Genomic DNA, 71,906 nt, shown 5'->3' on the forward strand with positions numbered 1-71,906 from the left:
TGAGGGTGGGAACCTGGGAATAAGAAGTTATTGACCTTGGAATTCAGAGCGAGGCTAAAGCTGTAACACACTGCATCCATTAGGAATGATTTTTTTAGCTGCATCTAATAGAAAACCTAACATTGACTTGGTTTTCTTTCGCTTCCCCCTCTGCCACCGCAAATCCCTGTAACTGGGTCCATCAAATTTCCCAATGCACATTCAGCACTGTCCTGGGTCCTGGAACAAGCTATTGAGGCAGGAAGTTCTCAGTCACTCTTGGCTTCTGTCCCCTGATCTGATGTGCCTTGATCTGGAGCCAATTCCCCATGCTCATTAGGCTGACCAGGAAGCAGGGCATCTCCTGATCTCTATGACTAGGCTTCAGAATTGGGCATCTGGTGAAGCTTACTCCCTCCCTCTGCCTCCACAGTTCGTCTTTCTGAGTTTTCAAACCCGGGCCCAAGTCAGTATAATTGTGTGGGGTAAACACTCTTAGTTTTCTGCTTAACACCCATCCTCCCTTCCTCCTTGCTAACAGAAATTCAGTTTTGTTTGGGAGCAACATGTCATCCCCAGGCACTGGATCATGATTTGTCTAAGGTAATTATGACAATTTTCTTCCCTATTTTCCCAGCCTCCTGGGAAGCTAGAGATGTCATATGACCCAATTCATCTGGCCAATAAGACTGTGTGTGTGCGCACACACACACGCACACACACACACACCCGCATCCGTGTGCACACTCGAATGTGCATATGGAAAGGGGATATACTATGGGAAAGATTTTCTTCCTGATAAAAGGAATATACAAGGCTTCTTTTTGTCTTAAATCTACACTGGATGTCTGGGGGGGTCTCTCCTTAGTTCATAGCTTCTGACCGAGGTATTTAGACTTGAACAAAACTGAGCCATCATCTTGCCTCCAACCTGCTCTTCCTGAAGGTTGACAGTCCCACGATTTCACCTGCATGCATGTCACCCAGGCAAGAGCCGGGGGCCACATTTGCTTCCTGGCTCTCCCTCACTACCACTCCCCGCCACCCCCATCCTATCAGTCCCCAAGTCTCATTCATTCGATCTCTTGGCTGTCTCTTGAATCCGTATCCTCTCCATCATCTGTTAGTTCAGAACTTCACCCCGTCTCGCCTTGTCTGCGGCTCCTACTGGCTCTCTTCCTCCCCTCTGAACTCTCCAATCAGTCCTCCAAAACTGACTTTGAGTTTCATTTCGAAAATGCAAGTCTGATCAGGTCATTTCTCTGCATAAAATTCTCGTATTGCTCCCCGGGCTTTAGCTTAGACCCCTTGAGATCCGACTTTTAACAGACCCTTTGGCTGTGGTTCCTGCCTACTTACTTCTCCTGCCATCCCCCGAAGGTATCCCCTGCCCAAGTTTATCAGATGCAGACTATGTTTGGAACCAGCTCTGTGCTCTCTCATGCTGCTCCCTCTGCCTGGATTTGTCCTTCTCTGATTCCTCTTCCATTAATCCTATTTGACCTTTAAAACTCAGGTCAATTTGTCAGTCCTTCCTTTCTCAGGAAGCCTTCCTCAACTCAACTCTCCTTTTGTCTACCCTACACGTCCTCTTCTGTGCTCCTACACCTATCACTGTAGATACCGATCTGTGATTTCCAGCTATCCTTTCTTTCTAATTAATGTTTACTTATGTTTACCCACCTGTTTACCAAGTTCATTGCTCATCATTGCTTTTCACATCCTATCGCTCCCTTCTGGGTTGAATTTCTGAGTTACACTTCTGAAGTAAATCCTTTGGTAATTCTTTCCGTTAAGATCAGAAGCGTAAATTCTCCAGACTTTGTTTAAACTGGTCTAATTTATTTCACCCTCGCTTTTTACTTTTTGTTATGAAAAATTTCAAATATACAGAAAATAGGAAAAACAGTACAGCAAACACACATACACTTCATCTGGATTTAACAATTGTTAACATATGCCGTATTTATTTCATCTGGTTTTGTTCTAAAAATAGATTACAGGCATCCTCACTTTTGCCTTTTTATTTCCCCTATTCTTGTCTCTGCCCTGCTGTGCTCTTGAGAGACTGACCTCTAGGACCGCATCCCTAAGACCCTCTTGCCCCCTGGCTCTCGGTTGGGTTTGGTCAGTAGGAGGATCCAACAGATGAGAAGGTGGACCAAGAGTTGGCAGTGCTGTGTTTCTCCACTGAAGTCTACAGCTTCTGGAAGGAAACCTAGAGCTATAGCCACACCTCTTCCGCCTGGTCCCAGGAACTGCTCCTCCCTGTTTCCTTGAAGACCCATGATTGAGAACTCCTAGAGCTCCGGGCACTTCAGCATACTTTGTTGGTTTCCCCACATCCTGGCCACACCTTCGTAAATAGTCCCTTTATTAAAACTTTCCTCTATTATGCCACTCGATTCTGGCTAATATGCATTCCTAAGTGCTACAGTGCACATCTTTAAAAGAGACTGTTTAAACATAAACATAATACCACTACTGTACAAGCTGAACAAAATTAACAGTGCTTCCCCAATATTCTCTAATATCCAGTCCATATTCGGATTGTTTCAATTCTTTCAAAAGTTGTCTTTGACAGCTGATCTGGTCCATTCAGAAGTCAACCTGAGGACCACATACTACATTTAATTACCTGTTGCTTAAATTCCTTTTCATGCAGGAGAGTCCCCGTCCCTTTCTTTTCATTTTACACATTTTTGACAATACTTCATAAACAACATTACCTATTGGATATTGGATCATATCGAGAGCCACGTGTGGCCCCACTGCTACTAATGTTCAGTTTCCGCGCTGCCATCCTCACTCTTGACAGTTTAGGTGGGTATAGAATGACAGTTTAGGTAGGTATAGAATTTTTGAAGTGCCGGTTATGCTTCCCTCTGTTCTTTGGCCATTGTTCCTTCTGGCCTCTACTGATGTTGCTGCGAAATCTGCTGCTGTCATTCGGTTGTTGCTCCTCATAAATAATTTTTCTTTTCTCTTGGGCTATTTCTGACATTTCCTTTTCGTCTTTGTAGTCACAAAGGTGTACTGTGATACACCTAATTGTGGATTAATATTCATTTGCCCTCAGAGCTCACTGTGCTTTTGAATCGGAGGATTTGTGGATGTCATTAATTCTGAAAAGTTCTCTCTGCCGTGAGGGTTTCTAATTTAGCCCTAGTCCTATGTTCTCTAGTCTCTGCTCCTGGAGACTTGATTAGCTCTGTGTCAAACTTTCTCATTATAGCTCCAATGTTCTCTAGCCCCTCTTTTACTTTTCCTATCACTTCATCTCACTGTACACTGTCAGTGATTTCTTCGGCTTTATCTTGAGGTTCAGAAACTCTCTCCAGCTTTGGGTCTTACTCTGTTTCACTCATCCATTGCATTTTTAATTTCATTTTTTTTTCCATTTCCAGACATGCCCTTTGCTTCTTTTTTGAGTATATCTGCTTTATTTTTACATAGTGTCATGTCCTTTCTTTATGACTTGTATGTCTTTTATTGATTTAATTATTTGAAATATATTTACTTTACAGTCTCACTCAGTTGTTCTATTACCCCCAAGTCTTTGGGATGTTTCTATTTTCATCTGCTTATTTGTTTTCCTGCTGACTCTTCCTCATGGTGAATCATGCCCTCAGATACGTTGTGATGTGTCTTACTGTGAAGTCATCGTTAGCAGGCTTTTGTGGGAGTCTTTTTCACTCTGTAATGTGGCAGCACTGGTACAGACCAGTTTTGCCTCTGCTTTCTAGGGCTAGATTTTATGTAATTTTATGGCTTGAGGAATTCCTATATCATACAGATGGAGTAAATTCAGACTCTCTAGGGCTTTGAATTCTCATTGAGAGCTTTTTATTTACTACCTAGAGCTCTGGGAAAAGGGGATACTTGCCACTAGCCTGGACTGGTGGCAGGGTGATCCACTAAACTTTTTCATCCTCATCAGGTCTCAGCTTTAGGCAAAGACCTCACGTTCAGCTCTCCTGTTTTATGAGGGCCACTACCATATTTTCTGACTTCACATCCATGTTCGAACTCTGACCCCTCAGCTCCTAGAGTCTATATTCTTTCTGGTAGACTCCCTGGATGCCGCAGCATCAATTTATAGACTTACTATGCTGGCTTACATCTGCATTTGATTCTGGAACCTTGGGAGTTTCACTTCCCTCATTTCCAGTTTCTACTGATTTTTGTCATATTTTAGCACTACGTTTTTCCAGTACAGGTGTTTCTAGGTGTTCTTGTTATTGTCTGCCTAATTTCTCCTCTCCACATCTAGACTGTAAGCACTTTGAGGGCATCATTGATGGCAGGTTCAACTCCATAGTCCTCAAATCTAACAAAGTTCCTGGCACATACATGGGTGTTCGATGAATATTTTTTTAAACCTCTGAATGAATAAATTCTATTGTACTTGTGAAGTTCATGTTTTCTGAGGCATTGGTTTACAATTACTATTTCCTTGTGTGACACTTTTTCATTAGCCCCCTTGGCCCATTGTATCATGGAATCTGGATGTTGACTTTATAAGTTTGTATCCAGTCTTCCTATATCTTAGAACACAACACTTTATCCACATATTTGTTATGCACATTCCACTGCCATCTTCTTTAACATGTTTTCTTATTATTGGTTAGTAGACCACAATATGACAGTTCTATTTCATCTACAAAATAAATACTAACAAAACTTCTGTCTAGAAGGAAGAGAAATCTGCTCAAGCTAGCTTCAGGAACACAGAGGTTTCCTTGTGAATACACAGATCTCACAAAATCCCAACGGCAGGAAAGGGAGAACAGCAAGTCTGCTGTAAACTAGTACTGGGCACAGAAATTCAGGAACTCAGGGTCTAACTCTCTTAGGAGCCACATGGTCATCTCTTTCCTGCTGGACTCCGTCAGTCTTGCCCAGATTCCCTCTACCTTCAGAGGGCTTCCTTTACTAACTCACTCTGTGCCTAGCCTATCAGAGCCTACACACCCTTGAAGATTGAGCAGGCTACTCAGCAGGATACAGGCACCCAGGAGCCTGTCTAGTAGGCCTGACTACAGCATTCATGCCGCCTAAAACAAGGGGGGGACTATGCACAGAGGCACCGGAGGGGCTCCAAGTTTTCAGAATGACTCAATGCAAGAAGGTGCATCCGAGAGGAACCTGAACCAGTGGGGATGATTCAGCAGGAAGCCCTAAAGAGGATCATAGCCCTGGTCCCAGCAGCAAGGAGGAGGCCTGACTTCGTCTGAATTAACACGTCAACCTAACCCCATCCACTCCTGGGACCCTAAGCACCTCCACCCCAAAATTTCCAAGCACCTGCACCTGTGAAATCTACCGTGAGACTTAAGCCATAGAATCAGAGACTGTTTAACAGGATGGTCCGCTGGAGGCTCTTAAAGGGCTTATTTCATTTTGCTTCATATTCTGTTATTTGTGTAAATGTCTGTCCCCCCCTTCATAAATTTTAAGGTCCTCAAATGCCAGAAATCCTTCTTGTATGACATCTGTGTCTCTCTACAGCACCAAACACCTTATCTTGCTCCCACGGCTGCCTGGCTTCCAATCCCAGGCTTGCGCTTTACTAGTTGCGTGACCTTGAACAAGTTACTCCACCACTCTCCACCTCAGTTTCCTCATCTGTACATAGGGGATAATAATAGTACCTACCTCCAAAGGTTGTCATGAAGAATAAATAGCTAACACATGGCAAATAATTTAGACCAGCTCCTGGCACATAGTAAACTCTTGAGACACGCCAGCTATTACTAATAGGTGTGGTTTTCAGACTGAGTTGAGTTTTTTCAGGCATCCAAGATGCCTGTGGGCTGGTCTCTGTGTTGACTTCGTGGTTTCTCTACCGCATCTGGGCCAGCTGTAACTGCACAGCCTCGTGGCCCTGATTGGCATTTGGAGGTCACTGTTGCGGATAGAAGCTGTGTCTGCTCAGAACGGAGCCCTGGGCAAAGTGGTTGTCGCCCAGTCCCTACTCCAGCACGCTGGCCTAGGATCCAAGCCCTTCGTCCCCTGCCGGTGCGCCTTCATGCCACGTGGAAGCTGTGCAACTGCCTCGACACTGGCGCACACACTCACAGGTCCACGTGCACACGCACGCACGCACGCATGCATGTGAGCACGCACACACCCCCCTTGGAGCATACTCCCCGCCGCCTGTCCTTGCTCTTCTTACTGCTGTTGAGTCCTGCATCCCCAGGGCCTCTTTTGCCCTGTTCCCTGCCACCCCCCTCCCCACATTAATAATCTTACATCTCTTGGCTCTCCTCTCTCCCTGCCTTCCCGGGTGACAAATAACTCCCACGTGAACAGGGGAGGGGAGAAGACTTTTCCTCCCTCGCTAAGTTACATGTGCGCACTTTTACAAAAGCTAGTGGAAGATGCCTGCCTTTATCCTACTCAAAGGAGCAGATCCAATGATGCCCATCTGTTTCAGTTGGGTTCTTCTGCAAGCAGAACTGGAGACTAAGACTTGGGTGCAGGGCATTCATGTGAGAGTTGACCCCAAGAATCAGGAAAGAGGGAGCAAGGAGAGGGAGGCAAGAAAGAGGGGAAAGCCAGTGTAAGTGTGTGTCAAGGTCACTGCCACAGGCAACCAGGGTTTTCCCCTGCTGGGACACCCTGAGAGGTACATGGAATGCTTCTGGACTTGTCCACCTGAGAGAAGGGAGCCAGGCACATTTATCCCTGGCTCCTGTCCTTCCGTTGGTTGGAGATTGCCTCTTTGGCTATTAACCTTGCACTTCTGGACTGTTCTCGTGTGCTGGCCTTGAGGGGCGGCCACAGCGTCAGAAAAGCCCTGGGTCAAAAGTGGAAAGACTAGAGGTCCATACCTGAGCGCAGATGCTGCAAGTGGGAAGTGAGTCGGGGCTTGCAGGAAACGGACGGCCATTAGCCGAGGCTAGCCAGAAGTCGTGGCCGGGCGAGAGGTGTGTGAGCGGCAGCATCCCAGAGGCGGTGGGTAGGGCCCATCCTCCCTAAGAGGAACCTGGCTGAAAATAGCCAGAAACGTAGAAGGATAGCCCTACACCACCACCTCCCTCTCCCTGCTGCCTGCTCTTTCCAGAAGGACAACAGAGACCCCGGCCTGTATCAAATACAGCCCCAGCCTGCACGGAGCCCCGAAGCCTACTTTAAGCCCCACAGCACTCATGCATGACAGCCCACCCGGCCCAGTTGCGGAGTTTGGCCGGACCTGGGCTGAAGCTCTATGGTCGCCTCCCAGATTCCAGGGCTGGCTATGCTTTTGTATCCATTTTCATCCAAAGCAGCTCCTGACCTGGTTGGAGGAGCGGCAGAGGGGGCCGAAGGGCTCCTTCTGAACTGCTCATCATTTCCCGTCCTGGGGGGATCAGGGAAACTTCAGGCTAACCCACCGAGAGTCAAACAGGAGCCCCCGATGGAAGCGATGGAAGGTCCTGTTTTATCAGTGTAAGAGGCCTCAAGCTGGGTGACTGGAAACTGACATGCCTTCTATTTATTTACGAAATTTGTAACTGTGAAAATTAGCCTTAGAAGTTGTAGACCCATTACTATTAGCTTTATCGTCCTCCTAAGACATACCCTGAGGCATTCCTCCAGATTGAATCCTATTGTGCTTTGCAATAAACCCATAATTGATAATGCCACGGAGCTTTAATATGGATGGAGAAATGAAATCTAGAAAGTAAATACATTCAGAATTTTGCTAGCAGGCTGAATTTAAAACTGATTTTCTGAACCTACCAGGATTATTCGTCCTCAGTAATGATTTAATTTGAGTGAGCCACCCTGAGAGCTCTTGGTGGGGGAGGGAGGGAGGACAAGCATAGCCTGCTTTCTCACAGGGGCCCCTTAAAGAACTTTATCCTGCATTTTGCACCTGTAAGTTTGTGAAGATAAAATTAAACTCTGAAATTATACATGATGGACCAGTAAACAACACAGGCGCCCAGGTCCCGGCTGCCGATCCAGTGTCCTGATGTGATCACTTGTCACTAACGCTGTCAAGCAGAGGGGCGCTGATTCAGTTCGCTTCTACGAGGCGAGCAATTACACCGTGTTTCTACATGAGCCGCACAGCGGTAGGGAGGGCCGGGTCAGAGGAGGAGAGACTGCCTTCGTGACTGCTGGCCTGGAAAGAACCACTTGGGCTGCAGGTGTTGGGAGAGCCTCCATAGGTGGTCCCTCGGGCTGCCTTTTAAAACGGAGCCCCAGTGGACCCCTAAGGAAATCCATTTTGCTTGCGTTCTAATCGACTCACAGGCAGGCAGGAGGGGAAAGTCCAGATTGCTACCTTCTCTGCGTCACATTCCACCACAAAACGGTTGGCTCTCAGCTATCCATCAGACAGGAGTAGTTGTTAAAAGTATGGATTCTGGAGCCAGACTGCCTGGGCTCATGTCCCAGTTTTATCACCTTAGGACAGTTGCATAACTCCGCTGGACCTCAGTTTCTTGACTGGTCCAAGTGGGGTGCTGAAGGTTCCATTTCCCAGGAAGCCGACTCCGAGATGGAAATGTGCACGCAGGAAGGTGTCAGGGTGTGCTCTTAGGGTCCAAACGCACAGAAGGGAAGGGAAAGAAGCAGGGTGTCCCGAGGGACAAGTCAGGATATGATGGAATCTCATCAGAGGCTTCAGTCGACTTCACAGGGAGCTCTAGAACTGGGATGGTCCAGATTCGGGGTGCAGGGATCTTGCTTTTAAACTCCTGCATTGATCAGTCATCAGTTGAGGGCTACTGACTCCTTTTTTTTGAGAGAGAGAGAGAGAGTGCGGCAGGAGGGGCAGAGGGAGAGAGAGAAACTTAAGCAGGCTCCACGCCCAGCATGGAGCCCAATGCAGGGCTCCATCTCAAGACCCTGAGATCACAACCTGAGCCAAAATCAAGAGTCGGATGCTTAACCGACTGAGCCACACAGACGCCCCTACTGACCCTCTTTAACTGAGACTTTCCCACAGAGACTCATAGTCTGGGCCCTTCTGAAGGCAGCCCTCCTGGCAACGGGGGAGAAATCCTTCATTTTTGAAGGGGGGGTTGCGTGACCATGTCCACAGTACAAGATAAGGAAAAGAACCTACTTCGTAAGCTTTGGTGGGTGGCTTAACAGGCATGCAGTTTTAGAACAGTGCCTGGAACAAAGTAGATGCCGTGAAGGTGTTCCTGCTTTTGTCCGACAGCACTGAGCCCTCTCCCCATTGGAAGGAGCCAGGCACTGGGCAACAGCAGTGTGGGCAGTTTCGTGGGGAGGGTGGCTAAGAGTTTGAGAGGAAACACGGGGGGTAGCAGGCTTCTCTTCTGAGTTCAGCCAAGCCTACATTTCTTCTTAACACTCACAAGGAGAAGCAGGGTCTGTGTGACACACTCCCTCAGCTCGCTGTGGATAAAACAGCCAAAGAGACAAAGGTGGTGTCTTAGTCCGCTCAGGTGGCCATAACAGAATACCACACAGAGTGGCAGGCTTCAGCAACAGACACTTACTGTCTCACGATCAACATGTCCTCAGGGTTGATTTCTCCTGAGGCCTCTCTCCTGGGCTTACAGACGGCCACCTTCTCTCATGGGCTCCCGTGGTCTTTCCTCTGGGAGAGATGCCTGCTGGGATCTCTCTATGTGTCCACATTTCCTCTTCTTACGAGGACACTGGTCTTGTTGGGTTAAGGCTCACCCTAGCCCCCTCATTTTAACTTGATCACCTCTTTAAAGGCCCCACCTCTGAATACAGTCACATTCCGGTCCTGGAGGTCCTGGGAGTTGGGACTCGACCTACTAATTTGGGAAGGGGAACACAATTCAATCTATAACTGGCAGCAACATTCATCCCCCTCTCTGCCTGAATAGGGACTGCTCATTCCCCCCCATGCTGTACTGCGTTATCTCACTCTCTCCCTCCCTCCCCCTGCCAAGGGCTGTCTGACTGTCCTCCCACCCGGCCGGCCCCCTTTGCCCTTCCTACCCAAGCTTATCTCTTTGTCATCCCACTTCCTCAGACCAGTGCTGGCTGACAGCTTCACTTACAGCTGAAGACCAAATTGTACCAAGGTATAGATGGCTGGGTGAGCTACTACTCAGGGTTTTAATTGCATTTTTACAGTGAGGAGACTCTGGGGGGGCAGCTGTTCCATGGCACACAGGTGACTTTTGTTGGTAAGAGGATGGGACAACTTCTTGGAGCTTCTGAGGAGTTTGACTTATTGACTAAATCACACTGAATTTTTGTCATCGAGCCCAGGGCTTTACTGTGCACGGGCATCACCTGGGGATCTTGTTAAAATGCAGATTCTGGTTCAGGAGGTTTATAGGTTTATAGGGTATATATATATATATATATGGTATATATCCTGGTATATATATATGGTATATATCACCAGCTCCCAGGTGATGCTGACGCTTCTGGTCCACAGACCACACTTTGAAGGGCAAGGGCCTAAACCACAGTTTTTAAAGTCAGGGTATCCTCTGTGGTTCAGACTTCTGTGGCCACAAGAGCTCCCTCCTTGGGCCGTGAGGCTCCCTCTCACAATGCCATGGGAGTTTCCGGGAGAAGGCCCCTTCCAGCCCATCCATCCTGTGGATCACAGTCTGGATCCCTCCTCTTCAGTGAAGGCTGGGGGAGGGACAGGGAATGTGGCCAGAGAGGAGCAAAGGCATGGGAGAAAGTACAGAGTCTCTCAGCTGGGGAGGCTGTGGAGAATAGGTAAAGAGAGCTCAACCGGTGTTCCAACAGGAGGAGACCACGAGGGCTTCCAAAAAAACCATGTGGACCCAGTGCAGGTGTGGACCCTGGGGAGCCATGAGTCTGCAAGCCAGAATGAGGTTAGGGGAAGAGCAGAGGGTGGAAGGAACAAGCTGGCAATTACCTGGACTAGGTGAGTGATCTGGGTGGGCTCTGGTGTGAAGGGTGGGTAGGCCAGCTGACTTTAAGGACCATGAAGAGGTGGACATGACTGCCATGTTTGAAAAGATTTTGCAACCAAGCTACCACTATTCCATAATGAATCACTCATTTCCCCATTTGTATCCAATAAAGAAGAATAAAATGATAAAACAGGGCTTCTGGTCAGCACAATCTGAGGTTGACTGCTGTTTCTGCCAGAGTGAATAATAATCCTAGCCCAAAGCAAAGGTATCTGACCTGTTTGTTGCCTGGTGAGTTTCTCAGAGACAAACGTGTGGATTATGGAAATACTGAAAGTAGTTGGCATATTCCCATGACTTACCTCTTTGGGATCTTGGAGTCAGGAAATGTCAAGCTGGTAGAACTGAATCAGTCCAAGATTCATTTTTACAGATGACAAAGGTTATGCCCAGAGAAGTTAAGGGAAAACCCTTGGTCCATGTTGAAAAAGGGAGAGAGCGAGGTAGTAGTGGGCTGGACAGGACCAAAGACAGGCCAGACTCTTCCCCTGAACCAAATGAAGGACATTTCTTTAAGCCCCATGCTTCTAGTTGCTAGAGGAAGAACATCATCTGGGAAGAATTGTGTTCCATTAGACCAATATTAATAAAGCCTATTTGAACAAGACAGAAACTGTGGTAGACTCTGGAAGATAGATTTGAGCAGCACAGGGCCCTGCCCCAAGATCCCCGAGTGTAGGGATTAGGTTAGCAAGCTGGGGCTTAAGTTGACATTGAGCCCACCCCCAACCACATGACCTCAGGGCACACAATTCAAGGCTTTTCACTCTCTTCTTTCTAAGATTTTTCATGATGTCAACCCACAATTCCACTCTCCACTCACACATTTGCCACTCACCACTCATCTTTCATCCATCCACTGTCCTACAACTACTCCCATATCCAATCCACCTACTCACCAGCCACCCACCTATTCATCCACCCTCCCACCCATTTGCTTCCCATCTCATATCCATGCATGGGCTCACCATCCATCCAATCACGTGCCCACTATCTGACTATCAATCCCTCCTTCTACCCACCATCCACCTAGCTGTTCACTCACCAACCCACCCATCTCGCACCTACCCATCTATCCTACTCAGCACCTGTCCATTCACCCACCCATCCACCCACACACCACCCCCCCCAGCATCCATCTATCCATGTATATATCTGTTCAATTCCTTATTCATTCAACCTTTGTTGAGAGATACAGTGGTAAGTTCCAGTTTATGTCCTCCAGACCTTCATGTTTTAGCATATGAAGATAATAGCTTTTGATGAACACTTTACTAAGGAAAAAGAGCAGGAAGAATTGTGGTTAACACTGCCTGGTAGCATCAGAGAAGGATTCTCAGAAGAGAGGGCATTTGAGCTGGGTCTAGAAGGCACCTTGAACTTCACCAGTATTCTAGGCAGAGGGAACACTCGAGACAATGGCTTACAGGGTATGAAGAACACTCTCAAGTTTGGGGAGTGGTTGTAAGCAGCTGAGACTTAAGATGGTGGGAATGGGGAAAAGGCTTGTAGGAGATAAGATTGGATAGGCTGCCCAGGACCAGTTTTGAAACTTTGCATCCCACGTTATGGAGGTCGAACTTCATTCCAAGAAGCCAGAATCATCCCAGTGCCAGGACCCTGATTTGTGCTTCAGAATAATCTCTGGTGACTGTCATTAAGCTGAGACAGAGGGAAGAGACTAGAGGCAGAAATACCAGTTGGAAGATAATTGCATTATTCCAGATAAGAGATGACAGGGATCTGGCTGTGGGAGTAGAGGAGAGATGACAAAATTTGAACACAATTTAGGTGGGTGGGTCATTTGCATTTAGTGGAACTGAGGTTTCTCCCAGGGGCTACAGAGTTGATGGTGAGGTCACTTGCTGAGTTGGGGAGCTGAGCAGGAGGAAGCAGATGCCGCAGCCAGAGGAGAGAAGTAATCGACTGCATCTTGCCTGAACGACATCTAGGTGAATCGGGAGTACTGGAGGCAGATGGGTATTCAGTCCAGAGCTCAGAAGAGGTGCCCTTTGGGTCGTGGGTATGGCTGTGCGTGTTAGGGCTGTGTAGAAAGAGCAGAAGGACAACATAGAATGCTAGAGAAAGGAGAGGCCCCGGTCAAATGCTAAAGACAAATCTGGAGGGTGACTACATGAAGATACCATCTGGCTTGGGAATTGGGGCCTATCCCAGTTACTCTTGCCACATAACAAATGTGGCAATACAAATACAATACAATACAAATACAATACAAATAACAAAATAGAGTGCTTTAAAACAGCAACGATCATTTCATTATATCCCTCACTGTTTAGAACAGGGCTCAGTAGAGATAGGCTGTCTCTGCTCCCAACGTCAGGGCCTCACCAGGAAGACTCTCCGGCTAGAGGCTGGAATCACCTGGACAGATCTTCCCTCACATGTGTGGTGGTGGACGCTGGCTCTTGGCTGAGACCGTAGGTGAGCTAGCAGCCAGAGCACCTGCATGTGGCCTCTCCATGTGACTTCTGGGCTTCCTCACAGCATGGTGGCTGGATTCCAGGAAAGAGCATCTCAAGAGGACCAGGCGGAAGCTGTACTGCCTTTTATAACCCAGTCTCGAGAGTCCTATAAAGTCACTTCTGCCATAGTTACAGGCCAGCTCGGATTCAAGGAGAGGGAACACGAGCCCCATCTCCTTGATGAACAGATCGTCAGTGTGACATGGTAAGAAGGGCGTATGGGATGAAATGTCTTGTGGTGGCCATCTTGGAAAATATGATCTGCCAGCGGATCTTCCAGGCGTCAGGGCATCGCGGGGCGAAGAAGTCAGACTGCGAGGGGTGTGTGCAGAGTACCCAGCAATCCAGAAGTGGGGAGAGCATGCCGCATGCTTTTGTCAGTAGTTTGGCACCGGGAGGACACAGAGAGCCTCGAGGAGGAAGAGTTGGAAGCAAATGTTGATTTGAGGAAGAGAGATAACTTAAATGTGTCGACGGGGAGAGACTGAAGAGATTAGAAAGAAGAAAGACTTGATGGAACGAGTTTCCTGAGAAAACCAGGAGAGACAGTGTTGTGCAGTCACTCAGACAATGGACCCTAGAGCCAGAGAGCCAGGGCCCACATTCCTGCTTGGTCAGTCATTACTGGGTGGCCTTGAGTAAATTACTCTCTTCTTTTCACCTGGGTTTCTCCACCTTTAAAACTAATAATAGAGCAAACCTTTTAGAGCTGTTATAAATATTAAAGAAGATAAAATATTGGAACTGTGGCTGGCACAGACTGAATTGCTGACCACAGGATAGCTCATGTAGCTGAGTGTCAGGGCGGGGGCAGGGTACCATTCCACAGTAGGAGGAAGGAGTTATTCTTGGTGAGGAAAGAGGGTACTTCTCTTCAGAGGCTGATGAAAACCAGGAAAAGGTGAAGTCTGAAGCCAAGGGGGGTGGAATGTGTGCCTCAGTTTGCCTCTGTGTTGTCTTTGAATTAGGATGTCAGGGCACCTAACAAGACCAAGGGAGCTGGATGTGGGAGGGGGGCGTCTGTGAGCTTGAGGAGGGAAGGAAAGGAAGCTACTGCCCTATGGAATAGAGGGGGTCGGGGGAGGGCAGTGTGGCAGGGGGCATGGGAGATCCTAGGCCTGGGTAGGAGATGGCCACCCCTTGTAGATAGTTCTACAGAGGTGGAACAAGAGGGGTTCGTCATCTCCTTCTTGGACACAGTTGTGAGATTTCCCCCAACAGGGTGACTGCTACCACAGAGGGGGAATTGGGAGTTTGGATTGACCCAGGTGCTCGGCTGGGAAGACCAGTGTGGGGGGGTGCCACTGAGGATGCTGATAAGGCCATGAAGCTAAGGATCACCAGTGCCATCCAAAACCAGTATGAGAAGGAAGAGGGGAGGCTGTTTGCAGGGGGACGGGAGAAAGGGGAGAGCCTGAGGCCCAGTGGACACAGGAAGGTTGGATAAATGGAATGAAAGAGTAGGAAAATAGGAAGTAGTGGTCAGGGAAGGAAATTTGCAAGCCCACAGCCTCCACGTGTACACAAATCTTGGCCAGAGAAGAGATGTCCCCCCAGTGTAATTTGCTGTGGCCCTTCACTACCCCCTAGGATTCTGCCTTCACCTACTTCCTACATGGCCTTTCTCATGAAGTCCCAACCCACCCAACACACACACACACACACACACACACACACACACACACTCACATCCTCTTGAGTCCTGTGTTACTGGGGTTTCTGTTTAGAGTGTCCCACAAAATCCCTGGTGGCTGCTAATACTCAGCAGGGGAAGAAAGAAAGGCTTAAGAGCATGGATGATGGTAAAGGGGTCCTCCAGGGCTGAGGCACCCAAAAATACTGGGCACGATGTGTGACCCAGCCCCTCGACACCCCTGAGATCTAGCATCTCGGTGTGTGAAATGGGGAGGGTTATTTCCACGTGAAATTTCCCACAGCCTTGTCACCTGGCACATCCTGCCCGGCTGGTGTTGATATAAAAACAACTTGAAAGAAAAATAAACCAGAGAAATGAGGAAGTTCACATTCATTAAGCAAAGCAAACATTTTTTCCCCCTTCTAAAATTAGCTCTTTGACAATCTTTCTTGGTGGTTGTCTGTGAAGAAAGGAGGGCAGGAAATAAAAAAAAAAAAAATTATTATTTGGATTCAGAGCATACTTGCCAGTCTACGGGTTTAGCAAAGTTTCTAAAATTATAGAATTCATTGCATTATTTAAATAATAACTACGAGGGGTGCCTGGGTGGCTCAGTCGTTAAGCGTCTGCCTTCGGCTCAGGTCATGATCTCAGGGTCCTGGGATCGAGCCCTGCATCGGGCTCCTTGCTCTGCGGGAAGCCTGCTTCTCCCTCTCCCACTCCCCCTGCTTGTGTTCCCTCTCTCGCTGTCTCTCTCTCTGTCAAATAAATAAATAAAATCTTTAATAAATAAATAAATAGATAGATAAATAAATAAATAAATAATAACTACGATAATAAAATCTTGCATTTATTGATGGCTTACTGTGTTTTAGACGCAATGATAAGCACTTTCCCCATATTCCACTTAACTCTCATAACACTCCTCTGAGGTAGATGTTCCAATTCTCAATTTACAGAGGAGGAAACAAAGCCTAGATGGAATAACTCACTCCGGATGACGCAGTGAGTGATCAAACTAAGATTTGAACCCAAGATGATTTTTTTTTTTTAATGTTTTTTTTTTTTTTTTTTTTTATTTATTCATGAGAGTCAGAGAGAGAGAGAGAGAGAGGCAGAGGCAGAGGGAGAAGCAGGCTCCCCGCCTAGCAGGGAGCCCGATGCGGGACTCGATCCCGGGACCCCGGGATCATGACCTGAGCCGAAGGCAGACGCTTAACCATCTGAGCCACCCAGGCGCCCTGAACCCAAGATGATTTGATCCCCTAAATCCATGCTTCCAATCATGATGGTACATGGGAAATTTGGAAAAGAAGACAAATCATCCCCAAAGCAACACTGTGGTGACATGGTGCTTGGGCGTATTTTCATCTGGCCTTCTTACATGTTTTAATTTATGTGCGTGTTTGTGAGTCTGAATCTATGTAATTATCATATACTGCTTTGAGCAAATTTTCCTCCCCTTTCCTGTTAACATTATGCAACGTTCCTTTTCCCCTGGTGCTGTCTTGTCTTCCTCACCATCAGTTTTAATGGATTCATAATGTTTCATCTGGTAAATGCACCACAATTTATTCTATCAGTTCCTTGAAGCTGAAAGTTCAGATTTGGGTATTCGTGATTCTGCCGCCCTTCCCAGGCATGCGGTATTTATGATCACTTCCATAGACTGCAGTCCTCGGGTTAGAAGTGGGATCACCGAGTCTAGCCATGTGAACATCTGTATGGATCTTTTACTTTGTCTTTACCAAGTGCCTTGCCAACAGAGCTGCTTCAAATGACGTCGTCATCGGCAACCATTGTGCCATTCCCTCAACAGCAGTAGGTAAGATTTTAGGCGATTTTACTGGGGGGAAATGGTACCTCCTTATTTTAATTTGCAGTTATTTCCTTACAAATGAGGCATGACATTCTTTGAAATGTTGGTGAGCTAGTTATGTTTTCTCTTTGGTGAATTACCTGCTTGTGCTCTTTGCCAGTTGAATTATTAGCAACTGAATGCTTTTTTAAAAATATTTTATTTACTTGAGAGAGAGAGCATGAGCAGGGGGGAGGGGCAGGGAGAAGGAGAGGGAGAAGCAGGCGCCCCACTGAGTGCAGAGCCCGATGCGGGGCTCTATCCCAGGACCCAGAGATCTTGACTTGAGCCAAAGGCAGACACTTCACTGACTAAGCCACCCAGGCGCCCCTGAGAGTTTTTCTTTTCTCCCCATTTTCTGATCTCTACATAAGAAAGAACTTTCCTGCAAGTGTTTTATTAATATTTTGTGCATATCTATATATGACTTCTATATAAATAATTACTTTTAACTGTGAAGTTAGGCTGGTGGGTCTTTTTCCTTTCTGGTCTATTCTATCATTTTAACACAGAGAAAGTTCTCCTTCCCCCAGAGGCTTGCTAAATATATACTTCTATTTCCTTCTGCTTTTCTATTAGCTTAAAAAAAAAACAAACATAGGTCTCTCTTTTATCCACGTGATATTCTTTTGTGTACATAGTGAAAGGGGATGATGGCCAACTCTAAGGAAGACCACCAGCCCTAGTTTGAACAAGGAAATTCATAGATAATCCTCCACCACCACCACCACCAAACAACCAACCTTAATCTTCAAATTATTCCTCTGCTAAATCTTTCCAAAGAACTGATAGATTATGTCATAAAATTGACTGGGGAAAGTTTATTTCCCTTGTCCAGCCTCTGGTTGAAGGGCTGATAAACTGTGAAATGACTCAAAGGAGAGCAGACCAAGGGTCTAGGTAGCCCATAAACCGGTCAATAAACCCTCCTCTCCCCAACGATTGACAGGTGCAGACGGAGCTCTGAGCACCAAGTCAGGAACGCACGGAAGGGGCAGGAGGGGGCAGAGACGAGTTTTTAGTCTGCACATTCCTGGTTTCTCTGCACAGTTTGCTACCGTTGGCCACTTTACAGATCCTCCGTGGACCTCCCTTACAGCATCTCCTATTTCCCGAACTCTCTGACCATTCTGCCCCCTCCTCTGGGGGCTCCCCTTTCATGGTCGGCTCCTTTAATGGTTCTTTTTCCTGGAATGTGTCTTCAACCTTCTTTGTCTCTCTCTCCATCCACTTGCCTTGGATGAATCCATCTGCTCACATGGCTTCGGTTACCATCTACATGCTAATGATGGCAAAATCCACATCTCCTCTGAAGCCATCCATCCAACTGCCCACAGGACAGCTCCATCTGGAGGTCCCCACCTGTGCTTCAGATCCCTCGGACCCCCAAATGAGAGCTCATCTTCCTGCCCTATCACCACCCCCCAAATATCCTTTTTCATGTCCTTCTGTCTCTTGGACACATTGGCTCAGCAAAGGGCCTCCTTTTCCATCTGGAAAGTCAAAACCTGGGAGTCAGGCACTCCTGACTTTCCCACACTTTCAAGCACACCCCTCCAAACCTCTGAAATGCCCCTCTGCCTGGCTCATGCACATGCCGCCTCCTTGGTCTCGGCACTCACGTGGACCAGCGCAGTCGTCTTCAGGCTGGCCTCCTCTTCCCACCTTCAGGGATGCCTCAGGGACTTGCCCTGCCAGACACTCCGGGCCTTTTGTGATCGGGCCCCTGTCTTCTTCCTTCCTTTCCCTCTCTCACTTACACCCCACACGGTAGCCAGGCGACTGGGATTCCTTCAGCTGCACCACCGTTTCGCACAGGCTGTTCTTACGGCCTGCGGTGCCATCCCTTACCCCTGTGGCCCTCATTCCCAAGCCTTTGGTTGTGGTCTGGCCTCCATGGCGAGCCCGCGCCCGGTGGTCGCGTGCGTACTGCTAAGGTAGAGATGAGACGCAGACGCCACGGCCTGCCACTGCCTCAGCCCCTTGGAGCTCACCTTCGGGAAGAGCCCCATGACGCGCCGTGAGGCTCCCTCTAATGAACGTGACTGGCGGTCTCAGTCGAGGTCAGAAGTGGGCATAAAGGCCTCCTTTGCTTTTTAGGGCTTATTTGGGGGTCGCCTATTTGTGAGAAAGCCAAGATGAAAGTACATTTGATTTCCATTTTTTGAAAAAGAAAACTCACGTGTGTTCCATTCTTCACACTTGGATGCTCTTTAGTATTCTTTGTAAGATTCTTTCTCCCGGGGTGGCTTAGCTGAGCTGTGTGGCTCTCGCAGAAGCTGCGGGGCCGGACCTGCATTTGCATACATAATCAGAACTGCCTGTCTGCCCTGGTCTCCCCGGCAGGCAGCTGGCTTGGGAGAAAGCTCGGGCTGCCCACGTACATGTGGGTGGCATCTTCCCAGACAGGAGGGCACCCGACTGCTCAAAACACACGCACAGTTCCTGAATACCGTGGGGGTCCCCGTGCGGCCGGAGTGGGCCGGCGGCTCCCGACCCCTAGATCGCTCATTCCTGGGGCACTTATGGGGTGCCTACTCTGTGCAGAGCCCGGTGTGGCTGTTGAGGCCCCTGTCTCAGCTTGGGTTCCCGCAAAAGCCGACCCTGAAGCAAGGTCTAAGAGACGCAGATGGTTTATTCAAGAGAACACCTGGGAGGCAGCAGTGAGGGAGTGAGGAAAGGGAGACAGGAGGGGAAGAACGGCCCACGACGGGTGCTTTAACAAGCACGTTACTGCTGTGGGCAATGGGGCGCAGTCTCCCTGGGGACTTTCTGAGGCATCGTGTGGAACCTGCTGGGAATCCTTTCTCCAGAGGCCAGGAAGCCTGGGGCATCAATCCACCAACACTCATCCCTAGGGCCGTTAGCTCCTTTGGCCCCCAGGGGCATCGGTTCCTCCACACTCCAGGCTTGTGCCTAGTTGCAGCTGAGCCGGCTCCTCAGGGGCACAGGGATCCTGGAGGCCCAGAAGCCCGGAGAAGCAGGCTCTTCAGATAGCAAGTAGTCAGCGTCCTTTGAAGCTGCCCGGCCATGCTGCAGGTAACTCAGGGGGGTCAAGGCGATGCAGGATAGGGCATCACCAGGGTCCGCTACTGATGGAGGCATGAATTACACATGGTACCTCTGCCCTTAAACAACCCACCACCCTGTGGGAAAGACAGGCCAACAATCTGCCCACCAGCCGCCCAGACTAGCCGTGGCTCGGAGATCTATACACACCGCCCCGGGCTGGGAGACGTGGAAGCTGGGTGACATCTTCCAGGAGCACGTGGTTATGTGGGTCGAGACTCGAAGGATGCGTGTTGCCCAGATACAGAAAGAGGAGCGATGCCCTTCAGGGAGCACGGACAGCAAGCCCCAAGCGTGCAGGGCACGTGGCGTGTAGCACAGGCTGCGCGGGGCGCCCCAAGAGTTGGCCGCTTTACGGGGAGCGGTAGATCTGGCCAGAGGGGACCTTGACTGTACCAGGGGGGCATTTGCACTGCAGGCCCCAGGAGGCGGCGGGGGAGGGGGGGCGGCCATCAGTGTTTGCGTAGTGAGAGGTTCAGAGCTTTAGAAAGCTCACTCCGAGGGAAGCTTGGAGGATGGGTTGGATGGTGACAGGTGACATTGGAGCCCAAGGATCATGGTGAGGAGGTGCTGGACAGGAGCTGGGGGCTTTGATAGAGGGAAGCAGCCAGGGCCAGGCTCACCCTGGCAGGAAGGGTGAGGAAGCCCAGGGGACAAATTCTCCCACCTCTCGGCCTGCCCACTCCTTTCCCTCCTGCCGGTGAGGCCCACTGGTTAAATCCAACCAGAAGCTGGATGGCAGGGCTTCCCCAGGGAAGCATTCCCCAGGGGCCAGCCTGTCAGGGCTCAGAGCAGGGTGGAGAAGCCCAAAGGGTGGGTCTGGAGGGGCAAACAGGATAGCCCAGCCCACGAGGACCCTGCGATGGGCAGGCCAGGGACACCGGCAGGTGAGGTCGGTGCTGAGACCGTGGAGCCTGAGGGATATGTGGCACTCTGCGGCGGGAGTGGTGAGTCCTCGGAGGACACCGGGCTACAGTTCCTGCCACAAAAGGACCAGTTCTTGGCTGCTGATCTCTTTCTGAGAAGCGCACACTCCTGAGAGGGGCGAGGCTTTGGCCGTTTCGTACCCTTCACTTCAATGTCAAATGTCATGTTGATAGAGAGTGAGGGCGAGGCCTGGGTGAATCTTGAGAGGAGCCACCGTGGATTCCTGGGGAGCCCTATCCGAAGCTTGGCAGCCACAGGGCAGCAGGAGGGGAAGGGGGACAGGCTCTGGAGGCTGGAAATCCAAGATCAAGGCATAGGGGGGCTGTGTTTCTTCTGAAGGCACAAGGGAACGATCTGTTCCAGGCTTCTCTCCTGGCCTCTGGTGGTTCTTTGGCTGTGGCAGGGTGATTCTCAGCCTCACATGGTGTTCCCCCCGCGTGGGTCCCTCACTGTGTCCAAATTCTCCTTTTTTATAAGGACCCCAGTCATAGTGGATTGAGACCCGAATCTGTGACCTCACCTTAACTTCCTCATCTGGGAAGACCCTATTTCCAAATAAGGTCATATTACAAGGTTACTACTGGTTAGGACACATCTTTTTTGGGCGGGGCCACAGCTCAATTTACAATACCCCCCCAACACTAACATGGGTTCGCATGATGCAAAGGTCCAAGGAGTATGGGGTCTAAGGAATCTCGGGGCTACTGAGAGCATTAGTTCAGCAGTCCTCCCTAAGGCCAGGGACCGGAAGGCTGACATGAGTCGACAGGGAGAGGAGTCCTTCCTGGAGCGCTCCCAGAGAATTTTTTTAAGTAGACACACACAAAATATAGGCAGAGAAATCCACAGTTGAATTTCAAATATCTGGAAACTACAGAAGCCACACAGTCGTGTTCATTAGGTGCTTGAGTTGTGCCGATGTCTAGGCCTGGATTGCCCCCCGGGCAGACCCTGCAACAGGATTTCGGTGCAATAATTGGTTTGGGAAGTGATCCAGGAGGCCCTGTGAGGGGCGGAGGAATGAGAGAAAGAACGAGAAAGCCGGGAGAGGGTGAGCAAATGAGGGTGTTCCCGCTGCGGGCAGGCGGTGCTCGGGACCTCCGGAGGCCTCGGACAGACCGTGTGCCACATGCCTGGGTGTGGAAAGCTGGCGTTTTCATCCGTGAATTCTCATCTCTCCCTGGTGGAAGGGGTCCTCCAGGGCTAAAGAACACCCTCCGGCAGGAAGATGAGGGAAGCTACAGGCCGAAGGGGGAGCTGACTGCCCTTAACCTCCGGGGTGAGCCCCAGGCACGCAGGTGGAGCCCCCCTGCCCTAGCTTCTGCTGGCGCCAGGCATGGTACTTGACCCTCAGCACAGAAATGCGAAGTAGGTATCATGCCCCTAAACTGCAGATGAGGAACCTAAGGCCCGGGGGATTTATAAGCATTCTAAAATTCACAGTTTGCTAAGTGGTTTCTCCAGGATCAGAACCCATTTCTATAGGATTTTTCAGCCAATACTCTCAACCACCAGCTTCTCAAATGCTCCACTCATCTGGGTTTTGTGTTATGTTTCTCTTAAAGGATGGGACTTGTTTTTCTGAGCTGGGCCAGGAACAAATGCTGACACAAAACAGAGACTCGCCATCCCCCTCCCCCGACTGTCCCCCGCCCGGCAGACAGCCGACACCCAGCACGGCCAGTCTTTCCAATGTGAGCTTGATTCTTTCGGGTTTCTGCTTTCCAATGTGAGCTTGATTCGGGTTTCTGCACAGTGCCCAGAGCTTTGTTTCTGAGATGTGCTGGAGGGAGGGCTGAGGCCCCTGCCTGGACCCTTACCAAGGCCCATCGGGGTGCGTGGCCAGGTGTGAGGACCCAGGCCCCCTGCAGCCACACCCCAGTCCCCGGTGACACCCGTGTGCTCCCCCGCTTTTGTGGGCTCTCCCTTTTCCAGGCTTGCGGCTGCCTGCCCCTTCCCAGCTGTTTGCCTGGCCTGGGGCGGTGGGGAGACTCCGCCGAGGGGCCCCCTGAAGTTTCTCACCACCTACCGCTGAGATGACATTCTCCCCTGGTTGGTGGGGAGTGACAGTGATAGATTAAAGGCGCCAATTAAATTAGATCCTATTTTAAAGAGCTTGAGCTGGATTTACTTTTAATTATAGTGCTGTGCTCGCTGATGAGGTATTGTCGAGGACTTAACAATTGGTTGATTGTGCATCCGAGTGTTCAGAGAGCAGTTTCTGGGGAGAGACCAGGGAGGGCTTTCTTCTTAAGCAGCTCCTTGGGATAACACAGAGGAGGGAAGAAGCAGGCAAGGAAGGAGGGAGAGGGGGGAAGATGTCTTATCTCCACTGAGCATCCATCCCTCTTGTCCTCGTTTCCTCCTTTCTGCATTCCATGTTACCTGGCAAGGGAACGAGCACAGGGTAGAGAAGTGGGCCAGAAGCCATGGAGTCACGTGGGCTTGGGTCCTCCCCTTCCTGCCTCCGCCCCTCTTGACTGAATGTGTCACCCAGGATGAAGCAACTAACCTGCCCTGTCTGTTTCCTTCCAGTGATTCATTGATTAATTCACCTCAACAAGAATTTATTGAGCTTCTAGAATGCCCTGGCACCGTTCTAGGTGTTGGGAATGGGGCGGTGCACCAAACAGGCGAGATTCTCCGTCCAGTGGAGCTCACATCCTGGTGGTGGGGGTGAAGGGAGCGGCAGTAAACATGCATATTACACAATGTCAGGGAGTGATAAATGCTGCGAGGAGAATCCAGCAGGGTGAAGGCGTAACAGAGGAGACCCCATTTTAGACAGTGGTCAAGGAAGGTCCCTCCGAGGGTGACGTTTGAGCAAATTCCTGGAGCAAGCGAGGAGCTGGGCCATGTGGGTATGTGGAGGAACAACAGGGTAGACCAAGGAAAGAGTGAATACAAAGACCCTCTCCCTGGTCAGGTGTTGTCCCCGTCGCCCTCTAGACCTTCCGCCACGCCACCAGCTAAGCCTTGTCCCCGTGGTCACTTCTCTGTGCCCCGAGAGAGGTGGGCCCTCGAGTCTTCGTGATCACTCTACTGGGGCCCCAATCGCTGCAGATGCTGATCTACAGGCATGTCTGGCTCAGGGAGGGAGTGCAGTCCCTGTGCACCGATTAAATGACACATCCCGGCAGTCCCCTTTGAGGACACTACTTTTGGGGCCCGACTGTTTGTCCTAATGAGAAAGAAAAAAGAGTTCAGAGCAAAAGCCCGCGAGCCAGGTTTACACATGCACAGTGGTACTTGAAAAGTGCCTTGGGCCATTAGTCCAGACACTCAGGTTTTGCTTCCTGCTTTGCGGGCCACGTACAAATCGAGTGAGTTCGGGCTAATGTCTTGCCCCTCCGAGCTTCGGTTTTTATTGTCCGTAAAATATAAAATGAGTCTATCGCGTGGTCCCTGGGGTACCTTTAGCTCAGATGGTGGCAGGGGGCAAGACTTTGAAAATTGGAATCACGAAGGGGACGTGGGGAAGGGCCTAGAAAAAGGTCAGAAAGGAGCCCCCAGGCATCGAGAGTGTTCCGATCTTTGTCATCAGCTTAGAAGTGACAGCTCCATCAGTGGCTGGGGTGGCAGAGAAGTTCTTCCCCTGGCTTAGTTTGGGTCCCCAGACGCAGAACTGAGACAGGGATTCAAGGTCGAGCAGTTTATTTGGGAGATAAGAGTGGGGAAGTGACACAGGGCATCACCAAGCCAGGGGCCATTGTGGGGACGCTGAGAGTCACGTGCCTCAGAGTCTTCCCGCGCAAGGGCGGGGAGCCGGGGCATTTACACAGCCAGTCCTGTTGGTCAGTGGTGGACGGTTGCTCTGGGGCATCGGGAGGGGTGTGAATTCTCCAGTGCTTCTGGCCCTCAGCAGCCACGGCAGACAAAGTACACTTGTGGGCTTGAGGGAGCCCCAAGGTAAAGGAATGACGGACCCGGTGGTGGAAAAGTTGTGTGGCGTTCACTAAAGTGAAGATGGGCAAGACGCTCACAGCAGGACTCCAACAGCCCCCAAAACAGGCGGCACCTCACTGCAGGCAGGAGGCCCCGAGCTTGGGCCAGCCCTCAGCAGCAGGGGCAGGTCTGCTCCCTGGCCCCAAGTCCACCCCTGTGTGGTCAAGCTTCTAGCCTTTGGGAAGTAGCAGGGACAGGAATCCAGAAAGGGAAGGCCAGCCGAGAGAGACGGAGCTTCACACCCCCGTGAAGTTCAGGATGCCGTAGAAACACCGTGTGCTCAGCCCCTCAGATAGTGGACGACCAGCCCGGCAGATGGAGTCTTCTCTGTATGCCACCCCCTGCAGGGGATGCTGTTCCCTGACTGGCAAGAGAGTGGCTGGTGGCATTACCATGGCAACCAACAAGAGCCCACCCAAGGACCCTCTCGTGTTGGAAGAGACTGAGTGAAGACCAAGATTCCGGGGAGCGCGTCTCTATGGCAGGTGGCCAGAGCCAAAGAGAGTTGGTTTTCCTTGCTCTTGACATTGTAGCTGTGACCCGTATTACACACATACACACACCGCCCTGAGCTGGTTGGGGCCCAGGAAAACACCTGTCATCATGTTGTGCCGACTCGCCGTGTAAGCAGGAACACGTGGGTGTCTCTGTTTTCCCCTGCACAAAATGATTCAGATGGTACCGGTTCCTTGGCCTCCACCGTGGGAGGCGGCAAGAGCTGATGCAAGGGCATCTGGGAGGCATTTGGAGCATCTTGAAAGAGAGAGGTTGTCAAGAATTCCTGCTATGAAATGCTAAAGTTTTCCTTTTCTTTTTTAATTTGAACCCTTATGCGCTTTCACATTGCATTTAAGATATTCCAAACCAGCAGCTGTTCTGAGACCACAAACCATCCAGAGCCGCTGACCACAAAGTTAAGGCAAAAAAAAAAAAAAAAAAATGAAATCTGAATTAAAAAGAGGTGCTCCTAACTTGTGGCCAGATTTCAGTTTGGCTCTTAAAAGCTTCCTCTCTGGCCAGCTTCCTGCTCTGACCCCCAGGCTCACTTAGCTCTGGGCGGCGGTGTATTCCTTGCCATTACATATTGAAAACAGGAAATGAAGGGGCCTGTCGGGGGATGGGAAAGCTTGAAACAACTTCAGAGAACAAGCTGATGAAGTCATAGATCTTATCTCCCTGCCTTTTCCATGTCAGGTTTCTTTAAAGATAAGGTAGTGAATCAAAATGTTCTGCCTTTTTTTTTTTTTTCCAAGATGGAAGCAGAGGAGGATTTCTTTAATACCCCCTTCCTCCCAGTGTTTCCAAAGATAACCAGATGAGAGAAATGCCTAGATCTCGTGCACGTGCCTGTAAAATGCTATTATAGGACAATTTCCCCATCTTGGTCCCTGAGGGCTGGGGGAGTGGAGCGGGGGAAGGGACGAGGCTTGGGAGGGAGGAGGCAGCTAGCCATCTGGCTGGGCCTGGTGTCATTGTTGTGGAGGATGAGGATTTCCTTGTCCTTGTTGGTTCATTAAGGTAGGGTTCAAGCCAGAGGGGACACTCTGGGCCTATGGCCAGTCTGTGCTATAGAACTAAATGAAGGTGACTAGGGGGGCTGAAGGAAAGGGGAGAATGTCGTGTGTTTGGGTCCTGTCTGTGGGATGCGGGGCACACCCAGCAGGAACACCAGCCCCGTGGGCATATTCCTAAGTGTTGGGTTCCCCAGGCTGGGCTGATGTGGGTAGCAGTGTTAAGGTGACAGAGGCTTGAAGGAGCCCAGGGGGACCGGTGTGAGGTGAGGTGAAGGCAGGAAGACATCCCAGCTGGCCGCTCAGGGCTGAGAGGTGGGGCCCGGGGTGATGAGCTGTGAGTGCAGACGTTGAGGGGGGCAGGGAAGGTGGGAGGCAGGGCTGGGGCAACTCAGGGGGATGGAGACCTTAGGTAGTGACCCAGGCTTTGGGACCAGCAGACTTTGGTTCCAATCCAGCTCTGCCTCAGGCATGTGACCCCAGCCTTGGGTTTTGGTGGTGGGTTTTTTTTTTTCCCCCTTTTCTGGTAAAACTGGTCAATACTTATATTGTTACAGAGATTAAATATGTTAACTTTTTAAAAAAGTGCTCCGATCTGTGAACTGTGCAGGGTGCTGGGAGGATGTGTTTATGTAGTTCCAGAAAAATTGTGTCTAGGGAGGGGGGGAGCCTGCCAGGTTAAAGGGAAGACACAAAGGAAAGCACGCTAAGCTTATTTATGAAACCGCTTCTATGGCCTTTTGGTGAACCTAGAGAACAATTTACATCTGGCAAAGCAAAACTGCAATGAGCAAGAGATTCTGGGGTTTGTGAGCGGTCTGGGGCAGCCCACTGGGAAAGGAGGCCCCTTGACTCTCTTAAGCGGTAGACACCTGGCCTTGGCCCTGCCACACCCTGCCAAGGGTGATGGATGTGGGTCAGGCCCTACAGAGGCCAGGCTTTCCTCTTGAGGCAGTTAGGCTGGAGGAACTTGCAGGAAATGAAGTAAGAGGAAGGGATCTATGGGGTAGGAGGGACTGGGGAGGGATGGCAAGGATAATATAGCAGGGGTTAGGGTAGGGGAGGTTGTGCAGTCCACAACCTGCACAGCTGTACGTAGGAGCCCAGGAGTGGGGATGTGAGAAGAAACAGAACAAATTAGAAAAGAAAAAGGTGACAGGCAGGGCAGCAGAGTGGGTCTCAGGGGAAGGCTGTCCCAGGTTTGATTTCACAGGCAGCCCAAGAGAACGGAAGGACTGTTGTTTTTGGAGTTCTTTCTTCCACTAAAAGGCTTAACGTAAATGAAAAAATACAGGCTATGGGCCATGTGCTTGTCCCCCAAACAGAAAAAGAGCAGATGAATTAGTATCCCTGAGAGAGGGACTTAGCAGATGAGTTTATCGTCCTCTGTCTCCCCCCGCCCCCCACCGCCCCCTACTCCTCCCCTGGGAGCACCAGCATGGGAGGAAGTTTCCTCCATGTACTGTCCCATCTCTGCTCATGGGCCCCATGTTCCCATCTCCCCCAGGCCCTGGGGAGCTCGCTTCTGATCAGAGCAGAGCTCCCTATGTTCACATTCACAGATGGGCATTGGCCTTTAAAACCTCCTTCCAGGGGTGCCTGGGTGGCTCAGTCAGTTGAGCGTCCAACTCTTGGTTTCGGCTCAGGTCATGATCTCATTTTTATTTAAAAATAAAAATTTAAAAAAAAAAAACCCTCCTCCCAGGTGAGCAGAAGCTTCCAGGTGAGGCCTGAACTTTCTCCAGGCATCTTGGAGCAGCCTGGCATTCCCACTGCACCCCTGGGAGCCAGGCTCTTCTGGGTGGGGGCAGGAGTGATTGCGAGCCATAATACCAGCTCTTAAGTTCAGGACGCCGCCACCCATGTCCAGGGGGAGCCGGGACGGCTCTTCAGCGTAAGGGGCATGGGGCTCCAGCCTCTTCGTCAGTGATTCTCATCCCTGGCTGCCCATGAGCGTCACCGGGGGACCTACAGAAATTCTGTAGCCAGTTTCCATCCTGAACCAATAGAATTAGAGTCTCTAAGCATGGGGCCCAGGCACCTGTCTTTCTTAAAAGTTCTTCCAGGTAACTGTAACAACAAAGGTCGAGAAGTTACTACTCTAAGAACTTACGTGACTCCAAGCGGCGACTCACAGTCCCCCTCCGGGCCTCCGTAGACCCACCAGCAAAACAAGGGAATTGGACTTTGTGGTCTGTATGTCCTGTTAATTCTGGGATTCTGCAACTCTGGGACCGAGCAGCAGGTGAAACACTTGCAGACGTATACACATGAGTGCATAGGCACTGCACAACACACACACACACTCACACACTCTCACACACACTCTCACACACTCACACTCACTCTCACACTCACACACTCACACACACACACACTCACACTCACACACGCACACACGTTCCTTTCCTGTTCTGCTCTACCACCTTCATCTAATCCCTCCCAATGTAAGAAATCCTTGATCTCAGCTACCCCCTTACCTTCCCCAAAAGGGCTGTCAGAAAATTCCAGAAACATTCTAGATAGAAGACCAAAGGTCAGAAGTTCTGGGTCAATAACAAAAGGGGGAGTTTGCTACTGACATGGGTTCCCAGCTTGGAAGTGCCCTGGAGGTCCCCTCTTACCCTCTGATTGATCCTGAAGAAACTAGTCTCTAGAAGGTGAAGTTAGTTGACTAAGGTCAACTCGGGTAGTTGGTGGCAAGGCGAGGGCAGGTTCAGGACCCAAGCATGGTCTAAGGACTTTCTGCTTCAAAATGACCCAGAAAGTGGCTTAAAATTCATGTTCCTGGGCTCCACCCCAAATTTAATGTGTCAGACTCCATGTGTGTGTGAGGAGGGGAGGAATCTGATTTTAAATCTGCTCCCCTGGTAAGCCCAGAATGTTCACACCCTACCACCTTGATAGCAAGGAAACCGGCCCGGTGCACTGACCAAGTAGCCCAGTGCCCACATCTGCCCCTTCCCTTCAATCCTGACCCTTGGGGCAAATGTCGGATTGGGTAGGGCATGCTCAGTGCTCGTCACTCTCTCTTGGAGAAGCAGGCTGGCTCAATGGCTGGGGCTGGGGAGGCAGTAATGGGAGGAGCCTGACCCAACTGTACCCCAAACCTGGTGCCTGACTGGATGGCCTACGGTCTCCTGGCCATTACCCCACCCAGGCTGCCCCCCACCGGGAGCCCGCTCACCAGAGGAGCGCATGCACTGGTGGGGCGGGAAAGGGGGACCCCAGTCAACATCTGCAGCCCAGCAAGGATGGAAAAGCTAAGTTCAGGGGTCCAGATGTGACACGGGCAAGACTAGATTGGAGTGCAAGGCAGATGGGATGTCATTCACTGTTTTGTGGCTCAGCAGATGTTAGATCTGCTGGGTTTTGACCCCATCCCCCCGTGTAATCTGTCAGTGCAACTTTAAGCTCAAGGGCGTGCACTGCACAAGACTTTCTGCAGCCACTTCTGCTCTCAGAAGAAGGTGGCGGTAAAAATTATGGGCACCATGAACCGAGTGCCAGTTGTGGGCCAGGCTGTGGGCCAGGGGCTCTGCCGACATTCCCTCGTTTGATCCATCTGGGTGTGCTAAGCAGGATAATGTCCCCCAGAAATGTCCACGTCCTAGTCCCTGGAACCTATGAATGTGACCTCATCTGGCAGAAGGGGCTTTGCGGGTGGGATTAAGTTAAGGACCTTGTGATGGGGATGTTTAACCCGCACTGTCTGGGTGGGCCCAGTGCCATCACAAGGGTCCTTAATCGAGAGAGGTAGAAGAGTCAGAGTCGGAGGAGGAGTGAGGATGGAGACAGAGATCAGAGGGGACACAGGATGCTATGCTGCTGGTTTTGAATAGGGAGGAAGGGGCCACAAGCCAAGGAATGCCGGGGACCTCTAGAAGCTGGGGAAGCAAGGAATCAGATTCTCCCCCTCTTGCCTCCAGGAGGAGCACAGTTTTACCAAGACCTTGATTTTAGTCCAGTGACACCCGATTTGGAATTCTGACCCCCGGCACTGGAAGGGAAGAAGTTTGCATTGTTTTAAGGCACAGCTTGTAATAAGTTGTTAGAACAACGGTAGGAAACGCATACAATCATTACTCCCACTTCACAGATGAGAAGATGGAGTCTCAACGATGACTCTCTCTGCCTCCCTGGTTCCTGACTGTGTAACCTCCCACTTCTGCCCTTTGTCCGGTTGTAAACATCTCTATAGCCAAGATGGTCTCCTTTGTCTTTGTACCTCCCCCTCATAGCACAGCGCCTGACCGTGGTGAGCCCCATGCTGACACTGGTGGATTGAGTCAGTGAATAACAGGCAAGCCCATGATCACCAGCATCGCCTGGCTGGTCAGGATTTCAAGGAGTGTGGCTGGAGTGGAAAGCTACCTTTTTGTTGAAGAACCTGGACAGGAAGGGAGAGGGAAGGGCAAGGGGAGGGACAGAGGGAGATAAAGGGCGGTAGGGAGAAGGAGGGAAAGCAGGGGAAGGGGAGATTTAAAGGGGAGAAGGAAGGAGGGAGGAGAGGGGGAGGAAAGAGGGGGGAGGGGAGAGGTAGGGGGGAGGGCAGGAGGGAAGGGAAGGAAAGAGGAAGAGGAGGGCAAATGAGAAGGGAAAAGAAGCTGTTCTTAAGAGCCAGGAAAGGTCACTAGCTACACAGAGAGCATCCAGTTCGTGAGTTTCCCTGGTGCTTAGCCTGAAGCCAAAGACTCCAGTCGAACCAACCAACGAGCATACAAAGCCCTTGCAGGGTGCCGAATTCTATTACCCGGGGAGGCATGTCTCCACACGGAAGAGCAGAGCCACAGGAGCCGAGGAGACCTTGTTATCCAAGGGAAAGGTGTCGCAATCCAGACGAAGCATTTCCAAAACCAGGAGGACCTGAAACCTAGCCTGCAATTGGGGCGCATCAGCTGACCAAAGCGTACCCCGTGTCACACACACTCGGACCTGCTCTTCAGGCTACACAAGGATAGAGCCTCAGCCTCCCTTCCCCACCTTTCCATCGCCTTCATGCTCCTGTCCTTTGTCTGCACGGGGTTCTCAAGCTTCTCCCAGAGACCCAGGAGGGCAGCCTGTTCCCGTTTCCCTGAGGTGAACCTCTTTACTCACCTCCTGCCAGTAGCCTCCTTCCAGCCAGGGATTGGTCAGGACATGACCGGCAAACCCAGATGTAGAAGTGCAATTGCCCAGTGGATCAGTTGAAAGCAAAGCTAGCTCTAGAACACAGTAGAAATTTCTTTCTTGCTCACACAGTCATTGGGGGTCTCAAACCAATGGGGAGCTCGGTCTCCCTGATAGTAGAGGTTCTAATTCCATTGGTTAAGGGCGGGGCATGGGCACAGAGTTGTTTTGTTTTGTTTTGTTTGATGTTTCCCTGGTGACTTTAATGGGCAGCCAGGGCTGAGACACTCCTGTCTTCCAACATCACCCAGGGCACCAACGGCCAACCACCAAATACAGGAAATGGAAGAAACAAATCAAAGGGCCATGTGGGAAGTATTTATGGGCCAGGCCTAGAAGGAAGACACCTGACTTCTGTCTCTAGCTCATTGGCTGGAAGTCAGTCACAGGGCCACGTTCCCCGTGCCCCCCCCCCCACCCTGCCCCAGAGGGCCGCGGGGGCATGGAATGCAGATAGGTACCCAGGAACAAAGCAAAATCCGTTAAGGATCACCTAGTGGGTCTCTGCCCATCCGACACCGTTGCTATCCCTGAAATACGATCTCAGACTTAAAGAAAACCTCTCTGTTCTTTCTGTGTGCTTGTTTTGTATGACAACAAGGAGCTGGAACCTGAGGGAGTTACAAGATTTGAAAGTCCCTGAGGGAGTCAATGGCCCAGCCCTCTCTTGAGATATTCGGACTGGGAGGTTGTGAATGGTATAATGTTCATTGACCCTTGAGCCGAGCCACGGGTGTGGCAGTGGGACTACTGGGTATCTGAGGGAGGGCATGGTGGCGAGTGGGGAGAGGAGAGTCCTCTAGAACATGATGTGAGAGGCAAGACTGGGCAAGGCAGGACAGAACCCAGGGGCGGGGGGAGGGGGGCGGACCAAAGAAGCAGCTGTGAGGGGAGAGGGAGGGGAAGGGTCCTGGTATGAGACCCAGCCCCTGCCTTCCGGAGTTCCTAGGCTCATGGGAGGGAGCAGGGTGTGTGTACAGCGACTGCATTCCGCCTGGTCCTTCACGCCGTGGCTGATGTGCACAAAAAAGCATGGAAGGGGAGGGGAGGGGACAGAATGCTTCTCTGCCTTTGCTGGTTTGCCTGAGCTGGATGTGTAAACAACTATTTACATTCTGTAGGACTCAGATCTGTAAGGTGCTCATGCTTGGGAACTGAGAGACATGTAGAAAGGCTCCCCCTGAGAACTGAGCCACAGTCGTGTGTGGACCAGAACATTTATGTTGCCCTTTGGTTTTTGCACCTCAGAGCAGGTTATCTGGAAAGCCCCATGAGGACTAACTTGAAAAATGAGGTGTCCTTAATTTGGTAAGTGTCTTACTTAGTGTGGGTAGCTTAAACAACAAACACTGGGGCACCTGGGTGGCTCTCAGTCGGGTAAGCGTCTGATTTCAGCTCAGGCCATGATCCCGGGGTCCTGGGATCGAGCCCCACGTCGGGCTCCCTGCTCAGTGGGGAGCCTGCTTCTCCCTCTCCCTCTGCCTGCCGTTCCCCCTGCTTATGCGCTCGCTCTCTCCCTCTGCCAAATAAATAAATAAAATCTTTTTTTTTTTTTTTTAATATTTTATTTATTTGGCAGAGAGAGACACAGTGAAAGAGGGAACACAAGCAGGGGGAGTGGGAGAGGGAGAAGCAGGCCTCCCGCCGAGCAGGGAGCCCGATGTGGGGCTCGATCCCAGGACCCTGGGATCATGACCTGAGCCGAAGGCAGCCGCTTAACGACTGAGCCACCTAGGCGCCCCAATAAATAAAATCTTAAACAAAGCAAAACAAAACACAACAAACACTTATTTCTCATGGTTCTGGAAGCTGGAAGTCCAAGGTCAGGATGTCAGCATGCTATTGTTCTTGGTGAAAGCTTTCCTCCTGCTTCATAGATAGTTGTCTTCTTCTTGTAGCCTCACCTAGTGGGGAGAGGGAACTCTGGTCCCTGCATCTCCTTACAAAGGCACTAATCCCATCATGGGGGGCTTCACCCTCATGACCTCATCTACACCTAATCACCTCCCAAAGGCCCCCCTCCAAAGACCCTCACATCAGGGGTTGGGACTTCAACATATGAATTCAGGCCCGGGCCACAAACATTCAGTCCATAGCAGCAAGTGAAGGAAAGAGATGAACACCTATAATGCCAAAGGGCTGAATGTAACATTTCCACCACGCCCACACCGGGAGAGTGGGGCAGCACCACTGGAAGCTGCTAATGAGGCCCTTGTAGGGCAGGAAAAAAAGATGCATGCCAGAGAAGAAAACAGAGGCTCCTTTCTGCCCAAGCGGGGCCATAGGCCTCAGACATGAGAAGAGCCAAGAGCACTGGTAGAAAATGGGGCTGGAGAAGTTGAGGGATGGTGTGTGAGTCCCGGGCAGGTGGCCATACCATTTTATCTTTCTACCCCATTGAGACAGACATACAGAAAAAGATGCACAAATCCCAGTTGTATGGCCTGATGATTTTTTTACAAACTCAGCACATCTGTGCCACCAACACCCAGATCGAGAAACAACAGGACCAGCACCCTGGAAGCTCCCTTGTATTCCCTTCCTTTTTTACCTATCCCCGGTGGTCTTTGCTACCCTGGCTTCTAGCAGCGTGGTTGACTTTTGCCTATTTGGGAACTCTGCATAAATGGAATCATGTAATATGTACTCTTGCGTGTCCGACTTCTTTCGCTCAATATTACATTTGTGAGGTTCATCCATATTATTGCAGGTAGCTGCAGTTTGTTGGTTCTGATTGCTACAGAGCATTCCATTGCGTGGATGTATCATGCCTCGTTTATGTCTTCTCCTGTTGATAGACATTTGGGTTGTTTCCAGTCTTTGCCTCTTAGGATTATTCTTGTAAGCGTCCTTTTAGTGAACACATGCATGCATTTCTGTTGGGTAGACACCTAGGGGTGGAATTGCTGGACAAGAGGTATGTCTTTCTTTCGCAAGCAGGTTTCCAAAACTACTGGACCACAAAGACACTTTTGAGAGTGAATGGCGTTGCTGACTGGCTGAGATACCAGAGCCACAGGAATAAACTGGGACTGTCCCAGGCAACCTGGATCAAATAGTCACCCCGTTCACAGCGGGCCTCCCAGTCCACATATGCTGGGCCTTCCCGGAAGGGTCTACCTCTGAATAAGGGGGCTGTGGTTTGTGGCTTGAGGGGCATTCTTGCAACTGTATGTGTTCCGGAAAGCTGAGAAGCTGCAGATGTCCTTGCAATAAAAATCCACAGCCCAACACCTTTCCCCCAGCAGATCAGGGGATCTGGCTAAACAGTTCTTTTATCATTTATGAGGATTCTCCCAAATATCTCCTTCTCCTGCCTTCTTCATAGAAGTCAGTTGGACCTGAAACACTTGGCAGGTCCCTGAACCACACAGCCAAAAAATTATATGCTGCATACATCTGTAGCGAGGACTGTGAGGCTTTCTAGGGCAGATTTACTGCCTCCCTCTCTTCTGTCTTCTGCAAGGTTTCTGGCTGCTGCTCCTCGCGCATAGCTGTGCCTCGGGCTTATCACTATGGTAAGTATAAAAGCAATTAATTTCTCCCCCTTTTGGAAAACGGAAGTTTTAACTGCACTTCAATACCATTTGCATTTCTGATTTCTATCAAGTTCACACTTCCAGCAAAAAGAGTCCTGCTGATATAATTTGTTTTTTTAATTGCATATTCTCTGGCAGGAAGCTGCTTCTTGTGCCTCCAAAGCAGAAAACGCGTACACGTTGGGAGGAGTTGAGTTCTCGACCTCTGCTGCAGGTGAATGCACCTTGCCGGCATTAGGGAGGCGAGGACGGGTGTGGGCATCTGGAACAGAACCCCCCCCCCCGCCCCCGCGTTTCTATATAGACAGTCACATATGCCGAGCTCGTGAAAAACAGTTGCCCAATTTGAGTGAATTGGGCAGATTTCAAGAACCACGTATTCATACCTGGCTGTGATTGGTAGATATCCATTGACATGGTTTCTATGTCATTAGTTAGACTTACAGAATGTTTAGGCTATTAAGGGACCCGAGGGACCCTGGGACCCGATGATCCCCTCATGTTATCGGTGACGGAAGTGTGGTAGATTGAATGAATGGTCCCGGTGCTTCACCCCACTGACGTCATGGCATTGTCACGGGTGAAGTATCCTTTCCTGCCCCTTGGTTTGGGGCATGGCCAAGTGACTTGCTTTGGCAAGTGGGATGGGACTGCTGTCAGTTCTGAGCCTAGGCCTGAAGAAGCCTTGCCTATTTCCAGATCCTCCGGTTGTCTCTGCTTTCATTTGAGAAGAACATGCCTGCCCAGGCTGCTGGTCCAGGAGGGGAGCCATGCGGAGCAGGGTTGGCCCAATCTGGCCCCAGGCCTGTGCCATGAAACAGAACCACTGCTCCCAAGGCAGGCCTCGCCTCGATCCGCCAAACCCCAGCCGCCCCCAGATCTGTGGTCAGCACCACAACAACATACTGCAACACCGTACAGCATGGCTTATTGTCGTGTGCTGTGGAGACGGCGGGTAGGCCAGGGAGGAAAAGTGACTCACTCACCCACGGTCACACAGCTGGATCAAGTCAGAGGCGAATCTAGAGCCCCTGTCCTCTGCAGCAGCTACCCCAGGATTTTCGTGCACATGTGGACGAGACTGGTCGTAGGTCCTGGAGCTCTTGGAAAATGCAGCGTGTACAAATCATTGAGAGAGAGCAGATGAAACTTTACATGGCCCTGGGGATTAATGATGTAACGGGGACTGTTCTGCTGCTGGTTTGAAGTGAATCTGAACCGGCTGTTCAACCCCTTCTCCTCCTCCTCACTGACAGCTGTGGGGTTCCCCAGGACGAGGGGTTGAAGGGCTTGGGAGCCGCTCCAAATAGCACCTACGTGAGGCAGAGCTTGAACAGCCCTGAAGGCCATCGATGGGTAGAGCTGGGGTTCGGCCTTCTGCTAGACAAGCGGAAAGCCTGAGCCCCTCCGTTGGCACCCCTGGCCCAGCCAGCCTCGGCGGGAAGCACAGGGAAGATGTGGAGAGATAAACTGCCTCACAGCCCACGTTTAGAACTCTGTCCCTTCATTGGCGTGCCTGGGTGGCTCAGTCATTAAGCGTCTGCCTTCGGCTCAGGTCATGATCCCAGGATCCCGGGTTCGAGCCCCGCATCGGGCTCCCTGCTCAGTGGGAAGCCTGCTTCTCCCTCTCCCACTCCCCCTGCTTGTGTTCCCTCTCTCGCTGTGTCTCTTTCTGTCAAATAAATAAATAAAATCTTAAAAAAAAAAAAAAAAAAAGAACTCTGCCCCTTCATACTCATGGCCCCTGAGACGCAAGTGCCTGGCAGAGGCGGAGGTGGAAGAGAGCTGTCACACTGGAAGCTTTCGCTTACATCCACCCATTTACGCCACCCTGTAAGGAAAGGCTCCCGCCACCTTTTCCAGGACTTGGCACTTCGGACCTGTCTCCGCCTGGCCTGCAGAGAAGGAATGCTGGGCCTGATTAGGATGCCAACAGCCGGCAGAATTTCTGTGTATTATCTTTTCTTCCCAGTGACTGCGGTGGCTGCCTGCCTCCTGGCATAACTCCGGAGGCTTTATCATGCTAAGGAGTCTCTTCTCTTCACCTGTAAAACCCCCTGTCTTGATATGGGCTTGGGCTCCAGACAGAGGCTGGGTGTGAGAAATGCCGGAAGGAAAACCCCACGCTGCCATATAATTGTGCATCATTGATATGTGATCCATATCTGCCTCCATTCTGTATTATCCGTTCATGGAGGGGAGAGACCCCATCTCCCTTGCTCCGCGCTGTGTGCCTAGCTCAGACCACGGTGCCAGGCACCTAAGCAGCATCAGTGAATATTATGTGAATGGATGGATGGATGGATGGATGGACGAAAGAATGAACACAGCTGTTCGGGGAGAGAGCTCACAGCATCTCTGCATACCCAGCCTGACATGGTTCAGCATGTCAGACCCAGGCCTGTGGGTCCTTTGGCATCTGGTTGAGGCCCCTCTGCCACTCCCCGTGGCATCATGCCACGCTAAGCTTGTCTGGACAGATCAGTCACTGCTGAACTGACATCTCTATTGCCCACGCCTCCCTCGTGACCGGAGGACACAGGAAAGAGCCCGGGAACGGTGGCAGCCATGGCAAGTGATCGAACTCTCCTCTCCTCCCGCCCCCACTCCCCGCCCCCACGGCAGGCTCCGTCTCTTCTTCCTGCCCAGTCCTTATCCGGGATTCGCTGGCGGAGCCGGTGAGCTGGTAGCATCTGCTTCTGGCTGGGACCAAGGCTGCCTGTCTAGGGCCTCGTGCCCGCTGGGCAGCCGAGCTAAGTCACTAATACAAAGGCCAGGTGCCACCAGCTGGCAGGTGCACCGACCGCCTCTGACAAGGAAGAGAGTCTAACGGGAGGTGTCTGATAAGGGATCACGTGCTCTTTATCCGGCTCACTGCCACGGGAAGGGTTATCTGAGTCCAGTTCAGAGAGGATGCAAAGAAATGTTTCTGGGTGCTTCCGACTTGCCCGCTACCCATGTGCTGCTATAGTGTAGGTTCCCCTGACAGCCCCCTCCAGGACAGATGTGGGTGCAGGCGGTTGAGGTGGGAGGTGGTCCCACAGAATGGGAGTGAGGGAGCAGGGGGAGTGAGGCAGGGCAGGGAGTGTGCTCATGAGCTCTGGGCATCTGCCAGGGTTCCGCTGAGAAACTCCCCCCGCCCCCACCCCGGAGCATGCCTCAGGGAACGGGGAGGCTGAGACATTTAGCCCCTGACCCCCATATCTGGAGGGTTCCCCCTGGGCTGTGAAGGCACTCACATTTGCCGACTGCACCTGTGCTAAACTTAGCAAGCTCCCATGGCGAGGAAGCAAGCCCTCAGACAGGGAAGCCGAGAGGTGCAGCCCTTGGGTGGGCAGCGGGGGTGGGGAGGCTCTAGTGCGTTCTGGAACTGTCCACCTCAGCAATGGCGAACTCAGGTGGCTCTAGAGGGTATGGGCGGGACATCAACAGGGGCTGAATAATTTTGCTTACAATTGTCCTGAAGCTAGAAGACGTAGGTCCCAGCCATCTTCCACTTAACTCAGATCTTAGTCAGGTCAGCTTGCCCTCAACCTCAGTTTTCTCATCCAGAGAGAAATAATAGATGGTGCCCATCCGACCTCGAGGGGTTGTTGTGGGAATCAAATTAAAGCAGAGCGTCAAATATAAATTATTGTTATGTTTCCATGAAATCCTGTTCCTTTAATTAACTTGTCCAAAAAGCTATATCTCTCACCTGTCAGTAGGTTAAACAGGGAGGGTTTACAAGGATACTAGTTGTCGAAGATACTTAAGGAGACCAAGGGTAAAATCCAGTTTCAGATGGGAATGTGTCAAAGAGTCAACCTGCAGTGAGTTCCAGATGTTATTCTATATACATTTGGTCTCACCGAAAGGAAAACTGTCATTACCTCATTCAAAAACTTCTTCCCAGATTTGGCTGGTCCTACTGCAGCCAGTTATTGGTTTCCTCTTCACTCAACCCCTTCCCCACAAATTCTCCAGTTCCTTCGGGTGATGCTAAGGAGGTCCCTGCCCGTTGGGTTCTCCATTATGTGAGTTCGGCAGTACCAGCTGCTATCACTGATAAACCTCCACGTCTCAGAGCCTTATTACACCAGAAGGATTTTTTTTTTCTCCTTCACAGTCCAGCATGTATGATCCTGGTCGGAAAGAAAGCCTCCGTGCAATGATCCAAGAACCCAGGCATCTTCTAGCCTGTGGCTTTGCAATCTTAAACACAAGGCTCCCAATGTTGCCTTGAGGGTTGTCTTTATTTCTAGCCAACTGAAGAGGTGAAAGACCATGGAAGATCGAATGGCAGGCTTTTAACAGTCCAGGTCTGGAAGGCCTGCACATCACCACTTCCATCCATGTTCCATTGGCCAGAACTCCATTAACATGGCCGCTTCAAACTACAAAGGAACCTGGGAATGATGGTGGACTGATGGTCTACCTCAAGGTCCAGGAAGAAGAGAAAAGAGTTTGGTGGCTAGATAGACGTCTCTCACATAGCTTCCATATTCATATGACCAAGGAAGAGCTGGAAATTGGGAATTGAGCTGAACAGAAGACATTGGCCAGGAAGCAAGTCAAATCCAAGGAAGGCAGATGAGGCAAGAGAGGAGGACCAGGCAGAGGCCATGATTGAGCAAGCCAGCTCTGTAGCTGTATTATACTCCCTGTTGCCTATATACCTTCCCTCCCACAACCCTGAAGTGCTTAACTTTCCCCCAAATGCCACAGACTTTCACAACCCCCATGTCTTTGCGCATCTTTCTCCTTCTATCTGGAGCCTCTCCCAGCCTTATTTATCTGGTCAACCATGTGCCAACCCCAATGAACCAGGCCTCTGGGTGTTTATGCCCTTATGTAATCTATTCCCCCTTGAATCTGGGCTTCTCCTATGACCACCTGACCAGCTGAATACAATAGAAGTGACACTTGGACACTGGCCTACCACTTCAGATTCCTAGAAGCTTCTGCTTTTGAGTTCTTGGAAGCCCTGAGTCATTGTTTGAGGAGTCTGGCTACCGTGCTAGAGAGACCACGTGGAGGAGCTGTGCGGCAAGGGAGAGGTCCCAAGACTACATGAAGAGAGAGAAAAGCTCAGTCGAATCCAGCCACCAACCAAACTGCCGGCTGAATTCAGCCACAAGAGGGTTTGACAGCAAGACCAGCAGAAGAATCACCCAGCCGATCCTAGCCCAGATTGCAGAAATCAGGACCACATATAATGTTATTTTAAGCCACCGAGTTTTGTGGGGGTTCGTTAGGCAGCAGGAGATAACTGGAACCATGTCTTTCAAGTTTCCTGCTGGCCTTTGCTTCTCATTAGACACATTCCCCTCAATCCTCCCTCTACCTTCTCGAACAGCCCCGAAGCAGAGGTAGGAGCCTTCCTTTTTGACACTCTTCTCCACTCCCACAGAATCCAGTACACACATCTTTCTTGCCATTTCTCACTCTGTACCATATCATTTACATTCTTGTCCCTCTACCGTTAAGGGCTAAACATTTTTTGATAGCTTAGACCAAATCTAATTCCTTTCTGTGCTTCCTAAGCCCACTGAGTGTCTGACACATAGTAGGTGCTCAAAAGTGCTTCTTATAGAAATGAATCATTATTTTTTAATTGGTTCATGAACTGGAACGTGGGTAGAATCTAAGGGAGAGAGCCCAAGGGAACGAGAAGCTGTGTCTTTCACCCACAAGTTCATAAAGGGAATTCAGAGCAGGCCTGTAGGAGAGAATTGGGGGGGATAATTGGATTTGCTGTTCTCAAACTCCAGTTGAAGCTCCTTCTATTTGGAGATGTTGGAAAGCTAAAACCTACCTTTTGTGGACAGTCTTCAAACTAGGGTTCTGCCTACCTGATACAGTCCTGAGAGATTTGGAAGGTGGAAGGGAGGCAGGGGGCCATCTCTCTGAGGTGGTCCAGGTGGTCAGGTAGGCTCTGCCCACATGAGTGTTGGCAGCATCTGGAATCCATAGTCTGCTGTCTGCTCCATAGCTTTATGGATGTGGGTGGCTTTATGGATATAGGATATGGGTGAAGGAAATGAGCAAACGTTTCCTGACCTTTGAATCATAGCTGTAGTGGTGTCTGTCCTATGACACGAAAGCCAAAACACTTTTCTCCTTCCTCACTTCCAGTGATTTTGAAAGCACCTAATTCCCTGCATGAAATCCCTCTCCGCTTGAAATACCTACACTGCTTTCTGTTTCCTGCACTGACTCCAGACGTAGGCATGTCAATTAAGAACAACAAATGGGAAGAAGGAGATAGATTTCCTGTACCTGAAAGGCTGTGGAGGAAGCAGACGTGGGGCAGCCCTGGGAGGAGCTGGGAGGTTTGGCTGGCTAAGCCCGAGGCAATGTAGAGAAAGGGCCCCAAGGGCCTGGGGTACTGGAAAACATCACTGGCCCCAGTCTAATGAATGCTGAGAGCCCTCGGGGCCAAGAATAGTAAAAGGTTCCAAACCAGGGAAGGCATAACTGGAAGGCATGATTTTCCTCATGTAACTAGGAGGTCCGATGGAAGGCTGCCTCTGAGGGCTTCACAGGAACAGGGACCACGGGCACCAAACCCAACGTTTCCACACACCATCTGGAGTTGCTTGAGCAACATGAGCTCAAGATCAGGAGCTGGGGCGGGGAGATTCTGTATCTGGTCAAGTGTGACTGAGAAGAATCTAGGCGAAAACTCAAAAGGTGGCATTGTGTGGTGAGCCTCAAAGCACTCTGTAATCAACCACACTTTACAACATGGTGTTGATGAGGCTCTAAGCCAGGGCAATGACAGTTTGTGGATGATGGCTATCTTCCCAGAGGTTCGAAAGTAGAATGGAATTCACTCTACTTCCATAACAACAACAATGACAAAGAGCCTCCTGAGCCCTTGCTTCAAGGGGCATCTCTATGTGACTGTTGAAGACAGAATGGCACCGTGGTTTGGAGCAAGGACTTGCACATCAAGAAGACCTTGGCATGAGTCTCAACTCTACCACTTTCTAGTTGTTTGACTTAAAACAAGTTAATTAACCTCACCAAGCCTCTATTTCTTCGTTTGAAAATGGAGACACCAATGTTAGCCCCTTCGTAGGGCGGCTACGAGGATTTAATGCAATATTGCCTTTTAAAGCACAAAGCACAGTGCCTGGCAAAGAGAAAGTGCTGGAAAAATGATGGCCATGAACCCAGCGGATGGTGGGAAATCATCAACAGCCAGTCTGGGGAAATTCGTTCACACGAAATCCATTGTCGCTTTTAAAAATTCTTTGAATGACACTTAGAAGAAAAAGAGACACTTAAATCAATTTACGGCATTGTTTGTAAACATATTTAAATCCATGGTGCTAAATAGAAAAAAAAAATGAAACACTTATTTTCAGTGACTGGCAATGATAACATTTAATATTTATTAAGGGTTTACAGCATGCTAGACACTTTTTGAAGCACTTCCTATGCATTAAATCATTTAATACCCTCAACAATCCTATAAGGTAGATACTATTATTACCCTTATCTTATTATAGATGAGGAAAGTCTGGGCTCAGCAAGGCTAAATAACTTACCCAAGGTCACACAGCTAGCAGGATGTCAAGTTCAGATTTGACCCCAGTTGTTCCGACTAACCAGCAATTAACCTCTACCATAAAATGCCTCTCATTTGAAGAATATTCTAGGAGAGTTGCAAGATCAGAACTTATTTGTAAGCAGGAATTGTTCTGTTATTAAAGAACTTACAAGGGAGACTAGAAAAAGAAATATATTGCTCGTGCGAGTAAATATTTACATACACCAAAATATTTATGTTCATATATGTGAGTACTGCTTTCTGCAGGGGGAGAGGAAAATGTGTAAATATTTACTCACTGGAAATAGCTGACAAGTAGTTAGGAAATAAGAATATTTATACTGTACATTGCTTTTGTGCTTGTCAAATTGTTTCATCTGGAGCCTATGCACTAATTCCCAAATTGGACAAGCAACACAAGAATCCTGAAATTGTAAATTCAAGGCTCCTTTTGGAGGTTCCTGACTTGGTTATGAGACCAATTTCCAAATAAAGTTAATTCCAATTTTCCTAAATCATGTTTTCTAAAAATGTGCACTGCCTTTTAAGATGTCCTCATTCTTTCTAGGAGGAATTATCCCTAGACCAGAAATAGGAGGCTCTGTCTTTATGCCCAGAGTCCCACGCTGTGGGTTCTGGCTGGGAGACATACTCTGGGGACCACTCCTGGAGCAACGGAAGGAAGTGGTTGGGAAGCAGGTCAAATACTGAATTGGCTGGACAATGGCCCAGTTTGGGGGTGACCCCCAGCCAGAGCCAAAGACAAGAAAATTTTCAAATTTAAAAAAACCACTATTTTTACATGAATAGTGGGGATTTGGGGAGAGACTATAACAAGATGGAGTTCAAATAAATGAATAGATAGATATTATGGGTCTAGTGTACTGTATTGGCTTTGGGTTAGTGATTTCACATGTCATTGTGTTTAATCCTTACTGTGGCAGACAGCCTTTGTAGCAGCTGGATTGCTTTTAGCTGCTAATCACAGAAAATTTTGAGGCAACTGATTTAAACAACAGAGGGTTGATTACCTTATGTAATAGAAAGGTCCAAAGTGGGCATGTTCTGGGATTGGTTCACCCCTGCCATCTAGGTCTCGTGTTCCTTCCATCTTTCCCTCTGTATTCTTGGCGTATTGTCTTGTGCGTGGTGAGATTGCCTCATGGTCACAAGATGGCTGTTGTAGCTCGGGAAGTCATTTGCAGATACCACGATGTCCAATAGAAGAAGAGGAATTTTTATCTTTCCACATCTATCTTTCTTAACCAAATCTTCCCCAGATGGCTTCAACAGACTTCCCCTCACATAGCGTTGGCCAGAATTAAATCACATGCCGGGGCGCCTGGGTGGCTCAGTCGGTAAAACATCTGACTCTTGATCTCAGCTCAGGTCTTGATCTCAGGGTCGTGAGTTTGGGCTCCGTGCTGGGCTCTGTACTAAGGCATGGAACCTACTTAAAAAATAATAAAAATAGATAGTAAAAATAAATAAATCACATACCCCTATCTAACCAATACCAAAGGGAAAAGGACTGCTATATTTCATTTAGATAAATCATGAGTCCTGTGCCTTCTGAGAACAGGTTTGTAGCCCAGTTTCCTTGAAGCACATGGCCTCCGTGAGAAAGGGGCATTCCTGAATGACACTGAGGTTGTGTAAGAAAGGATGGAGGAGGTAAAAAATAACTGGGTAGGCAACCAACAGTGTCCTGCATTTCATTTGAAAGACAGGAAAACAAGGCTCAGGGTTGTGACCATGCATTTAGTAAATGCTACGGCTGTAATTTAAACCTAGAGCCTTTTCTGTCATGCCATGGCTGTCTTAAGAACCTCCAGCTGCTACTGCTTTCATGTTACTGGAACATTTAAGGTGTGTAGGCACAATTGATGTTTTCCACTGAGCTCTCTTCTCTATTTCCTGTCTAGACAATTGTAAAAGGGCTGTTTGTGTAAATTTAATTCATTCATAGGCATTACCCACCCACCATTGGCTATAAGCTTCCTTTCTCCCTCTCTCTCCAGCAATCCTTTCAGAAGCCATACTTGCCTTAGCTTGGAGACCTGCCCAGAAAAGCATCTCTGGACCTGGGCAGCAAAGAGTGAGGAGCCAGAGAAGGGACCCTGGCTGCTTGGCCAATGCTGTTTTTGCTGTAGATACCCGAGCCTATCACACACTTTGTGTCTCCCAGGCTTAGACGCTGGCTGCCCAGCGCTCTTTCTCCCCACCTTAGGTTATATATTGCCTGTCATCCAGCTCCCTGCCCCTCCGGTCTCTGGAAAATATCTGCTCCTCTCTCCTTAAGATGATGTCTCCAGTCTCTCTTTGCTTCTAGATCCCTGACTCCTTGACAGACCAGGGTGCTCCTCTTTTCCCCTCCCTTTGTTTCTAGAATTTTTCTCTCCTTTCACTTAGGGCATTGTCTTATATCAAATTGCCTTATATTAAACCTTTTTCTCGTTATATTGTGAGTTTTCTGAGGGCAGGGTCTACATCTTTTCGTCTTGGCTCAGCTGGCCCCAGTGAAAACTAAGATATCTTTAGCACTGTGGCAGCCATCTTCCTTGCAAGTTCTATATGCACAGAGTTTGACGTGCATGGGAGATTTTGTGTTTTGGATAATAAAGGAGGGAGGAGATTTGTTCATATTCATTTGTTTTGTTTATTTGTGTGGTTTGTTGGATTGTTTACTTGTTTTTATTTTTTAAATTTTTAAAATTTGAGAGACAGAGAGCACAAGTGGGTGGAGGGGTAGAGGGAGAGGGAGAGAGAGAGAGAGGGAGAGAAGCAGACTCCTTGCTGAGTGTGGGGCCCAATGCGGGGCTTGATCTCATGACCCTGAGATCATAACTTGAGCCGAAATCAAAAGTCAGATACTTAACCAACTGGGCCACCCAGGCGCCCCTTGTTTACTTGTTTTCAATGCTAAAGCATAGAGAAAGGAGAAACAGGGACATGAAGAAGAAGACATAGCATCTGGTCTACCATGGCAGAGGCTGCTGATGGCCTACCTAAATTAACAAAATCCATTTTGTTCATGGTGGCAATATGCCCAGCTAAGAGTCTACATTTCCCAGCTACCTTGCAGCTAATGGTAGCTACATTCCACAGTTCTGGCCACTGAGGTGTAAGCAGAAGTCATTATACGAGACTTCTAAGAGATCTTGCATAGTAGACTCTGTGGTTCATCACCCAGATCTCTCTTCAGGAAGGAAGAACTTGTTGCTTTAGCCATTGGGAGCACTCCTGGCAGACATCCCTTGGCTGTTAGCACCTGCATGGATTGCCTCAGCTGAAGGAATCCCCTTCACAGGAGGCTAGCCTCCAGTGACTTGTCAGCATGGGATGTTGTTGACAATATCTGGCCCATTCATCCCAATTTGAGTCAACTCCAAAGGGTCGTCCAGGCTGCAGAGCTCCCAATGGGATTGGTTGAGACCTTCATTGAGACTGCATCATGGCCTGGGTTCTCCCACTACCCTCTTCTGCTTCCTTCCTATCCCTTCTCCATGTCTTGATCCTACGAGTACTCCCTAATAAGTCTCTTACATGCTAATGTCCATCGAAGAATCTGAAGCCTGAGGAACTCAAACTGTGACAGCTCCTTTAAGAGGCAGACTTATTCAACTTACACTCTGACCTTTGGCTTCACTCTTTCTCTTACCTGGTGCACAGATGTTACACAGACGGAGAAGCAGCCATCTTGTGAGCATGAGATAAGATGCATAGGATGAAAGCCACACACTCAGGGCAGCCGAATGGAGGCAAGAAGGAGCTTCTGCTCCTGGTGGCATTGTGGAAATATGGTACAGTCCCAAACTAACGGACTCCCTCTGTATTTCTTGTTCCAAGAAAAGTAAAAACAAATCACGATTTGGTTAAGCCACTGTTATATGCAACAAAACCTATTTCTAACTAAAATAGTCATCAATAGCACATGAAAGACAGTGTTGAGGCCTTGCAAAAGAGAGGCTCATTCACTGAGCATTCAACAAATAGTCAATATGCTCCCATTAGAATTTCTAGGTCTATGCTAGGTATTGGGAGGGAAAACATTAAATAAGACAGACAAGGCTCCTGTTCTCACAGAGCTTAGAGTCACGTGAGGGGAGACAGATAAATACATATATGAGATGAATAGACAAGGTGTGATATGGGCTATGAAAAGAACAACCATTCTCTACTAATGCATAACTTGAGGTGGTCTACTTTAAACAAGGTAGTGGGAGGGGCGCCTGGGTGGCTCAGTCGTTAAGCGTCTGCCTTCGGCTCAGGTCATGATCCCAGGGTCCTGGGATCGAGTCCCACATCGGGCTCCCTGCTCCGCGGGGAGCCTGCTTCTCCCTCTCCCACTCCCCTTGCTTGTGTTCCTGCTCTCGCTGTCTCTGTCTCTATCAAATAAATAAATAAAATCTTTAAAAAAAAAAAACAAAAAACTGATCTTTCTGTTAAAAAAAAAAAAAAAAAAAAAAAAAAAAAAATAAACAAGGTAGTGGGAGAAATGCTGTCTCAGAAGACAATAGTGAGGTGATCTTTAAAGAATCAGAAGAAGTGAGGGATGTGAAGCTCTGGGAAGGGTAGGCAAAGGATCTGGGGAGGGTGGGAATGTGTCTGAGGAATAGAGGGGAGGTGTGTGTGCCTAGATCCCATGATCGTGGGAAAGTAGGTGGGGGCCAGATGACATAGGTCATTGTAGAACATTGTAGAACAAGGCAATGTGCTTGGATTTTAGTATAATTATTCATAATGGGAGGCCATGGAAGCAAAGGCATCTGACATGTTCTAGGTTACTTTGCCAGAGATCACTTTGAGTGTTGTGAAGAATCAACCGTAAGGTGGCAAGAGTGACAGTGGAGAGGCCATTTAGGAGGCCAGGTGGGAGAGGACAGAAGCTTAGAATAAGGTGGTAGCTGTGGACATGAAGAGAAGTAATAAAAGGATTCAAGATTTTAGAAGTAAGTCCAGAAGGACTTATTTGTGGACTGAAAGTAGGAAATGGGAGGGGGGGAAAGCAAGGAGGAGTCCTAGGATTTTGGCTTTAGCTTCTGGAGGAGAGCAAGACCATTTACCAAGATGGTAAACACCTAAGGGAACACATATGTGGTGAGGAGAGTCATTTAATTTTTTTCTATGTTAAGTTTGAGATGTTTATTAGGAATTTCAAGACATCAGTATCAGGGCCATGAAAAGGCACCACAGACCTCTTAGATCTCCTGTTGCAAGAAGCAAAATTGATTGTTGATCTCAGCTGCTTCACACTGAGGCCACATTTCCCGCAGGTTGCTCTCAGACAATGACTGACTGCAATGGGGTACTAAGGCAGGCTCGCTCCTGTAAAACGTGGGGACATCTCTGATGGGCCACATTGACTCAAGGACTCCCTGTTGGCCTGGGTGAATATTTCTGCCCAAGTCTCCTTCCTATCCCCTTCCCTCCACACATGTCATACCCCGCATTGCTGTCTGGAGACTCTGCCCACCTTCTCTAGCTCCCTCCCCACTTTACTTCACAGGTGCTTCCCCCCAGTAAATCTCTTGCATGTCCAGTCTAGTCTGCTTCTTGGAGGACCCAAAGTAACACAACTAGACAGGTAGATATATGAACCTGGAGTGCAGGGGAGAGGTCTGGGTTGAAGAAATAAATCTGGAATATAGATGGGTCCATATTTAAAGCCACGGACTGGATGAGATTGCCTGAGTGTGGGCATAGATAAAGAAGAGAAGAAGACCTAGGACTAAACTTTGGAGTTCTCTTCATAGAGGTAGAGGACAAGGAGCACAATTTTTGGCATGGAAGCGGAGAGATGGGAGTATTTTAAGAAGCAAGAAGGGGCCAGCTCTGCCAGATGCTCCATAGAGAACCAGCCAGATGAGGAGAGGGCAGTGTCCACTGGATGGGGGAACTTGGTAGCATGGAAATCAGAACCGGTAAATTGTTGGTTTGGTGTTGAAAAGATAGAGGTGCCGTGTGATTATTTCCATTTTCTCAACAAAGGATGAGATGAGGTCACAAGCTTGCAAATACAGAGTGGGGCAAATACAAAAGCTTGAAGAAAACGAGGAAAGTATGAAATTGTTTTATCAGAGGGCAAATAACAGACTTCTGAGGGAGGCTTGCCATGAGCGCCTTTTTGAGGTGCGTGATCATACATTTTAAGTGAAATCAGTTAGTCCTTTGGGGTAAATGTCAACATGCAAGACAGGGGCAAGTGCAACTGCCCATGACCCAAGGGATAAAGAGCCCACCAAGTCTGGAGAAGAGGTCATTCTTCCCCCGTCTCTCTTCATCTCAGATCCTAGCATCCTAAGAGTTCAAGGCTGGCACCGCCAGGAAAGAGCTGCTGTGTGGTGGAGCTGTGGGTCCCACCATGGCCCCAGGGGAGCTGTGTCCTCTGGGAGGCTCTGAAGCAGGGTCCATGAGGAGAGGACTTGTTCTCATGCATAGTCAAGATTCTTTCTGGGCATTCCCAGAAACATTTGGAGACAACTTTTTGATCCTGAGCCTTGTAGGTGGGAATGATATTGAGATGGTTAATTTTATGTGTCAAATAAGATGGGTCATAGGGCCCAGATATTTGGTCAAACATTATTCTGGATGTTTCTGTGAGGGTGTTTTGGGATGAGATTATCATGTAAATCAGTGGGCTTTGAGTAAAGCAGATTGATCTCCGTAATATGGGTGGGCCTCATCCAATCTGTTGAAGACCTGAATAAAACAAGACTGACCTGTCCTAGCAAGCAGAAATGATGCTAGCAGATGGCCTTTGGACCTACACTGCAACATCAGCTCTTTCTTGGGTCTTTAGCCTTCCAGCACACCCTGCAGATTTTTAATTTGCCAGCCTCCGTAATGATGTAAGCCAATTTCTTATAATAAATCAATTTCTCTCTGTCTCTATCTATCTACTCATATCCTATTGGTTCTGTTTCTCTAGAGAACCATAACTAATACAGATGAAATTCTAATGTGACCTCGTTTGTCCTCAAAGCCTGGGGAAGCCTAGATACCAAGGTTATATATATATATTTTTTTAATCTACAGAACTGGGGACAGTGTCTGTCACATAAGGGCCCAATGAGTATTTGTTGAATATAATAGGAGGATGAAGGATGGATGGATGGATGGATGGATGGATGGATAGATGGATGGATAGGAGGATGGGGGATGGATGGATAGATGGATGGATGGATGGATGGGCAGATGGATAAATGATTAGATAAGTGATCAGAGAGATAATTGGATGATACTATGGTAGAAAGAGCATTGATCTTGGAGTCAGATGCTATGTGTTTGATTCCCAATTCTGTCACTTACTAGCTTTGTCACCTTGAATATTTCTTTATAATAAAAATGGGAACAATAAGGGCGCCTGGGTGGCTCAGTAGTTTAAGTGTCCGCTTTCGGCTCAGGTCATGATCCCAGGGTCCTGAGATTGAGCCCTGCGTCGGGCTCCCTGCTCAGCAGGGAACCTGCTTCTCCTTCTCCCTCTGCCCCTCCCCTTGCTCGTGCTCTCTCTCTCTCTCAAAATAAATAAATAAATAAATAAATAAATAAATAAATAAATAAAATCTTTAAAAAAAATGGGAACAATAATAAATAACAATACTTGACCTACCAACCCCATAAGGACCTCATGGCAGGCAAGTGAGGTGCCCCAAAACTAATGCCACCCTAGATTGCATTACTCGTGTAACCATACAATACTCAGGTCAAAGATCTAATAGTCCCCTGGTGTCCTGAAGCATTGAGACCACATTTGGACTACATGCTGTGTGCTCTTGAGAGCTGGTGATGTTTTAGAAACCATGAAGCACTCTGTACTTGCAAAGATCTTTTATTACCAACATTATTTTTTCTCAGAGTCTGAGCCCAGTTTATTGGGCCATGCTTTAGTTGACCTTCCTGAAAATTCTGAGACCTTCCTTGCTGCCTGTCTTCCTGCTAAAGAAACTGTACCTTTTGGACCACATCCCTGGTCCACGGAACATTTCATTATTTTTTAATAGAAAAAGGAATCTATTGGTTTACAGCCATCAGAAATACAAGACTTTGTCTGGAAATTGGAGTTCAGATTCAGAATCTGTCTCCTTTTCTCCATCCCACTGCTTTCCTTAGAATTAGTTTCACTCTTGGGCAGTCTTTCCCCACACAGAAAGATGGCGCACTGGCCTTCTGTTAACCCTCAGGGTTCTTGGAGCCTAGCTCAATTTCTGATCCAGCTCCCTTTTCTCTTAAGTCACTCTCTCATCCCAAAACAGACATCCATATACTCAGCCAGCATTGCCTTCTTGCTTTATCTTCTGTCTTGAGGGTCAGACCATCACACAGCAGAAATGGCAGAATATCTTCTAGCAAGCTGGTCCTGGGATAACAAATTAACTCACCGGAAGTCCCCTTGGCTGGCTGCAGATCGTGGGATGAAAACTCATGATGTGTTGACTCCCTGACTCCCCGAGAAAAGATACTTTGGGGCTGTCATGGACAAACATTGGGGAAATTGGGTTTCATTTTCCAAATTCTGCTGCGGTTTCGAGTGAGGAGGATTCAGTCTGAGGGGCTCTGTCAGGCCACCCTGAAAGAGATAAGCCTCAACAGTTATGGAGATGGGCTCATCATGTTGGATTTAATACAATCAGAGAGCAGCCCCGGTCCGGAGCAAAATAATCCTATCTATCCATTTATGGAACCAACTGCTCTTCTTCTGTCTGGAAAAAAAAAAAAAATGGGATTGGGCCTTTTTTAATATCAACTTCTCTAGAGTATGGATATGAAGACGTCCTAGAAAAAAGGGCCATGTGTTTACACAGCCCTGAGCCCGTAGCAGTGCTCAGTAAATAGTCCTCCATTATTTGACAGTCGGACTCTCAGCCATTGATCTTGTTCTATTAAAAAGAGAATTAGAAGGTCATAAGAAATGGCTCTCCACAGGCCAGGTTCTGACAGGGTTCTGAAATTGGAGCTTTCTGCTTTACTTCCACAGAACAATGTGTTCAGATATTCATTCAGGGTCATGAGGGAAGCATGGTATTGGCAAACGTCTCCCTGACCCAGAAAGGCAGAACACCACCAGCCGAGGCCGCCATTTTGGCTCTCTGTATTGGCAAAGAACTCCAACACATTTTTCTACTTAGAATCATAATGTTAGTGCTGGAAGGAATCTTAAAGATCCATCTAGTGCACTGTTTCCCAACACAAACTGTACTAAGGAAGGGCAGGCACTCTAAATTCTCCACCACGGATCAACTAAAATTATATAGATGTAATATATATTTATTAAATTCTTCAATAAACAGTGGAAACCTATTTAAACTCTTTCTCATTCATTTCTTTTATCACTGAAATGAAACATTAATCCACATTAAAGACATTTTATTTAAAGATGAATTTTATAGATTTTAAGAACTAAAGGTTTTTAATGGTAAACTTGCAGTCTGGAAAATTTGTCCTGGACTAATGCCAGGTTGAATGTCCCAGACCCTGATTCTATTTCAACCCCTTTTGTTTCTTCTATGAAGAGAGAGAACTAAGGCCCAGGATCCCAGAGCTAGACACCAGTCCATTGACCTTTCTGCTGTCCCGGGCTCCTTCACAGTGAAAGGCAATAGATATCAATCAACGTACGAATAGATTTAGTGTCGGTAAGGCTCTGCACTCCACCTAAGCAGAGAACAATTTGTATTTACCATCTGGAAGAATTCACAGTGCGTGTTTTCAGTTCGTTGACCACTCTGGTGTCCGATTTCCATCATGAGTATGAAGTAGCAGTGAGGATGTATTTCAGTACTACAGAAAACTCTGCCTAACAGTGGCTTTTGCCACGAGTATGCCTGGGGCATACTTAACAAGGAGTCTGGATGTGGGCGGTTGCAAGGTGGGCTCAGCAACTTAACGAGGCCAACAGAGCCCCTCCTTTTGGCAGCCCTCCACCATGTCCCTTTTCCCTTTTAAGTTTGCTGCCTCACGGTCTCAAGAGGGCTGCTGCGGCCTCAAGCGTCATCTGCACGTGTCTGCATCCAAAGCAGGAAGTAAGGAAGAGGTGAGAGGCCTTATTCTCCAGTGGCCCTTTACTTTGTCCAGGGGCTACTACTTCCCAGGATCCCTCCATCACAGATCTTCTCCCATCCAAGTACTAACCAGGCCCAACCCTGCTTAGCTTCCGAGATCAGATGAGATCGGGCGCGTTCAGGGTGACATCTCATTGGTTCTCTTGTTCTAATCATGATGTATCCCCTCCTCCGGGGCATGTTGCCACCAAACTAACCAAGGTTCTATTAGCGAGGAAAGCAGGGGACCGGCCTTTGGGTAAACAACCATCGGTGTCTGCCACATGCCCTCCCCCACACGCTGACATAGGAAAATGAAAAGGTTTCCAGTGGAAGAAACACCCGTGCACTGGTGCCCCACTTCCTTTCAACGTCGTGCAGCCGTAATGAATTCGTCTCTAAAAATATAGAGACACACTGTCACGTCGCACATCCGCACATCCGGAGCCTACAGCGGTCCATCTGATGAGCATTTGCAAGCCCCTCTCTTAAAGACACATCAACCCGGAGGCGGTGCTGCTCAAGGCCACCGGGGGGTGGGGGGAGGGGGAGAACTTCCTCTCTGCACTTCTAGAACCTGCCACTTGACCTGCCACTTTGTTCCCTTCTGGGGCCTTGGGGCCTTCAGAAAGGAGGTCTGAGAAACTGCTAACACCTCCACGTGTTTCCCCATTGCCTGCTACCCCTCCACCCCCACCCCCCCCCCCCCCAGGAGTTCCCTTCACCACAAACCAGGTGCCTGGAGAGACTCTGGGCATCAAGCGAGCTGGCCCAGAAGAGCTGTTTTTGCTGTTCCAGATGTGAAGTCCTCGGCAGGTGGGGGAAATTCTTTCCTAAAAGCCAAGGGGAGGCATTTCTTCCGCGTGGATATTTTGGGTACTGTAAGGCGGAGGTGAGAGTAGGGGCAGGAGCTCCGTAGGGGCTCTTCTGTAGCCCCCAGATCACTCCATCAGAGGGCACTGCTTCCCCTGCCCAGGAGGACAGCCTCTGGCCCCGGGCGGTGCCGGCCAGCTCCTTCCAGGCAGCCGTGTGGCACCGGGTAAATGCACGACAGTCTCAAGCCGCGCGCTAGAACAAGTCTGTCCTGTGTCCAGCCTCGGGAGCCGGCCCGCTGGTGCGTGTGAGTGGGTCACGGTCTTTGCATTCTAAAATCGCACCTCTTAGGTGGCTCAGAGCGCCGTCCCTGCCTTGCCGGCTCTTTGGAGTGGATGTCCCGGAGGTGGCCCAGCACATGCACGTCACTCTGCAAGCCGCTCCGCTGTGGAGGCGGGTTCTCTGAAGATGAGCCCGTTTCCTCCTCCAGACTGGGGGGCTCCTGGAGCCCCAGGGCCGCTGCCTTCCTCATCGGGGCATCCCTCATGCCTGCCTCTCTCTGAGGGGCCTCGGGAGCCAATCCCTTAATGGCAAACGAACAGCCTAGACCAAGAGGGAGGAGAAAGCCCTCCCCTGCTTGACGGGCAGGGTTGGAATGGAGAGGGAGACAATTACGGTCCCCGCTTGCTGGCACAGGACCCACCGGGATGTCCCGCGGTCCTGACTTAAAGCCCACTCTCCTGCGCTCGCTCGGAGTCCCACAGCTGCCTTCCTATTTACCGGAGCCCCGCGGCCAGGACCGTTCCGTGTGTTCGATTGAGATCTATCAATAGAACACACTCGCGGAGTTTCACTTTGTGCTTCTCTCTTCCCTCGGCACTAACGGCAGGAATGTCCTTATTACAGCCGCACGCAGGCCCCCGGCCGCTCGCTGGCGCCGTCAGATTTACTCGGGACTGTAGCAGCTGTAATTGTCTCCTCTCTCGGCCACCCTTGACTTTAGAACAGGGAAGTTTGATCCTTTCTTTTGATCTGTGCACTTCTGTATCCTTTTGCCTTATTCCCCCAATGGGGCCTTCTCTCTCTCTTGCTCTCTCTCTCCCTCTCCCTCTCTCGGATTATAGCTCCCTCTTCTCTTATCCCGTGTTTTAATGAACAGGGAACCAAGGACGGGGAGATGGTACCAAATGTGATGAGAATTAAGCCACCTGTGTGTCCCTCAGTCTCTAGAAGATGCTAGGGGTGTTTGTCTTCCTCTGTGTGCAGAGAGAGCGCATGAGCTGGGGCACCCCGCGATGCAGGGAGGGGGTGCAGGGCGCGCCATCCACCACCCCGCAGCTTCTGCTCCCAGGCCACCTGAGGGGCCCAGAGCTCCCGGGAGTGCGGCTGCCTGGGCTGGCTGTGTGCACTCAGGCTGAAACCCTGCCTTTTTCTCCTTGAGCCCCTGCCGCTCGGAAGCACCAGGATGCACAGGACACGCACACACTGGTGTTTCCAGCGGTGCCAGAGCCTGTGGCGCCTGTGCAGGCTCAGACCAGGGGCTGAGACCAAGGTCTGAGAGGGAGTCGAGGCTAGAATCAAAGGAAGTGGTCGATAGCCGGCAAGTCAGTGTGTGCGAGCTTCCCCGTGCCTCGGTTTCCCCGGCTCTCAAAGAGGAATCACACTCTCCACTTGCCTTGCGTGTGTTCTGTAAGGACATCAGGAAATAGCACTTGCTAAGAGCCCGACTCTGTTTCACATGCTTTCATTTTCGGGACCTCTTCAGCCCTCACAGCCATCCCACCAGGTAGGTACCGTTAGCAGGCCCGCTTCTCACATAAGAATAGAGGCACAGAAAGATTGAATAACCTGCCAAAGGCACGCAACAGGCAAGTGGCAGAAGTGGGATTTGAACCCTGGCAATCTGGCACTGGGTCAGTGCTCCTAACTACCACTCTGGACTGTTTTGTGCTGCATAAATATAAGTGCTCTGAATAGTCAGAAGCTCCACTTAAATGGACCCTTCCAAATGGGGTTGGGGCGGGGAGTACTGTGCACTGGGGACGTTACTGGCCCATGCCACAGAGCCCGGGACCATTTAGGGGGGCCGAGGGAGCAACCCTCCATGAGCGTCAGACCAAAAGTTGGTGTGTAAATATTCTGGCTTGCTCACCTCTTGGGTGGGACAACGCTAAGGTGTGCTCCCCAGCATCTCCCAGAGTTCCCAGTGGGACTGAGCCCCAGTTGCCCGGAGCAGTAAGCCACTCATGAGTCCGCCCTTTATTGGCTGCCTTCCTTTCTCGTCTCACTCCCTCAACCCCATCAGTGCTCCCTAGATCTCCTCGCACACAACTTAAACGCCACTCCTGTCTGAGTCTGCTTCTTGGGGAACCCAGGTGAGACAACTTATACCTTCTAAGGCACTTTCTCATTATTTTGACTTAATAACCATCCTACAGAGTAGATAGGGCAGGTGATACAGCCCCGTTTTACAGACGAGGGAACTGAACCTTCACACCATTCAGAGATACACCCAAGATCGTATGGCTTCTAAGTGGTGGAGCGGGATTTAAGCCTGGTTCTCCCGAATCTCAGAGTCTCAGATGCGTTTGTCACATGCCCCTGAGGTTCCCTGGGATGATGCTGGACACAAGGCAGAGTGTCAAAGCACTTTCTATTGTCAACAAAAGGGTATTCGTGACTGCGGAGGACCAACATCCTACCCAAACTTTGTGTGGTTTTGTTTTTGTTTTTGTTTTTGTTTTTGTTTTGAGGGGAGGAGGGGCAGAGGGAGAGGAAGAGAGAGAATCTTAAACAGACTCCACACCCAGCACGGAGCCAGACTCGGGGCTCCATCCGATGACTCTGAGATCATGACCTGAGCTGAAACCAAGAGTCGGACGCTTAACCCACTGAGCCACCTGGGCGCCCCTCCAAACTTTGTTGATTGCACACCTCATCCATAAAACATTTAGAGGTCCCCCACTGGATATACATACACTTGAAAATTACATATGTGTACTTAGAAATTATATAAATATTTATCACTGTACTAATAGGATATATATAGATAATATGGTAAATTGGATTATTGGTTCCAATCCCTTCCTCCCCTGCAGTAGTACCGTACATTCACATCCTTGCATCCTTGCCAAGGCCTCGTGGCGGCCAGTGTGCACTGCTCGAGCCTTTGACCTTGGGCTTGCACCTGTGACTTGCTTTGGCTAATACGGTGTTAGTAGGTGTGACGCACGCAGAGGCTTGAGTTGGGCTAACGCCCTCTCTCCCTCTGTCTCTCTCTGTCTCTGTCTCCATCTGTGTGTGTGTGTGTCTGTGTTTCTAATACTTCTTCTGGCCCTCCGTGGCTCGTCTTGTACACCACCTGTGATATGGACATCTTATTTATGAGACCATTTCGCTAAGTTTGCAGAAATCTGGTGCGTATTTATTGATTTATGCCTTCAGTGACCATGAACTGGGCATGTCCTATGGGTGTAGGGTAACAATATTGGCTACCCTAGAACAGTCTTGGTTGTCTGGATGTAATTACTAACGACGTCTTTTTTCTCTCGCAGAAGTGTCCCAATTGGGACCGCACGTTCTTTGGTTACCCTCACCATATGCCAAGCCATGCGCTGGGTATGGGGAGCTAAGAGAGGCACATCCTCTGAGGGGGTGCAGGGTGGGGGCAAGAAGGCAGTGCCTCCAGGAGAATCGATGCCCAAGCTGAGTCTTAGAAGCCAGAGCAGGACGAAGAAGGAGCAGGTGTGCAGACACGAGATTCTCAGGCCCAAAAGCATGGATGTAGCAGATCGTGCACGGAAACAAAGCCGTGAATTTAGGAGGCGTGAGGGGTGGTGTTGGATCCACAGTTAGTAGCCTCGTTTGCCACCCTAAGGAGTTTGGCTTCTTCCTTGAAAGCTGGGGAAGGTCCTAAGGGGTATTCGCAGAGAAGGGGCATGATCAGATTTGCCTTTTTGTAAGATTATCCCAGCAATAACATAGCTTGGAAAGGGTCAGAGACTGGAGATTAGGGGGCCAGGCAGCAGCCTTTGCAACATTCCTGGTGAGAGCTGGTGCGGGCTTGCGTGAAGACACGGTGGGGAGGCTGAGCGGCAGAGGCAGGAGGTGAGGCCTATGTGACTTGGTGACAGGCTAGATGAGGAGAGGTAGGGGGCCAGTCCTCCTGGTCACTGACATTAACGACATCCCCTTGGTAGGAAGAGAGGCTCCGATCATTTCCTTGGCTTTTGTACGGTGACCTGAACTTGCCATCTCACTTGTATCCAACAACAGACAGGCCAACGAGTAAGCAAGAAGCCGGGTGACCAGCGAGTGTGGTTGACATGGCCGACGCCCTGCCCACATCCCCTCATCCCACCTGGGAAGCCACTGCGGGAAAGTTCCCGTGTGCACCTCTGCCCTACGATACCTCTCTGGCTGAAGCCCTTCTCTGGCCATGGGGACATGTGTGGCACATGCAGGGGCTGGCTGAAAAGGCCAGGGGATTAACACACAAGGAGTGGTCCTCCACACTGGGTTATACCCAGCCTCGAAAAACGGCCACCCCAGGAAGGAGTCCTGATGCCCAGAGCACTAACCCACTTATTAGCGTATTCTTGATCAGCTTTCTTCCCTTTTCTGCCTCATTGCTCACAGTGCTGCCTGAAATCATCTCCCAAATTAATTACTCGAAGCTGAATGCTTGTCTCCAAGTCTGCTTTTGGAGAAAGCCATGTTAAGACACTGGTTGAGAGTTGGACTCTGCCTGGGATCGAGGCCCCGATCCGGCTCCCTGCTCAGTTGGGGGGTGTGCTTCTCCCTCTCCCTTTGCCCCCATCCCTGCTCATGCACACGTGCTCTCTCTCTCTCGAATAAATAAAATCTTAAAAAAAAAAGAGTTGGACTCTGGCGCCAGACTTCCCGAATTTGAACACCAAGTGGCCTCTCACTGTTTATCTTCAGACAACTTCACTCTCTGGGCCTTGCGCCTCACTCTATTTGTCCGTAAAATGCAAACAAAAATAGTGCCTTTCCCACAAGGTTATTGGAAGGATTAAATGAGTTACTATATGTGTAGTGCTTAGAATAATACCTGGCCCATAGTAAGTGCTATTTATGTGTTCAATATTATTTTTCATGTCAATCAATATTTATTGAATGTCTGTGGTCAAACAGTGTAATGGTTATAAAGACCAATAAGGCAGAGTCCCTGCCCTCATAATACTTACGAAATAACTCACCAGTATGTATACTGAGCTTCATCAAATCCGAGATATATTTGCGAGTGTGAGGCGATTTATTTCAATCATTTGAAGGTTGAGACAAAGTTTCAGCAGGGTTGATCGCTTTGTCCAAGGTCAAGTTCGTCATTTGCTGCAAAGCTAGCTCTAGAACTTGTGTCCCCAGAATCCAGGCCAGCGGGTTTCCTCACACACCACACTGCTCCCTGATATGAGGCCGAGATGTAACAGACACACACATTGATCTCCGACACATTTTCCCTGGATAATTTTTGCCATTTGTTTATTTTTAAAAATTGTTTTATTGGAGCCTAGTCGAACACACAACATTACGTTAGTTTCAGGTGTGCAACATAGTGATTCAGCTTCTCAACACATCATGCTGTGCTCTATGCACCAGGTTAGCTATTATTATTATTATTATTATTACTATTATTACTATTAACCCATTTGTTTCAACAAAATGCGTTTTGCAACGTAAGATTAGGATGTCACATGTCTTCTGAGATGAATGGAAGGGAGACTTCCTCTGCAGCTCTCACCAAACGCTATTGCCCCTTGATGTGTACTTCACATAATGGAATACCTAGTGAGGAAAGTAGAAACCAGTGAGGGATTTCAGAGGGGATTTTTTTTAAAGATTTTATTTATTTATCTGAGAGAGAGAGAGAGCACAAACAGGGGGATGGGCAGAGGGAGAGGGAGGAGCAGACTCCCCACTAAGCAGGGAGCCTGACGTGGGACTCGATCCCAGGACCCTGAGATCGTTACCTGAGCAGAAGGCAGACGCTTAACCGACTGAGCCACCCAGGCGCCCCTCAGAGGGGATTTAAAATGGGTGTTGGAAGGTTTAAAAGACGCCAAAGAAGAAGCTAAGTGAACCCAAAGGCAAGAAACTGCAGCAAGAGGCTCCCACCCCCAAGGCTAGGAGAACAAAAGGGAGGTGGTGAGCAACGATTCTGGGGGGGAGGGGGAGGGACCACCACCTCAGGAGCTGAGACCCTGGAGAAGTGGACACAGCTCCTCCCAGAGACCCTCAGAGCAGAAGGAATCAATAGCAGGAAGAGAAAGAGAGGCAGGCACCGCTGCTTTCCACATGCCACCTTCTGATCTCCTACAAATGCTTCCCTGTTTCCTTTGGACAGTTGCGGGGGTTGGGGGGGGCGGTGTCTCATGGGCTGTCGTTGAGCCTTTCTTCTTTCCAGGAGAGAGTTTTCCTTTTCCTCTTCCTGGGACAGCCTATCCCTGAGCTCTCATTTGCAGAGTTGACCTTCCCCCTGAACGTGTACTTCTGCTGACATACGTGTGATTTGGGCCCAAAGCCCCAGAGAGTCGGAGTTTGTGTTTCCAATATGGCAGCCGCCTGTCGCATAGAGTCATCATGGAGGGAAGCCTCGAGCCTGTGTTCTTTGATCTCAAGGCAAAATGAATATTCTAGCTTATGCCGACGGGTGGTTAGAGAAATTGTTTGGTCCACTGCTCTATAAAATTTAAGGTATGGAAGAGGCACTGTCTGCTTCTCAAAAGCCCACTTATCTTCATGTGTTAACAGAGAATACACCAGATCTTTTTCCTGGATTATCAGACACCATTCAGGCCAATTCAAGTGTTTAGTGCCAACTGCATGCAAAATGTGCTCTAGACACTACAAAGGAGGGAGCCCCAGCTTCCAGAAAGGCTCAGTAGGATTGCACATGAACTACTGATTCATCATAATAATGATAATATAAACTAAGATTGATACAATACCTTGACGTTTTCCATACATAAAATGAGGACCTCATTTTCTCATGATCACCCTGTGAAATAAGCAGTATCACCACTTTATAAAGAGAAAACTGAGTTCAGAGGGGTTCGGTGACTTGCCCAAAGTCACTCAGCAGCTATATTACAGAGTCTAGATTTAAATGTAGGGCTGAGTCCCAAAAGGAACTCCTTGTACTCTGCCCCATGGCACATGAATAAGCATGTAAATGAATGTGGAAAGAGTTAGGGCCCATGGGCAGCCAGAAATGAAGGAGGTCAGTGAGTGTACCAAGAAGTCAGTGGGGACCACTGGGGCTGCAGTCTGAGGATTTGGGAAGCCAGAGAGGAGAGCGCATGCATTGTCGTGAGAGATCTGGGTTCAAGAGCCGGAAGGGAGGGACCTCAGCGATCACACAGCTGGGCCCCCACCCACGACAAAATGGAAACCCACCACATTTAAGAGATTTGTGAAAGGCCCTCCAACTAGTTAAAAACAGAACTTAGACTAGGTCTCAGGGCTCCTGATCCTAGATCCTTTCGTGCTCTCCTGACTCTTGGGTAGTGAATCGACTAGCACCAAATTTCTAATGAAGTATCAAGGTCATCATCCATTCTCTAGGATTTCTGGGATTCACATCCATGGATGGATCCCATTCCATCTCGTGGCACACATCATGAGGTCTGAGAGACTTCTCTCCCCTTTGTGCAGCGTGGGCCTGGGACACGATCAAACCTAGGTTTAGATCTTACACCGGCAGTCACTTGCCACGTGACCTTGGATAAATTCTCCACCTCCCGAGGTTCTGTGCTGCCGTCTGTAGGCGAGGATAATAGAGCCATCTCCATGGGATGGCTGGGGGGAATCAAATGAGGCACTACAAAGAAAAGTCATAGTAGGGGCTCAGTAAATAGTAAGATTGCTGGGATTTTTTGGCAGTGAGGGTTCCGTTGTCGTTAAACAATCAGAGAACCAAAAGGCGAAAACCTGAGAAAAAGAATAAAAAGAAAAGTTGTCACATGCACTAAATAACCGACCTTACGTGTTTACTGGAACTCGGGATTATGTAGTACATCACCGTGCGAGCACAGGCACCATTTCTCACGCTGTGAGGTAGACTTCTCTGGAACCCCTTTCACGCTGCACAGCATATGGGAGTGATTTGCACAAGGTCTCCCAGCTGGTTAGTGATGGGGTCAGGACTCCCAACCGGGCCTCTCCCCTTCCAAGCCCGAGTGTGTTCTACTGTGCTGATGAGAAAACGAAGCAGGGAATTGCCAAAGATTCTAGCGCAATCTGAGACACAATTGCATGACCTGATCCAGGCTGCTGGGGAAAGTGAGGCGAGATGAGTTGCCTTCAGTACACTACAAAGGAGAGATCCAAGGAGAAAGGTAGGTTTTAGGCACTAGGGAGAGAAGAAATTAGGTAGAGAGTGTGTATCTGGGTCTGTGTGTGTGTGAGAGAGAGAGAAAGACAGAGACGGAGACGCTGAGCATCACCAGCTGGGCTTCCCAGGAAGCGAACTTGGAGACTGAGTTAGCAGATGGGAGGTTAGTTAGGGAGAGACCTTGGGATCTACATCTGGGGAAGGAGGGGAAGGAAGCAGGAGTGGGCAGATGGAGCTGACCAGCTGCCGTGAAGCGGGCCTTGGCCAACCCCATAGAGAGCCGCTCAGCCAGAATGGGCCTTCTGAGATGGGTAGAGAAGGCCCTGCCTTTATAAGTCGCTCATTCAGTCACTGTATATGGGCTGCCCAGCAGGGGTGTGGCCTCGGGCCTGGTGCTCTGGGCCACCCATGGCATCCCTCCGGCCCTGATGGCGGGAGGGTGTCCCCCCCCCACTTCTGGCACCCCCAGCAGCTGGGCAACAAGCTCTTCCTAGATGGGGGATCTCGGTGGCTCGTCAGCGGATCGGCCAAACATCACCTGCGTGAGAGTGTGTGCCTCTGAGCAGGAGGGCGGTTTGTAGGCCTGTGTTCTCTGCCCTCCCAGTTGGACTTGCCTTCCTGCACTGAATTCCCACCAGAGCCACTGACCCTCCAGCTTTATTTTCTGTGCCAGTCTGGGGAAGGGTGTGGACAGCAGAGCAGCTTAGAACGCCAAGCTTGCCCAAAGAGGAGCCACCAGCCCGGGGCCCAGAGCTACCCGCCCGCCTCTGGTCAGGCCAGGGCCCTGAGTTGGAGCCTGAGAGCAAACTGTGCAGGGCAGCCAAGTGTAGATGCAGGGACAGGAGAAGACACGCAGCCAGAGAGTGGTTCAGGGACATGAAACCCCAGGAAGACAGAGAGATGATGCGAGAGCAACAGAGACCAAGAGAGACACACAGGCGCAATGAGACACGGAGAGAACCCTGTGGACAGACAGATTCCCAGAGAGAAAGGGGACGGAATGGGACAAGTCAGACAGGATCAAAGGGCGGTAGAGGGAGACCGAGGACACAGAGAAAGGGAAATGCAGAGAGAACAAATAGAAAAACAGAATGAGCAAAGACAGCAAGACGCAGAGCGGGGACGGAAGTAGCAGAGAGAGGGGTCCTCAGCTTCTTCCCCTCTCTCAGGTGATGGCTTGGCTCCAGCTCTCTGAATCCATCCATTTAGGAGCTTCTGTTTGTAATTCAAATATCTAGCAAATTTAATCTCCGTATCTCGAGGCCGCAGCTGGAGGAAGATGGCCCTATGTAGGAGCCGACGGGGAACTTGAGAGAAAGAACAGAGCCTGCTGGGTTAAGGGGTCATGGCACATTGGAATCAAAAGGATGGACTTCGAGGACCCCAGAGCCACTGGACTCCTGAGTGCTATAAGTGAGAAAATGAGGAAGAATGAAACCACCCCGCCTTTTATTATTATTATTATCATCATTATTATTATTAAGAGAGATGATTGGACAGCGGTTGCTAAAAAATATTTGAATTATAAGGTGGGCAGTTGTTGTGTTTAAAGAAAATGACTTTCATGTGTCCCCCTCCGTTACCGTCGGTGGTGAACTATGCATGCGTCCGCCCCACCTTCCCCTGCCCCAATGAACCAGGCCCCACGGGATTATCTTTTTTATGGAGCCCCCTCCCCTCACCCCCCGCCACGCTGACTTGGGGATTGGCTCTGTGACATGAGCAAGCATGAAGTAAGCAGAAGCTTAATAATCGTTCGCACGTTGGGGCTTGCCCTCTCGTACACCCCCTCTCGGGACCTAACTCCATGCTGGGAGGAACCCAGGCCGTAGGGAGGGGCCGTGCTCCACACCACGGTCCCTGCTGAGCTCCCAGCCCTGAGCCCGGACCAACTGGCCAGCCACCGGCGTGAGCCCTCTTGCGGGTGGATCTTGTAGCCCCGGTCAAGCCACCCCAGGGGACACTGCAGGAAGTGGGGGTGGGCCTTCCCCAGCCAGCTCTGCTCAGACTGGGGAATCGTGAGCCCAGTACGTGAGTCCTGATGTTTAAGCCGTTTTTAGCGATCAGGGCAGTTGGTCACCCAGCCGCGGTAGGTAGCTGGAACACTTCTCGCGCCTTCGGAAGAATCTGGTCCCGCTCCCTGGGTCTGGCGGAGTTCCTGCTTGTGTCCCCAGACGGCCTCATGGGGATTCTTCCAGGCATCCAGTTGAGGGTCTTCGAGCCCAAGTCAGGGGAGGCAGAGGAACTGCTAACTAGCTTTCCAACCTCACCTTAGCCGTGATGGCTGGGTTTGGTTCTCTGTGTCTGTGTCTTTTTGAATATAGGTTGTTTTCGCTCCCAAGATAAATATCTATTTGCATAGACAAATAAGGGCTGGCGAGATAGGAAGAGCCGGTTTAGGGAATAGTTCTATAGTTTGCTTGCTTATCGGGTACTTAGGGGTTTGAATGCATCACGGTCCCAAACCTAAAGGTTAATGTTTTGACACCGAGAATCCATCAGTCAGGGGGTGAGCGTGGGGGGAGAGTTTGCATTAATTATTAGTCTGACTCTTAATTTAAATCAATGAAAATGCCAGAATGACAGAGGTGTCTGGACTGAATAATAATCAGGAGGGCTGCCGCGGGCCTGAACAAAGATGTGTAGGAGAGGAGGAGTGGGCCCGCCGGCAGGGGACGGGCATGGAGGCGGGGCTGGTCGTGGACAGGACAGAAAAGCGAGAGTCACGGCTGGAGCTTCCCGGCCTTGGCCAGAGTCATCAAGGGAGAGGAGAGGAAGCCCAGTACCGGTTGTCCTAATGAGTTCAGTTCACTGAAGTTTGCAGAGGAGTGAACTGAAGATCAGAGACCGGGGGTGCCTTAGCCCGAGTCACACAACTGGCAAGGGACAGAGAGAGCGGGACACCCAGGTCTTGTCACTCCACCCGCAGCTGTCCTTCCGCCAGGCCCCGGTGCTTGGAAGCTCTATGCAAGTTAATTATGCGGATGTATTTCTACCCTCTGGGAGCAAGGCACCAAGCAGTTAGGCCCTTCCCTGGTGGGGAAGAGAACAGGATCTTTTGAGAGAGATGGATGTTGGTCCCTGTGGGTAAGAACGGAGCTCAGCCAAAGCTGGAAGGAGTAGCTGGCTCATTGCTGGAATTTGCGAGAACCTGGGTTCTCTTGCTCCGCAATAGCTAGTCTAAAGTTTCCCTGGCAAGTCATTTCTTTGAATTAAACCGTTCTATCTTCCTATGGTCCTTTAAAACATAGAAAGGCCCCCTGAAAGAGAGAGTGTGAAAGTAATTCATATGTCAGTATGAATGAACAGAATCGGGTCACAGAGCCTGGGATCCCCAAGTGGAGTCCTTGCCTGGACAAACTCCCCTTGAGTTCCATAGCGAGGAAGTGAGCGGCGCTGGGATTCAGACTCAGATCCGCCAGATCACTAAGGCTGTGCGTGCTGTCCACCACCTCACACGGAGACCCGTGCCTCGCTGAGGACCGCGCCGAGTATGACGGGAGGAGAGGGGAAGCCGCAGGTCTAACTGCTTGGACGTCAAGGCCATCTGGGCCGTTAAAGGGGTAGGGGGCTGGTGAGAGGGTACCCGGCCTTGTTCATGGGAGGGCGTCCCAGTCAGAGGGAAGAGCTTGGGTAACGGCAGAGGAGGATGAAAGGATTGTCTGCCTTCAGGAAACCAGCGGTGAATCATGACTGAAGCCAAGGGTGCGAGGGCATCCTGCCCAGGAAACTAAGCTAAAGCAGGCAGGGTGGTGCTAACAAAACCCACATCTTGTCGGAGTTGTGCGAAGGCTTTGGCCAGTATTAAGCAAAAGGATGTTCGGAAAGACATAGCTTTAAAGTCCAGCAGGCCCCGTTCTCGGACCCAGATTTCCTCCCGTTTCACAATAACATTAGGAGTTACTTCGTGTTTGCCGTCCCCGGAATCTAAGCTCTCTGAGGTCAGCAAGCGTGTCTTCCTGATCGCTGCTGTAAGCATGGGATCTGGGAGTCTCTGGCATACAGCGGATGCTGGGGGGACACTTGGTTGCTCTTCCAAATCCATTCTCCCTTTCCTCCTTGGACGCATAGGCAGGTGAAGACAGTATTTCCAGCCTCCTTTACAACCAGATGCAGCCATGCCGCTAGCTTTTCCCCAGTGGAATGGGACAGGAAGGTGCGGGCACAACTCTGCTTCACTTGCTTTGAAAAGCTGCTTGCCCTGGGGTCCCTGGGTGGTGCCATCGGTTAAGTGTCCGACTCTTGGTTTCGGCTCAGGTCGTGATCTCGCGATCGTGAGATCGAGCCCCATGTCTGGCTCCATGCTGAGCGAGGAGACTGCTTAAGTTTCTCTCTCCTTCTCCTCTGCCCCTCGCCCTCTCTCTTTCTCTCTCTCTAAAATAAATAAATAAATCTTAAAAAAAAAAAAAAAGCTGCCTACCCTGAAATTTTCCTTTCACCTTCCCACCAGCTAGGACACGAACACGCTCTGACCAGAGTGTGACCTCACGCACGACTGCTGCACCCTAGTGAGTGGCAGAGCCTAAGCGCAAAGGATCTGGAATTCCTAAGGAACTACATGGAGCCAATAAACCTATAAACCCGGACCACCGACCTTAGAAATGTTACAGGAGAGACAAATGAATTCTTCTGTTTTGTAAGTCGTGGCGCTGGGCGGGGGGGAGGGGGGCTTTTGATTACAGCACCTTAGCCCTTACCCAAACTACCACAATGTTTAATACATATTTGTTGGATGCATAAATGAAATAGATTCTTCTGTAAATGTTATAGGAATCTTATATTATTTCTCCAAAAAGACCATACCTTGAGTGCAGGGCCCTATCTTTGTTTCCTGTCCCAGAGCACCTGAGTTGGTGCCAGCTTCTTACTGAAATAAATTAAATAGAAGAAAATCAGTTCTGATAAGATGAGTCTCCTAGACCAGCCATTTAATAGTCTGCTTTGCCAGAAGGGGAGAAGGACTAGCTCCCTAGACTGGTAACAGTTAAAGAGTTTAGGGAGTGTTTGAGGCTCAGGAGTTACTGAGTGCAAAAGAAGTCAAGGTGCACGACGAAGGCGAAAACGTCGTGGGTGACACTAGAAAATTTGCAGAGAGTAAGCATCGGCACCGCAGCTGAAGAGTCACAGGGGAGAAAGGGAACCCTTCTTTGTGGAGAGAAGCATCATGCATCAAAATTTAACAACGTGGCCGCATGCGCACGCACGCTCGTGCACACACAGCCCTGTTCTGCTGAGAACTCGTTAGTTACATCGGAGGTGACATATGGGTGGGTAATACAGTCTGGAGCCTAGATTTCTTTAATTAACCAATAGCAATCAGGAGTGAGAGCAATTCCAGGCGCATGGTAATTGTCTGGAAGTTCTGGATGCCTGCAGGCTGCGCCTCAGGCCAGAATCCCAGCCAGCTCTGTCCCTGCGAAGGGCGCAGAGCCAAGGTCACGACTGTCATTTTCAACAGGGTCTTTCTTCAAAAAGGTTGAGATCACAGCCGATTGTTGTGGGCGAGGATTTCCTCTGTGATGTGTGCAAGCTTGGGGGAGGGAGCGAGCTGGATGGGGCATCCCACAGTGCCACAGTAGGGGACATGATAACTTGCTGGGACTCTAGGGACCAGATTCTGCAGGCGCTGGGTGGTGGGTGACCAGTAGCTCGGGAGGTCAGTCCGAACTGGGGTTCTGGGGTTCAACAAGTGCTTACTGTGTAACTAAGATATTCCAGCTTTGAGGCCAGAGCTCGGTGTTTAGGAAGCACTTTTCAACAGCTGAGAAGAAATGCAAAACAACCTTTTTTAATGCAGTGGTAGTATCCACTACAATTGTAAACTCCTTGTGAGTAGAGATTGCGTTGTTTTCATCTTGGTATATCCCACAGGACCTTCCCCATGCTCTGCAGGCAATAGGAGCTTGGTAAACGTCAAATCGAATTTCAGGGGGCACCTGGGCGGCTCAGTTGGTTAAGCATCTGCTTTCAGCTCAGGTCATGATCCCGGGGTCCTGGGATCGAGCCCCGCATCAGGCTCCCTGCTCAGCGGGAAGTCTGCTTCTCCCTCTGCCTCTGCCGCTCTCTCTGCTTATGCGCTCTCTCTCTCTCTCTCTCTCAGTCTCTCTCTCTCTCTGAGAATTAAATAAATAAAATCTTTAAAAAAAAAAAAAGAAACAAATTTCAGTTCATAGAATGACGCCAGCTAGACCAGCAATGGGTTGCTTTAAAAAGTATTTTGACATAAACTGATCAGAACGTCACCATGGATCTTTTGCCTGTAAACTGGTGCTTTTTAAAGTAAGAGAAGGGGCTTTTCCCTCTGGAAAATTGTTGAAATGTTTCCCTTCCAATCTGCTTACATTCCCCATTTGCTTGGCAAGCTCTCTTTTCCCTGATAATGCAAAAGTAAACAAACACCCGCCAGGCCACTCTCTGGATCATCACAAATTCCAAATAAGAACAGTCTGAATTAATGAGGTTTTTTTTTTTTTATTGACTGTTCTAAGTGAAGTTGAAAGATAAACAGCTCTCATTTGTCTGGGCCGCAGGACAGTGCGCTCAGAACATTCCCAGGCTCGAGTCAGGACACTTAACATCACCGAAGGGTTGAACTGCCGGATAGGAAAACAATAAGGTGGTTCTGGGTCCCTGAACTTCCAAAGAGAGCCTCAAGCATTAATTTGAACTTGGAAGTCGGTCAAGTCCTTGTTCCCATCACAGGCTGTGCTCTCTGGAAGCAGAGGTAGGGTCTGTGGGGCATAATGTTTGGTGGAGATCAGCACCTGTGAAAGAGAAGGGAAGGAAGCAGGAGTGGGGGCCCGGCTGCCCTGCGCACCTGACTGAGGCTGAGGCAACCCAGTGGGGTGCTCTGGGCAAGGCTTGCCCCTGGAAAGACTCCTGTCGGACAGAAATGTCTGGCCCTTTACACTCCCCCACTGCTCAGTCTCAGGACGAAGCCCACCTCGGGCAAAGGCCTGACTTGGGGCTAGACAGCTCTTAGCAGCAGCTGGGATGCTCCGGGAAGGAGCTGAGAGCTGGAGGCAGTCTGCTGACAACATTCCTCTCAGCTGGGCAGCGAGACCTTCGCTCAGAGGGGGAGCTGGCGGGGCATCTCTGCCTCTCGCAGACTCAGAGGCTGAATTGGTTCTCAGAGCTGCCCAGGGCTTCCTAGGCTGGCCCCACTCAGCCTGCCCTCGCAGTGAGCCCACGAGCTCCAGCCTGGACCACGAGGAAGCCTGTGGTCTCTCCCCACGGGGGTTTCTTCCTGCTCCTACCCTTTCTCAGCCCCTTATGATTTCTCCTTCTCTCTTTTGTGTATAATATTCATTTTAAAAAGGATCAGACATCAGTTCGCTGCTCCAGGCACCAGGTATAAACAGAGATCGGCACAGACTGGGCCCCGTTCTATTGATCTGAGAAGGGTATGAGAGAGACCTGTGCACCGTATACTAACTTGTGAAAGCGACCAGTGACAGCCACCGCTAATCAGGTGTTTGCGGCGTGCCGAGCGCCGTTCTGTTTCTCACAGCGAGCCCACGAGGTGGGTGCGATTACCAGCCCCATGTTGAGGCCCAAAGAGGTTAAGTCACCTGGTTGCTCACTATTACTGAGCTAGCGAGGGGTGGAGGAGGTTATGGATCCACATAACGCCATAGAGCCTAGCTTCAGAATCCATTGTCTTAGCCTTTATGCTGAGCTGTCTCCCCCGATTCTTTCATAGAGCTGACAACTGTTGGGACCACTTGGGATGGGCAGGAAGAGGCGTGACTGACAGGCACAGACGCGCTGGGGACGACCTCCCTGAGGTAGAGGGTTTAGAAAGATGAGCAGATGGGCGAGGAAAGGAAAGGGGCATTGCGGGCAGGAGAGCTGCATGCACAAGGCTTGTGAGAAATAGTCACAATTTAGAGGCAAGGATTTGAGGGCAAATAGTTTGCCTGGGAGACAATTCAAGAAAACATCCGGTGGGAGAGACAGGACAGGGAAGGCAGCCAACGAAGGAGTGTTACCAAGGTTGTTACCAGGGTGGGCAACTGGAGAGCAGTTCCTCTGGGGGCCTGTAGGCGGCAGGGGGGCACACTCCTCCGTTATCCCAACCCAGGGGCAAGAGAACTGGGGTATTTATCAGCTAGATCCTGTGAGGCACTGGCTAAGGCCTGCTTCCAAGGTCGGGAGGGAAGGGCGTGGGGGACATGGGTTCCCTGGCTCCTCCCTCCAGCCGTCTGCGCGGGCAGAGCAGGCTCCAGGGGCCAAAAGCCCTCAGGCAAAGATGCAGGTGCTGGCTGGTGGTTGGAAGTCGGCCCCCGTGCACAAAAATGTTAAGCATCGAAGGCGTCTGGTCGGGCTACAGGCAGGGTGTGCTAGGAAACACTCTGGGGCTGGTGCAGGCAGGAGCTCTGTTAGAATGGGAAGAGCAGGCCTCGCGATAGGTGGAATAAGGACCCCCCCCCCCCCCCGCACCCAAAGATGCCCCCAGCCTGATCCCCAGACATGTGAATATGTCACCTGATACAGCACAAGGGACTTGGCAGGTGGGATGAAGTTTAGTATCGTTAGACGGGAAGGGCGTCCTGGGTTGTCCAGGTGGGCCCAATGCTATTGCAAGGGCTCATACAAGGGAGGCGGGAGATCGGAGTCTGTAGCAGGAGATGTGAGAGTGGAGGCAAGAGGTTGGAAAGGAAAAGTCCACGCAAGGGAAGGCCACGGGTCAAGGAATGCAGGTGGCTTCTAGAAGCTAGAAAAGGGAAGGAAACACATCCACCCCTCAAAGCCACCAGAAGGAACCAGCCTTGTCGGCACCTTAACTTAAGCCTCATGGGACTGATCTCAGACTTGGGACCTCCAGAACTGGAAGAGAATGCATGTGTGCCGTCTGAGCCCCCAAGTTTGTGGTCATCTGTCACAGCAGCCAGAGAAGACTTGCAGGCCTCTTCCGTCAAGCCACCGTGCGCTCCGCACGGACTTTGGCTTTTCCATCATCATCTTGTATTTCTGTGGCACTTAAATTTAGAGACTTTTCCCTGTGGCACCTCAGGACAACCCTTTGGGGTAGGTAAGGAAAGTCTTGCCTCTATTCGTTCTGAGAAACCGACTCTGAGAGAAGCCAAGGGCTTTTCCCTGGGCTGCCCAGCACCTTGGTGGAGGAAAATGGTGGCTCGCTCTACAGCATTCTGCCCCACTCTTGGCTCTGCATGGCCCGCATGCTGTGGGCCCGCTAACTCCGGAGCAGGCCTTTTGTTTCTCGAAAGCCCCACTCCAGCTGCAGCTCTGGCCAGAGCCTTTGGGCTGCCACCTGGGCTGGGAAGACTCTCAGGATGTCGCCACCTGAGGCCCCGTCCTTTGGAATCGTGCCCTTGGCCCAGACAGGGAGACAGCTGTGCTAGAACCACTCTCGGGGATGGTCTTAAACTGAACAGTCCCCTGGGCCCACTGTCCTTGACCTCCATTTGCTAACCTTCTCATGAGTTCACAGTACGACAAGATGGACCTTTCCTATTTTGATCTCCTTCATTTCACTCCAGGGTAGTAGCAGAAGGGGTAAGGCTATTCCTAACTCTGCTACTCGTCAGCTGAGAGACAGTGGGCAAGTTACATTACATCTCTGAGACTCAGTTTCCTGGTGAGACAACCATTTCTGGCTCACCTCACCAAGGGGCACAGTTGGGACTTAGCTCTGCAGAGTACTTGAGGAAAAGCTCACCTCGAAGTATTTTACCTGCCAATTGATAAGGTGCTTAAAATTTCACCATTAGATATTTAGTTCCTTATGGAAATGACCTTCTAATTTTCAAGGGTCCCCTATGGAAATGAAAACACCCTGAGTGGTATTTATACCTCAGGTTATGATGAGTTATCACTTTAACCCTGGGTTATTGTATTGCTCTTTTTAGGCTTATCTTCTGCCTGAATTTAGAGCATAAGATGAAAAGGGCCTCTTTGGTAAGGAAGGTGGGGTGGGCTCCTTATGAAAAGAGGTAAGGAGGTGCCAAGGAAAATCTTCATATTACCCTACAATCTGGTCCTCAGCAAAATACCGTCTAGTTCCATCCACGTCATTGCAAATGGCAAGATTTCACATTTTTGATGGCTGAGTAATATTCCATTGTGTATATATACCACATGGTGAGTGTTCCTTCCTAATCTGGCTTCATGGACACC

The sequence above is a fragment of the Phoca vitulina genome, unplaced genomic scaffold, assembly GCF_004348235.1.
Source record: "Phoca vitulina isolate PV1807 unplaced genomic scaffold, GSC_HSeal_1.0 scaffold35, whole genome shotgun sequence".
Taxonomy (NCBI): Eukaryota; Metazoa; Chordata; class Mammalia; order Carnivora; family Phocidae; genus Phoca; species Phoca vitulina.